Below are 72,089 nucleotides of genomic sequence, written 5' to 3'. Positions count from 1 at the left end.
TTGTTGAAAATAAAAGTAGGAATAATGTGAAAGAGGAAACTGAGTATTTTACACCCATCTGAAGTGCCATTGACATGGTGGCACGATATGTGTCTTTAAAAAGAATTGGTGAAACTTGATGTAAATGTGAAGAAATTCTATATGAAATGTTCCCTTAGTCTGATACAGCTAAAGTGATTGCAGAAATAAAGAAGAAGAAAAAATGAGGATGGAGAAAAGGAAAAAGGGAGAAAAGTGGAGAATATTAAAAGTACTAGCTATGAATATGTAAAGAAGAACCAATCATGGCATGAAGTAATAGGTGAGGTTCACATGTATGGTTGCTCGTGTTATCGTGACTGTGACTACATATTGACAAATTGCAAACAAAAAACCTTTCATGCTTTAACATTCGAACCTAACTAAACGTAAAAGTTGAGTTTTCAATCCAAACACATTAATAAATCTTAGTGATGTGATTGAGATCTTTTATGAATCTAAAACATGCCACAATGTAACATCGTACGTAGGTCAATAATCTAAACGCATGAACTGAGAATTTTGGTCTACTTCTGCCTAACCATCTTCATCCAGAGTAGTACATCATCACCAAAAACACTTCTCAAAAACTGCTTCAACATCACGCTTAGATTAAACCTTACATGTTCTTACAACGTAAGTGCTTCTTGGGCTCCATAGTTCTTCGATCATTTCACCTTTCAACTCTTGAGTTCTTGTGCTACAAAGATTGTGGTAGCTACAAAAATACTCTTGATGTTCAAGTTAGTCGAAGTATAATTAGAGTTTATTTATCATTATTTTTTGTACCTGTGTGGATGTTAGGGTCAGAGTAATGTTGATCCACGTCGATACACAATTGTTGTCGTGCTTGTAGCTACCTAATTCTTCGAGTCTTTCTTCCTTCGTGCGTGCGATCGTCCGGTCGGAGGGGTACCTGTAATTGCACTCCGACGCTCAAGTCATTGCCAGTGTTTAGTTTAGTTTCTATGATATTATGAAAAACGTACATTTCCCCCTTTCAAAAGTTCCTTTTATAGGTTGACTTGGGCTTTGGTTTGTGTGGGCCAGGTAACCGGTTACTAAAGACATATGTAGTGGTCATTGAGTTGGGTGTAGTGGCTTCCTAGTATTAAGGGAGTGTTCCTCATAGTGTCTTTGACTTATTCAACACTGATTATAATCGTTTCCTTACAAACATATTTATTATATTTTATTATTTAATGTGTAACTTTCGATCGTCCGGGACCGATCGGTACACTTCTATCAAGTATCTTTCTGTTTATATATTTTATTTAAACTTGATATGATATATTAAGTTTAGGATTTAGGGTTTAATATCTTTCCTAATTTTATAAAAGGTGAGAAGATATCAATTGAGTGTCGAAAGGTGTCAAAGATTTTGTGAGAATTTGAGGTGTGATGATTTTTTTCTCAAGAGAAAGAGCAACACTGAGATGATATTTTTTTGTATCTCAGTGTGTTTTTTTGAATAAAGTATGCATCTTAATAATGCCACAAGCCACTCATGAGGACTCAGTTTGGTGGAGTTGATGAGGTTGGGTGGGGATAAGACATGCGAAAGTTTCAAAGCAAAATAACCAGAAAATTCATTTTTAAGCATTTGAAAAAAACCATCATTCATAAAATTTATTATTTAGATTATAAATTAAATATTATTTATATGTGTAAAGAAAATCTATCAATTTGTATTGTATATATAAGATAAGGAGATTCTTAGATGGTGAAGTGTGACTACATTTCACTATGCTCCAATCGAGTTTGGCAAGAACCCCACTTCCTCATTCAAGTTAATGGGATTATATTCTCTTAGTGATCCCGTTGGGAACAAAGTAGTAGTATAAAGATATTGTTTTGATAATTTTGAAATTTATATTTAAATGATGGATCCTCATGTCACAACCATATTACAGAGAGATCTTCTTCTTGCATTTAAATTTTCTTATAAAAAAAATTATAAATAGTTGTTTGATATTGAATGAGTTTATTACTTTATTAATTAGCAAAGTTGGTTGAGGATTATAAGTGGGCGAGAGATAACAACATTTTTATATATTTTATTGAATGTAAATTTTACTTTATGATCATGTTTTATAAATGTGAATTATATTTAAAGTTTATTTTTTAATATTTTTTTATTGACAAAAATATTAAATAAATTGAAACAAGTAAGAGAGGTTCCAACTCGTATACAAAATATTTTAAAAGTAAAATTATCAGACATAAATATATACACAAATAGCTAAAATATTAGACCATATCTTCTAAGGAAAACATCTAGCCAACTTTAATCATTATAATTACCCTCTTGTTTAATCTTCCATAATTACATAAACTATACTAGCCAACATTGAACATAATAATTTCAACAATAAACACAGTTTCTATAGTATGCATCAACACACATAATTCTTTAATATCACTTCTTAAGATCACCAATTAATTAACACAGTTCACTTCACTTCTTAACATGTTATCAAAATAATTTATCAAGTCACCTGATATCAAATCTATAACTCATGTACGAGTTGACAAGTCTGGGGTGAGGAGTGTGGTGGAGATCTCACATCAATTAGAGATAATGACGTCTCATAAATATAAGTGAATGCAAATTTTACTTTATGATTTGAATTTATAAGACTGAAACTCTTTAATAAAATTATTCCATAATCTTTCATAATGAAATGAACTTGTCTAAGTACGGTAAATAATTTCAGTTGTTGTTGATAAATAAATTAATTGATGAACGAATGTTTGATTTATTGTGTATGTTCATATAATATTACTTAGTAATGATATTTTTCATTAACGATTGAGATCAATTATTTACTTTATTGCTAAGTAACATTTTAGAGGAGTTAGATACTCACGTCTCACAATACATGGAAACGATAATTATTTTATTGTTGATGAAAACAATGGTTTATATTTTTTCATACACGTAACATTGATGGACATATATTTATTCGCACTCAATAGCTTTATTAATGGATTATTGAACTAAAATAATAAATAATTCCATTGTTTTAATTTAGATTCATATAATTGGATTTATTTGGACTTTAAATATTATTATTGTTAACTTTGTGTTTTTAAAGTAAATTATCCGGAGGAAACATCTACCTTTAAGAATGTGCCAAATATGCAAAAGTCCAAGTTGCTTCTTGAACCAAAATAGAAAACAATTTCTGAGGAGAAGAAAAAGAAAATAAAATCTACGATATCTCATAAACAGAATTGGAAGCAAATTTTCTGCAAAATACAAGAATTTTGTAAAGTTGGAAACTTGGAAACTGTTAACAAAATATAAACTACAATATTTTCCCAGGATCCTTGGAGCATAAAAGTCTATAAAAGGACACAAGCATCAAGGAGAAAAGAGAGAGCTTCATAGGGTTTTCTTAGTTTCTTTTCTTCTTTGTAATTCTTTTTGTTTTGCCTTCGCATAGAAGGCTAAACCTTTTTGGTTGATTCTTTTGTAATTCTCCATTGAGTTATGAGGTTTTGATCAATAAAAGTTTCGATTTTTAATTCTTTATAACAATTGTTTTTATTGTCTAATCTCTTGGAAAACTAGTTTTTTTCTGAGAGGTTGTACTTGAACGCATGATTGAGAGTCTTGCTTATCTTAAACTTTGGTTTCTTAGTTAGTGAGATAAGCATTTCCATGAAGTATACGCATGAAACAAAGTGGGTATTGATTAAACCAGTTGATGCATGTTTTACTAGTGAGTTTCAGTTGAATTAGATTGGCGCATGTTCAATCTGGTGTAACTCTGTTGGAGGATTGAGAAAAGATTAATCTTTACAAAATCTAAGAACTTGGGAGTCAACTTGCATTGTTTACTGTTTTAAATCATCATTTATATTTTTCTGCTTAACAATCACAATTCCTTTTTATTATTATTGTTATTTTTAACTTTTCATTGTTTGCATATAGGTTTTGAATTTAGTTAACTAATTTTACTATTGGATTCGTTGAAAGACAACTTGATATCATCTGACCACAATTATACTATCATTTATCTAGTGTTAGACAAGTTTACGCTAAATTCATATTAAATTGACAACAAAACGACAACTATTAAATATATACATATTAATAATTTAAAATAATGTTTCAGATATAGCATTTAATCATAAATATAATCAACATCATGTGTTTTGATTAGATGGGACCCGTTGCGTAGTCGCATTTATAGAAATTTATACCTTTTTGTGAAAAAAAAATTATACCCTCATAAAAACAAAGTGTGTCGATGAACTAAAGTCAAGTAATTAATTAAAAATTCACAAACAAAGAGAGTGTTCAAACGGGCCCATGATGTATGCAAGTTAGTCATTTTTGCAATGATTTTAGAACATTACCTTAGAAATTTAACATGATCCCAAACATCAATAGGGAAAAGAAACATAATTATTTGAACAAGTATATATATTAAGTTGTAACTCATGTTTGCTTTTTGTGCGCATTAAGAATCCTTGTTTTGCATTATGCTTTTTCAAAACACAAATTATGTATGCAATTATGATTTGTTTGATAATGACAGAAGTAACGCAAAACACTCTAATAAATTACTTTTACCTGTCATTGTTTTTTTTTTTTTACCGAGGATGAAATGATTAATCTTATTATTTTCAACTATTTTACCTGTGCGTAAAAGGAGATAAAGTAACAAAACTTTCAAGAACAATTAGAGTCCAAAAAAGCCGACAGAAAAAGTTTTGGGCTTTTCCTTCTTGCAACCCCTATATTTTGAACTCCACTCCCTCAATTGGTGAAATGACAAAAATGTTCTCATGGGTTTTACATTTACTCCTTTTGCTACTGTCTTTGTTCTCCGTTCGTTTCTCCCTCACTATTGTGACTGTTTCCACCACTACTGCACCATCACCTCATTTCAAACTGAAAAGTATTATATAACTTCCAAAAAGTTTATTTCATAATATATTTGATGAGTTTCAGAAATTTCATTTCAAAAAAATTTTGTTTTAAAAAATTTCCAAAATAAGTAATCCGAAAATCACTTTTAAAAAAGTAAATGGTCATTTAAAATTATGAGGATGCAGGAAGAAAGATAAGGGATGCAGGAAGAAAAGCCGAAGTTTTGTTGGGCATCAACTTTACTAATGGGCCATGGCCCGGTATATTTATAACTTCACTAATTTATAGTTTAAACCTTTTCAACCTTGAGTTTATAATGAAAAAAATTCTTATAATACGATATTTAAATTAAGATAATTTAAAGTTATTATTTTAAATATGCTTTAAAAACGTTAATATATTTTCATGTACTGAATATGTATTTTCATACAAAGTTATATTTTTATTATTGTAACTGAAATAAATAAATAGAAAATTATCGAAATGATAAAAAGTAAAACTCACATACATAAATTATACATCTCATTCTTTAGAGAACAAAAAAATAATATAATTATTGAAAAGTATGTAACTGTCAATATTACTCGTTAACTTTTTTCTTAAGCTTTTTCCTAAGATTTTGGCAGTCTCTTTTTATTCACCAAAGTATATGAACCTTTTCTAAAACCTTAAGTTGGTTGTATTTTTAATTACTGAACGAATTAACTAAAAAGTAAAGTTGAGAATAACTTCTAAATCTCATATTAATTAATTATTAGTAAAATTGAGTTAGATTTAAATTTTATTATTTAAAAGTGAATTGTTTAAATTTTTGTAAGATTATCACATTGTTTTGCTTATAAAAATGGGTGAGGCCTGGGAATTGAAAAGGTCCCAAAAATATGTATACGAAAAAACCTACTTATCCCCCAATGACCCAACCCACATGGCCAAACCAAAGGAAAAATTCAATAATATCATGCAAGGAAAAGAAACTAGGGAACAGAAAGAGGAGATAACCATACTTCAAAACAAAACCAACTCCTCAATGAAGGAACAAGTAAATAACCCACATGCCAGATCATTTGTTTTGATTAGCAACTAATACAAACGATGGTCTTACGGTAGTTCAAGTTGCTGATGGCTTCCATAATTTCTAATTCTTTTTTCAGCAGCAATCTAAACAAGCATTTTAAGACATAAAAGTTTACAAACTCAAGGTCTCATCCTATGGTTCTTATATCCGAACAAAACACGTACAAAAAGTTTAAAGAGATACACGCTCCTCAGTAATCTACCCTCATCATCTTTTCTTAAAACCATACTTTTTGCGTTCATAAAATAAGTCAGTTTTGGCACTCCCTAAATTAACAATTTTGGGGCAGCCATCTCTATCTTTCTCCTGTTGCGTGCATTCCTTGCAGTAGTAGGCATCGGATATTCCTACTCCTCCGCATATGACACATCGACCCTGAAACGACCCATAGTTGCATTCGTCACAAACTCGGACAAGTGTACAAGGACGCACATAGGAGTCACAGATCACACATTTGCCATCACATTTCTCACACAGTCTTCCAATGGCAATCCCTGGCTGCTTTCGACACATAATCAAATCAGGATGATGTTTGGCCATGTTTTCAACAACCTGCTAGACACTGAACATATGTATATAACCAGTAAGTAGTGTCTACAATCTACATTTGAAAGTTGAACAAAATATGAAGTAAATCAATATGTTAGGCACCCATGTGTATGCGACAGGAGAGGGAATTTGGTTATAACAATCATCTGGTAGTTTTGGGGTGGCAGAGAAGGATACCTTATCTGATAATTTATTTCCTTTTCAACACTATTTTTGGTTTTCATACCGTACTCAGAATTATGCTATCTGAATTCTCTCAATAACTCATATGGCAAACTCCAGTTCTCATATCAGTAATATGTCAATTCTAGCAAAACAAGTTATACCACAAAAAATTCACAACAAAATATTCTGATTGTAGACTTAATAACACTATTATTCCGTAGGAAATAAGCAAAATGTATTTTCACTTCAAACTAGGACAGCCACAGCCACCATCACTACCAATGCTGTATCAAGCTTTCACAATGTAGCCTCAAAACAGAATCCATCAAACAGATTCTCTATTTCTGAATCACCAAATACCATACAAGGTAGGTACTCAACAACATCCATAAGTATGAACTTTCAGAATCATATTAGACAACATGCCTTTACCTGAACGAGTGCGGCGGTTGTGGCAATCGAGCGGAGGAGGTCGCGCGATGGTGGCGGTTCGTGCGTCTTCTCCGAACGAGTGCGACGGTGGTGTCGGTTGGCCAGACAACGTTGCGCGGTTGTGGCGGATTCAGGCCGACGGTGGTGCCGTTGGGTGGTGTGGGGGTTGCTTTGTGATTTAGGTTATTAGGGTTGCGTTTTTGTTTATTTGGGGCAGAATACATTGTGGTGAAGGTGTTGCAGAATATAATATTCCATTTCATTTTAAAAATCGAAAAAAAAGAGTCAAGGAAAGATCGAAAAACAGATTAAAAAGAGGTGACAAGTATTACTTTTTATTTTAAAAATATCAATATTTATAATATATAATAATTAAATTTATAATAAAATAAAATAAATTTAGAATTTTGTTAATATATGTTTTATGTTAAATAAATAAAATACAAATATTAAATTAATAAATAAAATAAAACTAATTAAATTTTGATTATTTATTTTAACATACTTTTGTTTTAATATATTACTTTTTATTTATTAAGGTTTTATAATAATTTTCTTTTAATTTACGATTTATTTTAACTTTAATTCATATTTTTAAAAATTTATTAAATTTATTAAATGTGTTTATTATATATATATATATATATATATATTTATAATTATTATATTAAATATGAAACAATTAATATTCGTTAAATAATATCAACATTAACTATAATGTGCATATATGTTAAATAATATGAACATTAACTACATCCTTATCTTTTTTTGGGAATGCTCTCTGTTTTTTTTAAATTGGAAAACTTAGTGCAATTTTATTTTTTATTTTTTGCTAGAAAATTGAATTTGCGGAGTGTATTTTTTAAGGAGTGTCTAGGAGTGAATTAAATTCAACTAAAGTGCATCTTCTATATCTAATAGAAGTAAATACAATATTGAGTTTTAACCTAACAAACTTGAGGTCCAATTATAAACACAATAATCAATGACTTTTTGCACCCTGTCTTCTTCTTCTTCTTTTATTAAAAAACTTTTTTTTTGCACCAGTACATTCGTATTCTTTATATTATATTATGTTTGACAAAACATTGTGAATTCTTACAAATATTTTATTGACACACTCTAAATACATTTAGTATTGTATTATACACATACAAAATATATATATATATTTTGACATCTTTCGTGTCACATTCACATGGTTGACTTTGATTAACACTTCTGTGTTGTTTACAAGTAAATGAGAATACAACTTTATTTGGATTTTTGAAAGACTTAGATGGTTGTTTTTAAGAGCAAAAATCTTCTCCCGAGTAATTATTTGTGATAAAGATCTTGGACTTATTACAAATGCAAATTTAAGACTATTTTTTATGAAGTTTCAAATCTTTTATGTTAATTTCATATTAATAAGAATGTTAAAACAAAATGTAAAATGTTAGTGGATTTTGTAGAGACATGGAAAATAGTTATGGATGCATGGAGATGTGATAGATTGTCCATATAATGATGTATTTGTGGGGTGTGTTCAATGTTTTGAAGTTGTTTCTTTGTCATGACCATTATTTATTGAATATGTAAATGATGTTTGAATTCTTAGAATTTTTTTTTTATTTAGTTTGATGTGAACGTTGTTATATAATACAGTTTTGGATGAGCATTTGTATAATTTGAAATTTGTTTTGCATGTGATTAGAAAAGAAATTTTGTATTCCAATTTGGAAAAGTGAATTTTTTTGTGAAGATCATTATATTTTCTTCAGATTTAGGGTTAGTGCATGTAGATAGAAAGAAAGTAAAAGTAATACAAGAATTGTCAACTCCTAAAAATATAAGTGAAATAAGAAGTTTTCACACTGTTAGTTTTATGAGGATTGTAAAAGGGTTTAATACATTGTTTTGAAAGAAGAATTGATACGCACCGGTTTTCATTTTGGCCAACTTTACTATATATTTTTGTCATTTTACATGTCTCTCATTTATTCACTAAAAAATGTTAGTTATGCTCCCAACAATTTGAGTGAGGATAAAATTCTCTACTAAGATTCTTTTTCGAAGACAAAACATACAAAATAATTCAAATTAAATAAGAATTTTTAAAATATAGCTATAAAATAAATAATGCTATTTTGAAGCCCTTTTGTTTTTGGAAAAAGTATAAATATGTTATGATATTGTTTGCACTGCCTTATAGCTACTTGTTAAAGAGTATATCAAGAAGTCGTTGTAGTATAGTGGTAAGTATTCCCGCCTGTCACGCGGGTGACCCGGGTTCGATCCCCGGCAACGGCGAATTTTTTTAATTTAACTTTTCTACATTTTTTTTTCATAAATTAATAAAGGTTTACAAAACTAGCAGTGGAGGATAAGAACGTTATAAAAAAAAACGGCCATGGGGTGGGGTCACCTCGGAAGGCATGGCTCAGATTCAGGCGTCGACACGGAGGCTGGTCCGAGCACCGCCGCCACTGAGCCACGGCGATTTCCACTGGCGGCTCAGCCAGAAATGATGCGCGCCGCCGAGAAGGATGATCAATACGCCTCTTTCGTCTACGAAGCCTGTCGTGACGCCTTTCGCCACCTCTTTGGTTTCTCTCTCTTTCTTTCTTCCGTTAATATAATGCTTTTTCTTTCTTCCGTTAAGACAATGCTTCCGATTCCGAATGAAGTTTCAATTAATCGTTGTTGTTGTTGTAACTCTTGCTACAGGTACCAGAGTTGCGGTGGCTTACCAAAACGAGGTAACCTCTCTTTCCTTTAGGGCGAGATTTGCGTTTTAACACTTTGAATGTGAAGTGAGTAACCGCAGTTTCGTATTGATTCCGTCGTAGACGAAGCTCTTAGGGCAGATGCTTTACTACGTTCTGACAACTGGCTCTGGTCAACAAACCCTTGGAGAGGAATACTGCGACATCACTCAGGTTTCGTACTCGAAAATTTGAAATTCGATTGAGGATTGGATTGCGTTTTGAATTTGCATTTTATTTTTTATCCTGTTCAAGGTTTTCAATTGCCTTAACTGGTTGATTTCACTGCGAACTTTAATATTGAGAAAAAGTGTGGACAAATACGACCGATAGGATGCAAATATCTCAAAAACCTTGAGGGTGCGGTCTTATTTGCTATTACACAGTTCATTTTTTAAGGCTTTGATACTGTTGTATTCATGAATTGATTTGATGAATTCGCCTATTGTTCTTATATGAATCTTGTTGATTGGTTTATTAGGTTGCAGGAACTTATGGACTTCCTCCTACGCCTGCGAGGCGTGCCCTTTTCATTGTATATCAGTCGGCTATTCCATATATGGCAGAACGGATTAGGTTTGTTTATTGCTGATTCACTGGATGTTTACTCTTCATTCCAGTTTATGTGATTGAGCTGTGTGCCTGTCAAATTTCGTGACGACTTGATTGTTTGTTAATTCCACAGCTCTAGAATTGCTTCACGAGGCATTGTCCTTGCTGACTCAGAGTCTGCCGAGGGTTTTGGAGAAAATGCCCACAGGAGCCCTGGTTCTCAGATTTCTGACTCTGGTCCTTTATCCTCGTCGGGACAATCTGTTACAACTCTGTCAAGGTTGAAGGGGAAACTGAGTGCATTTTGGTTGCATTTGGTTCAGAGATGGCCCACGGTATATTAGTTCCTGCAGATAGTTTTCACATTAAACATGGATTTGGAAGTGAATATATTCTTCTTTGGGAAGACTTGATAATTTTTATCAGGGAATTTACTAGTTAGGTTATAATTGGCCACTCCTATGACAAAGCTTTTGTCATCCCCTTAGAATCTGTTTTCTAACAATTTGACTTAATTTAATTGGTGTAGATAAATGCAATTCTTTATATGTTTCCTTCCCCTGAATCTAGTTTTTATTCCCTGCCACCAGATGCTCCCTTTTGTTCGTGAGTTGTTGCAGTTGGCTCTTCGTGCTAACCTTATGTTATTCTACTTTGAAGGTGATTCTTTACTTGATAGGCTCATGACAGTTGTGTAATGTGGAAAATCTAAAAACAACTTTTCTAAATCTTGCCACTCCTTCATTTTGCAGGCCTTTATTATCATATATCCAAACGTGCTGCTGGCATCCGTTATGTATTTATCGGAAAAGCATCAAACCAAAGACCTAGGTAATGTCTTTGAAATTTTAAGATTTAATAAATATGTGTATAATTTGGGAAACCCCCTGAAATTGCTTTGTAAAAGGTCTGTCATATGAATGACAAATTGTGTTCTTATTCACTTGGTTTGTTTCATATCAAAGCATAAATTTGACATTTTTTTAGATGGAAATTACCTTTCTTTAGTTCCAGCTACGCAATTTAATCTATCATTTTTCATTTTAGTTGTTATTTTCTCTTCAGATTTTAGACTTACAGATCCTGTTCTCTATAATTTTGGTCTGTTTGGTCCTTGGCAGATACCAAATACTAGGAGTATTTCTGTTGATTCAACTTTGTATAATAGCTGCTGAAAGTCTCCGCCGAAGAAATTTTACTTCAATTGCTGCTTCAGTTAATCAAGCATCCTTTGCATCCCACGATAGATCAGCAGGTTATTGGTGATTTTTTATTCAATTATTTTTATTATTTTTCATTTTTGTAATTTATATATCTACCAATATGCGAGTTGGATTTTTCTGCCTTTCCAGTTAGTTATTTTCATAACCTGATTCTCTTATCATGTACTACAGGACATGGTTTACCTGTTTTAAATGAAGAGGGTACTCTGGCAACTCCTGATACTGACAGAGGAAATTGGGTCTCTGATTCTTCATCTTCTGAGGTTCAGTTCTCTCATTACATTATTATGTCCTCCCCACCCCTTTTTAATTGACAATTTTTTACTCCATGCTTGTTGCTCTGATTGAGGTAAATCAAATGAGGCTTGGTATGCAATATATTATTTGAAAATGCAATGGGATAGAATAGACACGTTTGACTTACGTAAGCTCTGGTTGGAGAAACTTCTCCATAAGTATTTCCACAGGAGAAAAATGAGAAGACAAAATGAAATTAGTTCTTTATAAGCTAAAATTAGATTATGTATAAAGTAAATTATAGAAGCTATTTAAATTAGCTTTAAGTTGATTTCATTTTTCTTTCTTGGAAGCTATGTAGCACGAATACTGAATACTGCGACATGTATAATCTCCACAATGTAGGACATGACATAGATTATATATATATATATATTGAACATTATTACAAATTATTTAAATTGACAATCAAGGTTTTTATATTCAAAATCATCTATAATCAAGATTAGTCAAATATAACAATCTAAACATATTGTCATCTAATACAAAAATGAATCTAATCTATCTATCTATCTAAAATCCAAAAAGTGAAAAGAGGATCTAATTCATTTAAGATATGTCATCCCCTTCTTGATCATCATCATTGAAAAAAACACTTTAACCAAATTTATCTAAAGACAAATTAACAACTTTAAAAAATCTCACATTATACAAAGATATGTCAGAAGAATAAATAAAAAATTCCTAATAATACATATATAATCTAGATATTCCTAACTATATTGGATCTGCTCCTTAATCTATAAACACAATAGAAACTTACACAATAAGTTTCTGAGTTTTTAAAATGTCACAGTGTTTGCCTTTATTAACATTGTGTCGGAGCCATGTCAGAACTATGTTAGAGACCCAAAAAAATGTTTTTTTAGATTGGATAATTCACTAATGCGTGTTGGACACAATGACCATTTAAGAAGTGTGTCCAAGCTTCATAGCTTAGAAATGTTAAGGAGAATTTTCATCCAACAGGCTCATAGTTGTGTTTGAAATGCTGATGTTTAATCATAGAATCAGAAGTATAAATTTTGAAATCCAAGGATAATTTTTTAGACAGATATATAAGAAATGGATTCTTTAGCAGGTGAGTATAATGCTTTTTTTTTAATTTCTTTTCGCCTGAGATTTGAGAACGCAAAAAATTCAGTTAACACTTTATTTCTTTATGTAACTAGAATCATTCAATGGAACTACTAAACTTCTTTATCAGTGCCCTTGGGAAACTAGTTAGCTAAAGCATATATAGGTGGATGGAAGTAACAAAAATAAAGGGTATACTTTGATTATATAGATATGTTTCAACTAGTTTTGTTTCTTGATGAATTAGAATTTTTATAATCGTTTTTGTGGTTACTATGTTGTGGGTTGCCCTCAACTTGTATGGGCCATAATATCAGTGCTCTTCTTATGATTCGAATTGTTCACACTTTTGGCTCTAGGTTGAATGCTGTTGATAAAGAAAACACTTAATTATTTTCATCGACAAATGCTAAGATCTATGGAATTTCACATGGCATATTTAAATAAAGAGCCTCCAGAGAATAGGTTGTTCCATCATGTCATCTCGACTATCAAGTGTTTCACAAATCCTTTTTCTATTTGCAGCATCATGCAGCTAGTGGGGTTAGCAAGTGCACACTTTGCCTTAGTAATCGTCAATACCCAACAGCTACTTCCTGTGGCCATGTATTCTGCTGGTATGTCTTGGTGCTTTCTTACTGCTTTCCTTTCCATTTGCATGATTCTCTCCCTGTCTCATCTTCTGTTTTTTATGTAATCCATTTAGGAACTGTATCACAGAATGGTGCAACGAAAAGCCAGAGTGCCCTCTTTGCCGCACCCCCATAACACACTCGAGTCTAGTTTGTGTATATCATTCAGACTTCTAGAATCAGCTCCCCTTTATGTACATATATAGAAGATAGCATCAAAGGCAACATTTTCTTCATCCTGGATCTGACAAGGACTGTATGAGAACATTTTTGTATTAGGATGTCAATAATCAATTTGATTACACTCCTGCGGTTCAAGTTTCATATTTTTTAGTATAATATTTATTGCATTGAATATTCTTGTTGTTGGAAAAAAAGTAACCATTATAATAGAACTATCACTGCATGGTGATTCTGAATCAATTGTGTCTTCCACGGCAAGTGGGGCAACTGAGATAAGCCAACAATCATGCTGCTAAATTAGTTTTAGAAACATAATAACTACTACAGTATTCGTCCGACCTTGACGGCTTGTTTTGGTTTTCCTTGTACAAGGGATGCATTTTTATTCCCAAATTGTATTTTCATTTATTTAATTTCTCGCTATTCATTGCAAATTTAGTAAGGAAGTGGAAAAAGTGAAATTGTACCAATGGAGAGCCACTTATAATAGGCCCAGTTTGGCGTATATGCGAACTGTAGGTTCCTGTATCCAACAAATTTAATACGAAATGACCAAAATGTTTTATGTAGTTTTTAAATTCTTTATCCATAATGGTTCTGGATTTTGTTTTCTGAATTATGTTTTTTAGAATGTATTTTTGGTATTTTGGAATGGTTTATGCAAAATGAGATTTTGGTTTTCCAATTTTATTTGAGAAATTTATTTTTGAAATACAAAAATCTAGATTTTATTTTTTTGAATAAATTTTTAATTCCTAAATGAACGACGGCTTTAGAATCTTAAATGTTGATTTGGTGTTGGAAGCAATTTCTGCGAGCTCTCTCTTTCTTTTAACCTTCTACTGGTCTTTGTTAAAAGAATTTTTGTTTGTATTGCTGAGGTTATGTTTGGTTAGCTAAAAATATTTCTGAGTTATTTCTAGGAAAGACTTGTTATATGGACAAATAATGACGAAGCTTGTTATATGAATTAATAAAGATATTAAAATGTTATGTTATTCAGACGTTGATTGGACAAGATCTCATTCCAATAGGAGATTGATATTGACTTCCGGATATTGTGGCTCCATCGGTGATAATTTGTGTTTTTGGAAGAGCAAGCAACAAAATGTTGTGAAAGATCTAGTGTGATCTCATTTAATTGTGTTCATTTGACTTAAATATTTACTTAAGAAATTACAATTCAGAGAGGTCACTCAAATAACACTTAAATATGATAATTATACTCTCTTTATATTAGCTCAAATGTATTAAGAGTGATTATCATTTTATCTTAAAAAATATTGGATTTGAAGATGTTAATATTGAGTTTATTAATTTAAATATCAACTAATAAATACTTTTACTAAATCTTTATAATAACTAAGATTGATTATGTCAATAAAAAGTTTAATAAATATGATTTATATGCACCTACTTTAAAAAAATATTAAATATATAAGGTTTGACTTGTATCTTTGTATTATTTATTTATAAATGAATACTCTTATGTGTTCATTGAAGTTGGTGATTTGACGTAGATAATCATATAAAAGATATTAAAATTATGTAAATTAATGATTTTTTAAAAAAAGAAAATTTTGTAAATGTGATTATTTAAATTTATATTAATGTTACTGTTTTATCTTTATATTTAAATTCTATTTATTTATTTAATTTTTTGGAAGCTTTAAATAGTATTAATAACTTTTTTGTTAACTCTATTCTAATTTTTCCTTATTTTTTACAGACTTTAAACATTTATCACAAGTACAAAGAAACAACAGTGAAGGATACATTGTAGGCCAAATGCTAATACTAACTATTTTTTCTCTCTCTTAATTTTCTTAGTGCCTTAAGACCCTAATTTGCAAGACATGTTATAAAGTTATAAATAATGCTGATATATATGTAAATAAGAATATTAATTACATTTTCCTCGCTAATTTACTTTGTGTTATTTTTTTCAGTAAATGAAAGACGCAGTAGAGAAACATACCGTACTATAAAAAAAAGTATTAAAAATTAATTAATTTATATTTACTATTTGAAAGCTAGGTAACGGCATTATCCTAGGGTTTACCGTCGCGCTCCACTATATATATTGGGATAAAGGTTAAAGCAGAAACCTCAATCGCAGGGAAATGTTCTCGATCTTTCGAATCGAAATCCAAATGACGACGGTGATGGATTCTTCCTCTCTCTTCTCTCTAATTTGTTTGTTGGTTCTATTTTCTGTAAATTTTATTTGTCCATAACCTGTTTGATGATATTCTCTCATTCTTAGGCTACAGAATTACGCTCTCGTTTAGGGTTCATTTTGGATCTCACCGGTAAAATGTTTTCTACGTCTTTTAATTTATTCAACTATTTTAATCTGTCAAATCGTTTTTTCATTTTGCTGCAATTCAAGTTCCAAAACCTAAGTCATCTTTAGAGCGAGTTTGTTCTTTATAAACACTTTCTCGTGTCTGAGGATGACGATGGTGTTTTCACATTCATTGACGCGATGTTTACTCGAGGAACGAAATGGATTGCACATTCCTTGTGCTTTTAGTGCCAATGCTACATTTCATGTTTGATTCTACAATGGTGCGTCGATGTATCTGGACATGTAAAATGCATTTTCATTTTCTGTGTTCGAAAATCGTTTTTTGTATTCTCGCATTCTCAATTAAAGATTTGATGGTTCTGATTTTGAGTACATAATGTAAGTTAGAATTATCGATTTGAAATAAGAGTTTAATTCGTGATTGCCGAGAATCTAAACCAATGAGTGTTTTTAGAGCAGTTTATTTATTAAAATGATTGTTTATTTTTGCAAACATTTTCAATAATTTTTGAAAAAAATTACGGGTTGTTTTTCCAAACTTAGTGTTAAGGATCTTGGTCCCAATACTCGATTCTAGGATCTTTTGATTGTAATGGTTTGGTTGAGAGAAAATTCATTCTAGCGCATAGATTATTGAAATATAAGCATTTTGTCCTCTTTGGCTGCATTCAATTATGAAAGTAATGTTTTTTTTTTTTGTGTTAGTCAGGCTTCTTCTACTGTACTGTTATAAATCTGGAATATATTCTCACGTTTCACGTATAATTTTTTCTTGTACAGCATGTGCTAAGATTAGCAGATACTTCTTTACATATATGAGCATTGCTATCCTCCTTGGTTGTTTCATTAGCCTTGAGGGGTTAAATAATGAAAATAATGCTTAAAATAAAGATTTGTTGGAGTTAGTCAGGCTTCTTGTGTTGTTCTAGATGTGCTTGGAGTTTGGAATATACTCCCATATTTCATAATAATCATCTTACAAACCTGCATCCGTGGTTGTTTCCTCCGTGGTTGTTTTCATTAGTCTGGAGAGAAGTTAAATAATGAAAATGATGCTTAAAATAAAGATTTGTTTGAGTTAGTCATGCTTTTTACTTTTTAAATGAAAGAAAGTCAAAGTGTTTGGATTCAGAATTTGTAGAGTGAATTTGCTAGAAAAGTTTGTATTTTTTTATAAAAGTGTAAAATGTATGTTACCAATGAGTGTTTTAAGATCGGTTTATTTTTTAAAATAATTGTTCATTTTTGCAAACATTTTCTTTTAATTTTTGTAGTTGATCAGGCTTCTTCTACTCTACTGTTATAAATCTGGAATATATTCTCACATTTCATGTATAATTTTTCTTGTACAGCATGTGCTAAGATTAGCATATACTTCTTGACATATATGAGCATTGCTATCCTCCTTGGTTGTTTCATTAGCCTTGAGGGGTTAAATAATGAAAATAATGCTTAAAATAAAGATTTGTTGGAATTAGTCAGGCTTCTTGTGCTGTTCTAGATGTGCTTGGAGTTTGGAATATACTCCCATATTCCATAATAATCATCTTATGAGTTTTTCTTTCCTCTGGTTGTTTTCATTAGTCTTGAGAGAAGTTAAATAATGAAAATGATGCTTAAAATAAAGATTTGTTGGAGTTAGTCATGCTTTTTACTTTCTAAATGAAAGTGAAAATGTTTGGATTTAGTCTATTACAGTGAATTTGCTAGATAAGTTTGGTTGTGAGAAATTTGTATTTTTTTTTATAAAAGTGTAAAATGTATGTTTACAAAATATTTGTTTTAATAAATATATGAATAATTAAATTAAAAACATAAAATTTATTCAAGTTTATTTTTTTTTAATATTTGCAAAGTTAATGTTTGTATATAAATATGAAAGTGTAAGAAACAAGAAGGATAGATTAGTGAAAACATTAGAAGCACTCTGATCTGAATGTGCATTTGAATCTGCAAACATTGTGCACATGAAAGGAGAAGGTAATGGTTTTCACTGTTTATTTATGTTGATCCTCTCCCTTTCATTCACATTCAAATGAGAGATGTGAGGGTCCATTCGTGTTCATAAATAGTTTAGGGTTAAGTCTTGTAGAGAAATGGTAATTTTGTTAATGAAACTAACTTATTTAAGTTTAAAAATAAATCATTTTTAAAATTACACATTTAAGATATTTGCTAAAAATGTATTAATTATTATAAATTGAAAGATAATTAGTTGAACTAATATATAAAAGGTGAGAAAATGTTTCTAAATTTAATAAGCATGGATAGTACGAAGTACAAAGAAGTAAAAATAGAATGCATATAAATATATAAATGGAAAAGATAGTGTAAATAAAAAAAGGTAAATAAAATATAAATAAGAAATACATAAATTGTTAAAATCTTAATGAAGTGAGACAAAAAGTACGTAATTAAAAACAGTTTGTAAGTAAATCATTTCTGAACAATTTGAATTTGTTATTTAGTTAGTGTTTCAAAATATTTTTGTCATCTTCATTGATGTAGTTTAATATATAATTTTTTATTTATTTCAATTTAAGTTTTGTTAATTTATTTGATCATTTTCTTTTTACTATTTTATATTATTTAAATTTGAGATGATCACGAAGGTTAATAAATTTCAAATTATATGTGCAAGTTATAAAATGAAGGATACAAATCCAGTATATGTCAACGTAATTTAGACATCTTATAAATTTGTATATATGTCAGATTATGAAGTTATTTTTTATTTGAGATTAACTTCTCTGAATTATGTTTGTATATAAATTTGTGGATTTTATTTTATAAATTTTGAGAAAAATTTTGGATTCGATTTTTTTTTTTTGAATTATATAATCTGGAATGTTTTTTTAAAAAAAGATGAAAGACACTCAAATTGGTGATAAAACTAATGCAAGAAAAGAGTGGAGGTCCTTGGGTGCTCGGGTGAGATAAAATTGAAGAATAAAAAGGGTGTTTGGGATTGCAAAGGTTAATTTTTTTTTATTGAAGGAAAAAAAAGGAGTATTTTCACATGTAGTATGGGGGTGTGGCAAGAATTTATGGAGGTGCATGAAGAAGCAGCCCTACATCTGACCCATTTGATAAACAAATTAATGCCTTTTCTTCCTGCACCCTATCAAATTCAAACTTGTACGATATCACTAATGTGAAATATAAAAGAAAAATGTTCTCTTTAGATAGAATGTAGATCATAATGTTTTCTAGATTTGGTTCTTAAATAAAATTTTAGATTTGGGTTCCAGAACACCTTTACAAATTATTTCTAAAATAGTTTTTTGGAATGGGTAATGATATATTTATAACCCACATTTTTTATTAAACCATATTACAACTTTTAATATTATTATTTTAATATTTTTTATATTATTTAATTATAAATTTACTCTTTATTATATATATTTATATCTAAACACATTTTACATACAACTCTTACATTGTCAAACCATCATTTCCCTTTTCGAAATCCAAAATTGTTTTTCCAAAATATGTTTTTGGATTTGGTTTCCTAGAATTTCTATTTTTAAGAATGAAATTTTGATTTTTCAGTTTTATTCCATAATTTCATTTTTAGAACACAAAACGATTTATTGTGGATTTTCTTACGTATTTCCTAATTCTGAATTTCCAATTCTTAAATATACCAAAAGCAATTCTGAAATTTCAGAAATCGGTAAGTTTCATGTTCAAATTGATTGGGTGCAGGACTAATTTAAGTCAGGTAAATTCTTTAATGAACTAAATCTGATCCAACTAATTTATTTTAGTGAGATTCATCTTTCCAATAAAATATTTAATATTTTTTTATCTTATCACCAATCTATCCAGCACTAAAAACTATTCCTTTCACACAATTGTACATGTGATTGATCCAAAGAATTTTTAACTATGATGTTCGGACATTCTTCTTAAATTACGTGTCCGTGTACCGACATTTGAAAGGTACTTATAGGACATGTATCGCTGAAGTGTCCAATTCAAAATAATATTTGTTGAATTTTTGACAATTCTAGCATGATTTTAACACAATTTTAAAAAAAAGAAACACATTAATTTTTTAGTATGATTATAAATAAAAATAAGAAACAAATTTTTTTGAATTAGTCATCAAAATATCTTTCTGCTACAGAAAAACTGAAATATATTTGTGCACATAAATTTTCATTGTCAATTTATATAATTCATAATTATATAATATATAGATTGTGTTTCCGAGTCTTATATTTTACAAATTATACGTATTTTGGTGGCGGTATCCGTATCATATCAGTGTCTATGTTACATATTTCACAAACAAAATTCTTATATGAATATTTTCTACCATATTTGAAGAGAGTCAAATATTTCATATAGCTTTCCATATTCAATATTCGAACTCTATTTGACACTTTTACTCAATCTTAATAAGCTACCATGGTTTCATCCATGCACCTAGTGCTAATTTTGGGAGTTCTAGTTAGGAAACTTCCTACCTACAATAGGAAGTTACAGCACTAAAGTTGGTTAGGGTGACAGGGTTGTGAGTCACTTGCTCAACATATACCCATGCTTTCTTTCCCTTATTGATTGTATGTAGAAAAATGTTGTCTTTTACAGCTTCACATTTTCAAACTCAGCCATCAACATTCACAAGAACAAACCAACAATGCCATCCTTTGGTAAAGAGTCCATATACCCATCATAAGAACTGCTTATATATTTCATTTAATATTTACCCCACTCACAGTAATCATTTCATGCACTTAGATTTCAAAATAACAAAACTTGTTATTAACATCCTTTGTAATTCCTTTTGATAATGCTTTAATCAGAATTTTTTTAACTGTTATCTAAATTTTATTAAACTTTGTAACATTTTTTTTAGAATCATTTCACTACAAGAAAATCATGAAATATAAATTAATTTTAGAGACAAAAAATAAATAGGTGTTATAATGACTAAATTAGAGATTATTTTAGAGACTAAAAATATTTTTGGTTTCTAAATTAGTTTATATTATTGGTAAATAGTTTTTAAATTGGTATCTAATTAGCAACCAATGTTTTTTGTTACCAAATTTAGAATCTAAATAATTTGTAGTTAAAACTTGGTAGCTAATTAGATATCAATTTATAAACTATTTAAAAATAATATAAATTAATTTAAAAATCATTTTTTTTAGTTTTTAAAATGGTCTTTAATTTAGTCAATATAACAACTAATTATTTTTTTTATCTAAAATTGATTTTTATTTCATAATTTTCTTACTGTGTTTGTATAATTAGTCTCACTTACTTACCATTTATAATTTTCACGATGTTACGTAAGAATGAAAAAATTAAAGAGTATATTGTAATACTTTTATAACAAATTTTAAATATAACTCATCTTCCACGAGGTTACAGTAATTTTTGACAACCTATTTTACACCATTTTTATTTTTAATGTATATATATATTATAGATTTATGGATAATAAGAATTTAAAAAATAAAAATATTGGTTATTAATTATATTTAATAATAAAATGTGTCATTTTAACTTAATATTTAATTATTATTTTAATTTAAACTATTTATTTATTGCAATAATAGTTTCGTAAAATTATAAAAGTAACCGAGTGATAGAAGTTTTGCTATCATTAGCAATTGACTAAAGGATGGGTAATTACATCCCTAAGGAATATTTTTTTTTTCATTTCAGTTAAACTACCATTCTTACGAGGTTATTACAAGTAACGTTTTTAAAAAAATTTGTTTTGTTATTATTTAATTATGCTATAATATATATATATATTATTTATTTTTATTTGAGAGATTAAAGTATTATATTAACAAGTATTTTACATGTGTATTTCTCATAAAAAATGTTTTTTTTATAAGTATTAGACAAGGGTATACTCTCTCACACATCTTTCCTCACACAAAATACTCTTTCATTCACCATAGCGTGGTGGTTCTTGATTCTAATATCAAAGAATCCTCTTCCATGTTTGTGTGGTTGAGCTCCTAAATAGTTTTGTTGAGACACTAGTTATTGCACAAACCATTAGACAATATGATGGTCAAAATATTGTATATTATGTTTTAATAATAATAAAAATTAACTGGATAATTTGTATAAAAGGATCTTAATAATTTTTTTTTATAATTGTAGTGTTTATATTAAACGGTCTAATTGACGGTATGAATGTCAATAACTTATATTTATTAGACGAACTGATAAACATTCTTGAATGCATAACATAATTTAGATGGAATGTGTTACATGGTTCTAACCATGATTTGTACAACTCGAATATAATAATCCCTTCAAGCATCTACAATTTTGTTCATGCTAGACGGTCTAACGAACATGTTGAAAGAGTAATATGTTTTGATTACATATGTTAAACGAAATCTTCTGAAATCATATATCTACTGAAAATGCATTCAATCAAAGAGTTTTTATGCCAAAAAACACAAAGATTTGAATTAGTGCAAATAATATGTTCATCCCTATTTTTCTTATATCTTTTAAAATTCATTTTTTTCTAAATATTTGTCTTCGAATAAGTGTTGCAAGTATCTTCTTGATATATTGTGAATAACTCCAAATCTTTTTTAAAAACAAAGACAATTTGAAAAAAATGAAAATCTCAAAATACTTTGTTTAAGTATCACACATTATTTGGAATGATATGATTTTTTTTATTATGTTTTTGATTTGTTCATACTTACCCATACTGTAAATACTTTTGGATAAGTTTCTTAAATAAATTTGAAGCGAAAATAAATGAGCGTCTAACACGAAAAAGATAAAGATATGAAGATTTTGTACTATTCAAAATAGAAACAAGTTATGTGTACAATGATAGATTGAGGAGCGCAAAACGTCAATTAACGCTTGGAAGTTATACATAAATGGTAAAGGGTTTGAATAAAAGTCCTGGTTCAAATAAACAATCTTGAACCATTCAACGGTCTAAAGCCCCTAGACAGTCTACTACCTATGAAACTATCTAAGAACCTTTGAACATCTATGTTTCTGAACCAATCTTCACAATACCAAAAACAAAGAAAATTAAAATTATGCTCACATATTGCTCTTGCAAATGCTATCAATGAAAAATTTGGTAACAAAAGTTGTTGATAAAAACCCTAAAAGAAGGGGGCTAAATAATTTAATCGGAGAAGCTGGAATTTGAATGATTTTGGAATGTAGTCTTTACACCACAAGAAAAATATTAAATAGCAATTAAATTTAGAGACAAAAAATAATTACTTATTATATTGACTAAATTAGATACTATTTTAGAGACTGAAAAATTATTGGTATCTAAAGTGGTTTCTGTCATTGATAAAAATTTATAGAATGGTTTCTAAATTGGTATCTAAATTAACTACCAAGGTTTTACCTACTAAAATTTTTATAGTATAAATTAGTCTCTAAAAAGACTAATAAAGACTAATTTAGAATATAAATTAATTAATAGCTAATGATTATATATCAATTTTAGAAACTACTTTAGATACCAATAATTCTTTTAGTTTATAAAATGGTATCTAATTTAATCAATATAGTAATTTATTATGTTGGTCTGTAAAATTAGTTTCTATTTAATGATTTTCTTGTAGTGTTAAACCCATAAAAATGATTTGTTAGAGTTCTTTATCAAAATATCTTTATCTTAGTTTGATTTAGTTCTTTCTAATTTTTTCATTTGGAATAAATTAACACATCATAGAGAATAGAAACACTACAAGAAAATCATTAAATAAAAACCAATTTTTAGAGACCAAAATAATTAGTTGCAATAGTAACTAAATTAGAGACCATTTTATAAACTAACAAAAAATTCGTTTCTAAATTAGTTTCTATTATTTTTAAATAGTTTTTAAATTAGTATCTAATTAACAACCAAGGTTTTAGAAACCAAATTTAGAAACTAAATAATTGGGAGTTAAAACCTTAGTTGCTAATTAGATACCAATTTAGAAACTATTTAACAATAATAGAAACTAATTTAGAAACCAATCTTTTTATTAGTTTCTAAAATGGTTTCTAATCTAGTTACTATTGCAACTAATTATTTTGGTTTCTAAAAATTGGTTTTTATTTCATGATTTTGTTGTAGTGAAAGATGTACTCATTATCTTAATGATGTTTTCAATAATTTAATGAGAGAGAATAAATTGAGTAATTAAAAAAATAGAATCGAAACTTTTTACAAATAATGAGAAGAAGTTAAAAAAAATAGAATAAAAAAAAAAACTATCAAACCTAAAGAAGTTTAAAATTTATTTGTATAAAGGCTGGTAGATTGAAATAAGTAGCCAATTAGAAATATTAATACACTGTTTCAAAAACTTAAAATTTTCTATTATTTTGTAATGCTTGTTTATAACTTTTTTAACAATAAAATATAAGTATTCTCCTTCTAACATAATTTATTTCATACCTAAATGTTATTATCAATATTTGAATTTGAATAACTTCATTAATAAAATAGGTCGTTATTACTTATGCTAATCAATGTTTGTTATACTACAAGGATTTTACAAATTTGGACTTTTGGATAAATTTATTTAATTATTTTCTTGTTATTTTTCTTTCCTAGAAATCTTTGTGAAAAAAACTTGTTCAACACATCCCAAAATTAGAATGAAAGTTTAGAAAAAAAAGAATATTTGTAATAATTAACTAACAAAGATAAACTAATTTATTTTTTTAATTTTATATTTTAGAAATAATTTAAAGGGAATAACTTCTCTATAAACTCTTTTTAAAAAATAAAAATTAACTTCTCTAATTATTTTTAACTTGTATGCAAATTTATTTTATATTAAAAAAATTATTTTAATTTGTTTTTTCTTAAATTCGACAAAAATTACCTTATTCTTTTAACAGTATCGATAGAGAAAGTGCAGAGGAGCATGAAAGGCGTTGTTATTTGCATATTAAATTTCTGAATCGTTCCCGTAAACAAAAATTCTAAATTATTTTATTATGGTTGGAAAAATAATCAAAATATATTGTGTTGAAATTTGTTTTTATTTTATTATGTATGCAACAAGGATAATATAAGAATTATATAAAAAACTATACATAAATAACCTAGGAATACGAGTATAAGACAAATGTATTTTTGTTTTTTTAATGCATCAGTATACGACAAATGGCAAGAGAAATAAACAAATAAGGTTATTTAAGAAGACGAGTTTTCAACAAATTTATAATAACTAATATCTGTCAAATTTCATTCAGGTGTTTCTTCATTCAGGTGTAGTTTTATTCAAATTAATAAGTTTTTTTCCCCTAAGGTGCTTTTACTTATTTTTTATTTCTTTTATAATGAGATTAGTTGAAAAAGAATATTCAAGTACAATAAATGATCTGCATAATATTTTAATTTTCTTTTTCTTGTGCACCCGAAGGAATCTTCTTGCAACTAGTACATGTCACATGATAAGGTTTAATATCTCTCTTTCGATATATTTTTATGTTTGACAAGTAATATACTTGTAAAAACAAATATTAATTATATTTTTTATTTTTTATATTTTAAAAACATGTATCATGTTTATTATTCTCTTGACTGAGTAATAATTAGACATTTTTTTTTAATTATGAGAAATAACATTGCTTATACATTCGCTAATACATTGCTTGTCATATATATATATATGAATTACAAATCAACTCGTCATCATCATGAGTATTGTCTCAACCCGTTCCAATTTTAACAGAAAATATCGATACTGATTAAGTACGAATATAAATATGAGTGATATTCAAATTTTTAAATTGGGTATGGAGCGGTATGGAGATGAGGATGTGTACATACATATTTGCTTTGTTCCTGTCCCCGTACTCGTCTTAATACGCATTCTCATCCTTTACTAAAACACTTTTAATTTATTAGGTAATTTAACAACATTTTTTTTATCAGCAAGAAAAAATAAATAAATAAAAATCACTTTTTGGGTGGTCCAACCCTTTTATATAACAAAACAGAAACAATTAACAACTCCTTTCAAAAGAGAAACCCTCAATGCTTACCAAAAGCTGTCAACTCAAAACTAACCTACTTAAACTATCAAAAACTCTTGATCATAAACAAACAAATCAATGAATGAAGACACCAATAAAAAAAAATCTAACAACACTTATATTAACTTCTCTTTTATTTGAACTTATTTTTATGTCATAAATTTAATAGTTTTTACTCTAAAACATGATTATTTGACATCTATTCTATTTGATACTCTTATTTTTTTTGACATTTTACATTGAAAAAAAAATTAACATTAAATATTTGATAATATCATATTTATTTATGGTTTTTAATTTTTATAAAAATTATTTAATTAATATTAAAAATATGTATATACGTGTATATCCATTTTCTGATAGAGATGAGAATGAGATTAAAAAATCATAAAAAAAAGATATGAAAGTGTTAGGTCATGGACCTAACCCGATAGTTAGTCATTTATGATTGTTTCTCGATCTATGTTTCTAACATTATGAGAGAGCACAAATCAAGAGATCTCAATCAGTTAGTCTTAATGACTAAATTAAAACATAATCATGACTAAAGATGAAGAAGTTATAATTCAGTTTATATATACCAGATTACACTCTTAAAAATGAATCATCTAATAAACAACATCTAATACACAACAAATGGAGTACTCTCAACTCATATTCTTATACTTATTACATATTGTGCTCTTATTGACTTAAAGCGTCAGAATGTCATCGTAGAAAAAAAAAAAATTCTCCAAAATTTGAATGACTAAAGATTAAAGGGAGATCATTAGAATCGATTACGACCGACTAGCAAAAATCGAAAGTAATGATGAAAATCTTTTAAAAATAAATTCAAAATAGGATAACGAAACCGTACCAGCCCACTTACCAGTATAACTAAAATTGAACAAAAGAATGGTGACCTTAAACAAATATAGTTGACTTGAAGTGACTATGCCGTTTATGGCTACAAAATAAGTGCTTTTACATCTTTAGCCTTAACTGTCCAATTAATCACTTCTTCAAGTGCCCTTCTACCAAACGGAACTAATTTTGGCACTTCTTTACTATAATGTTTTTTTAATTAAAATTATAATTCCATTTAAATAAGATTTGAATTCTTTTTTAATCATGATTTTGTGCGGATGATATTAATTAATATTATTGGAGATCTTGAACACGGATAAGAGGAATATTCTTCTTCTAACCTTGTTTACTTCATCCTCAAAATATCATTACCAAGATTTGAATGCGGGATTATAAATTTGTCATCTTTATAAAAATAATAATTTCTTATTTAATTTCAAAATTAAGCAATTTTTATAAGTTGTTAATATGTCATCCAATTGTTAACAAAAAACAATTACATCTCTATCAATAATAATAATAATAATAATATTATTATTATTACTTATTTACACAGGATATTAATAATAATGTTTAATTTTTTTTAACATTTATTATTTTGATATATAGGTCAAATACATATTGTTAATCACTGGCTTGCCGATAAAAAAAAATAATGTTGTTAACTACTGGATAATATATTGGGTTAATTTTAATAAACATAAATAATTTTTCTAAAATAAGTTTTTCAAATAATATTTTTTAATAATCAAATTAAAAAATATATTATAATAAAATAAATTTTAAAGATAGAAAATAATCAGTTAATAATATAAGTCATTCATGTAAGAGTTATCTCTGATTTTAAAGTATTAAAGGTGTATTATTATGGAATGAGTAACATGTGTATATATGAAATTATTGAATTAATATATATATATATATATATATATATATGATATATGATGAATTGGTTATATATAAGAAGATGATTGAATTTGAGAAATGTTTGTTACTTGTGATGTCGTGGCACTTATGTTCATAATTTTATTTAATTATAAAAAGATTATTACGGAAATGAGATATTATAGTTTTATTACTAATTTAAATTATATAGATTAAAATATTATAAGGGGAGAAATTAAATGAAATTTTTAGATAATAATTTTTCATAGTAGGTGTAAGGAATCACCCTACACTACCAGAAAAATATCTAAATTGATATATAATTAGCTACCAAGTTCTAACTACTATTTAGTTTCTAAATTTGGTAGCAAAAATCTTGGTTGCTAATTAGATACCAATTTAAAAATTATTTAACAATAATATAAACTAATTTAAAAACAAAATATTTTTTAGTCTCTAAAATGGTCTCTAATCTAATCACTATAGCAACTAATTATTTTTTGTCTCTAAAAATTGGTTTTTATTTCATAATTTTGTTGTAGTGCTAACACATACAAACATATACAGATAGACATATTTATATTTGCATGCTCAATTTAGTTATATTTATACTTTATATGAAATAGGGATGACAATGAAAAGGGATGGATAAGAGGTATTGCTTAAGTTGTGTTCATAACTTGAGCGATGATTTTTTTTTCCTTGTTTTAGGTAAGATAAGTTATTTAAGCGAGGAATATCTCTCATTTTAGGTACATGTTTTAAAGTACTAAAGAGGTGTTGTTATGTAATGAATAACATATGTATATGAAATTATTGAATTAAAAAAAATATATATATATATATATAAATATATATATATATAAATATATATATATATATATAATATTTTTAAAACTAATTTTAAAAATTTAATTAATTACTAACTTATGATATATTTAGTTATAACTAATTGAGTGTGATATATAATCAATTTCTATAATTGATTATAGTTTGACTACAATAACTTATCACTGTAGAAATTGTTTTTAACAATGATTTAAAATGGTTATTAGAAGTAATTCTAAAATGATTTAAAGTAGTTTGAAGCATGTTCAACGCTATCATTTCTAAATTTGGGTTGATGAGCTTTCATCCTTTAACTTGATTTGTTTGTTTTTAGTCTTATTTTGTTTTAGTTTTTTTTTTCTAGGTTCGAACTCTTATTAACTCATTTTGTTGTTCGACTATTGTTGTATATATCTTTGGGACTATTGATTTCAAGGCATGCAAAATACAACATAACAAATTTTACTATTCATTTTCTTCTACTTACGTCTTTGTGTGGCTTGTTCTCGGCCTTTTGTTTTTCTCACTGCATCATGAAAACTACTCATTAAACTTCGAGTCTCATTAGAAAAAGATAGAATAAAGAATATATATATATATATATATATATATAACTTGGAGTCTCTATAATTAATTATTATTTAATGATTTTTAGTGTATTAATTATGAGGTTCAGACACTCTTTTAAATGACATGTTCATGTCGGACACACGTATCAGATACATACACTTATACGATACTCGTAAGACACGTATCAATAAGGTGTTCAATTTAAAAAAATTTTGTTAAATTTTTGTCAATTTTAGTATGGTTCTATATAAATATATGTCTCCTGTGTCTTATATTTTAGAGATTATACGTATCTCCGTATCCATGTTGTATCAATGTCCGTGTCATTGTCTATAGTAGATAGGTATTAATGTTTATAATTGACTTCTATGCGTTATATAATTAAAATTAATAAAATTTATCTCTATTATATACAACAAATCAATCAAAATTGCATTATTTTATTCCGAACCATAAAATAATAGCTGCTTATGTTTATAGGTGAAGCAAACAAAAAAAGTGTTTATTTGAGTTGCTGCTTGGACAGAGTTTAATGTTTCATAATTGGTTCAAAATGAATGTCAAATACTCTCTATAGATATTTTGCATCATATGAATAAAAGATCGTCTGATTGAGACATTAAAATTAATAGTTCTTGAGCAGGGACGGCATAGCAAGAAAATTGTGCCCAAAATGAATATTGCATATAAGAAAATTAAAATATGTGATGGATTCCCATTATTATTTTTCTTCCAAATTATTCATATGAAGAAAGTGGAGAGTTGTTTAAGATGCAACGTTGGTTAGGACGGCAATTGGAAGGACATGCTTCATTCCCTAATATTTTTATTTTTAGGCTCAATTATGCTCTTGAAGCTATGAGTCTAACTCTCTAAATGACGAGTCAGACACACATATTGGATATCGATACTTATCAATTTATATAATTTCATAATTATATAATATATAGATTGTGTTTTCGTGTCCTACATTTCAGTGATTATACGTATTTTCATATCCGTATTCGTGTTGTATCCATGTTCGTGTCGTATCCATATTCTTGTCGTATTAGTGTTTGTGCTACATGACCTTAAACACATTATGTTTTTTTTTTAAAATTTATTTATTATCTCTTTTTGATGGTCTTAAACACATCATGTTTTTTTTTCAATTTATGTATTATCTGTTTTTGATGATGTAAAATTATTAGGAATATGAAAATTGTTTGAATATGTTTGTAGATGGTAGCACGCGTTAACAGTTAAGAATGAAGATAAATTTGGTGTTTTGATTAATTAATTACAAATTGCATTAATTATTGGGGTGGGCGGCACTAGAAAAGCGAAGGGAATGAAAAAATGTATGTGATGGTGAATGTCATGGAAGGCCATATTCTTTGTTTTTGGTCACTTTATTCATAAATTAGAAACAGTGACCAATTAGAGACCAAACATAGTGATTATTTGGTGTCCGAGGAGACCTCTGCAATGCATACACCTTATCGACTTCACATCAACCACTTCATCCAAAAGCCAATTTCTATTTTTCTTCCATAAATTTCACAACACCACACTAAAAAAATCAAAATAAACAAACACAAAAGTAGTAAGAGGGTGATGCTCATGTCACTCACACTGAGTATATCTTGCATTAAGCAATTTTTTTGTGACGCTTGGTGGCTCAGGAAAGCTAGCTAGGTTTAGCAAAATCAAGATCAAAATCTTATCATATTTTATTTTGGGATCATGTTGTTTCTGGACCAACTTTACAAACATCTCAATCCAGATTTTTCAGCCTCTAGTTTGGGTGATTCAAACCCTAATGTGATTTTACGTTTATTCAACCATACACTTAGCCTAACACTAAATCTTATCAAGTTTGACATTGTATCAAAAGTCATGTTGATTAAGAAAAGGGTTTGCTTTCTTTAGTTTATGTAGTTTTAAACATTTTCCCTCACACAACACAACATGCCCTTTTTTAATTTTTCAATAAATAATATATTTGACTAATAATTTTAAAAATTTCCTTTTTCAATCAATACTATTTATGGATTAGTGCATATGATTTATGTATGATTTAAATATATTTCCTAATTCTTTTTTCAAAGAATTATATAATATATAAAAATTGTTTGTTGGAGATCCCACATCGACTAGAGATAAAGACATTTCATAATATATAAGTGGGTGCAAACCTCAACCTCATGAGCCGGTTTTATGGGGTTGAGTTAGGCTTAAAGTCCATTTCGTAATATTGTTAGAAAATAAATTTGAAGTCTAACATACCCGTGCAAAAAGAAGAAAAAGGTACTCTTTATTTAGTGTGGTTCGCTATCCGCTTTCGTAAAAAATGCGGTGACATTTTTGAAATTATTTTGATTTACGAATGCGGTTTTACCTTTAACCGCATTCGTAAATCATTTTTTACCCTAAATTTTGAAGCGTGCCACACACAATTTCATACTTTCTTTCTCGTCTTTGCTTTCGTTTCGAGTTTGCGCTCTGAGTTCATCTCCTTCTGCTGCATCTGCATTCCATTTGTGTCAATGTAAGTTTCTTAAGCTCTCTTTCTTCCTCTTCATCTTCACAAATATATGCATAGATGTTTTCGTTTTTCTTATATATGTTTTTTTCTTGCATTGGTGGTCTCGAAGCACTATTTCATTGGCTGACATTCGTTGCTCTGTCGTTGCTTCCCTATCCGCCGCCGCCGTTGCTGGTGCTCCCGTGCCACTCTTCATGTATACATTTTTTTTTGTTTTTCTTACATTGTTTGGTTTCTTGCATTGCTCAGTACTCTTTCACTCCCTTCGTGGGTTCTTGTGGGTTTTTTTGGTTTGCTCCGTCGTTACTTCCCTGTCCGCTGTCGTTGCTGGCACTCTCGTGCCACTCTTCATCAACGTTGCCTTCACACAAGATTGACGATGTTTTAAATTTTTGAATTTTTTTTTAATGTTTTGGCATATACAAGTGCGACTATAAGAAATAGCCGCACTTATAAATGATATTTTCAAGTGCGGTTATATAGCTGCACTCTTATCTCTTTGATTTACAAGTGTGCGCTAATCAAATGCGACTATACAACCACCCTTATAAATTTAAAATAATTGCATTCTTTTCATCTTTGTACACTAGTGACCTCAATACAAATAATCTGATATTTTTTCACACTTTTCTAACAAACCACTCTAAATTCATTATCTCAAATTCTTACGTATCTCCTTCCTAATCCAAATATACCTTAGCTAAATTTTACTATTATGTTATATGTGTTTAATGAATTGATCTCAAATCGAATCGAATCCAAAACTTGAGAGTATATAAATGCCCTTGGTTAGTAAAAAAGGCTCTTGATGTTGGATCTTATAAACTAATTATCAAAATAAATTGATGATATTGGATTAGTGGAATATTACTTTATTCTTAATTTTTAACATTTTTTCTAAATTTAAGGAATAAAACACATTCTTTGGCAAAATTCAAATGCACTTAACCTGTTTATTCAACACACAAACGAATTTAAAAACAGAACGTCATTGGTCAAAAAAATTGGTGTAAGAATGTTTTGTAGTAGTAATAAGCATGGATTATTGAAAAGGCTAAATGGAAGATGAAGATGTAGCAGCACGTGTGTGTGGAGACAAATTGACGGCGCGTCACTGAAAATCAACAACTCAATGAGATAACAATTTAATAAATAAATAAAGAAAGAAAGAAAAAGGAAACATGAAACATGTAAATTTGCATTTGGAGCACCCAAAAGAAGCACTAAGCAGCCACCACAGTGAAAGCAAGAATTTAGACAACAACTTTGTCTGGTTTCGTGTTTGCTGTTTCTATAGCCACTTTGTATATATATAAAAAAAAAAGTACATATAAAAAAATATCTTTCTATATCTTTAATAGAATCATTTAGGAGTCGAAATTAATAATAGTTAATATATGTTTTTTCCTCCAACCTATTGAGATATCTTTTAATGGCAAAAGTGTAATGAAATACGATCTCTAAAGCAGACAATATTTCATATGTGATTATTATGTTCTTTCTCAAATTTAAGATCGGAACAATGACGCAAAGTCTTTTAATTAAGAAGAATTCACTTCCCTTAAATATCAATTTAGATACTTATTTTGATACTACAATACTATCACTTGGATTTGAGATCACTCGGATTTGAGATCAGAACAAAACTTGTTATCAAAACTTAAAAGATAATAGAGTAATTTTACTTATTTGTAGGATTATGTTTTGATTTTAAATATTTGTAGAATAAAAAAATAATTTAAAAAAATAGTCTTTTATATTATTTTATTTGAGTGATACAAATTCATAATAAATTTTTTATTTAATTTATTAGTACTTAGAAACTAAATTATAATTATTAATTATAATAAAATAGTTTAATATGTAAAGATATTAAAAAATAAAAATGATGGAATGATTCACCAACCCATAGAAGTGTTAAAAGAGATTAGAGTTTGATAAAATGTGATTGAAAGAGTGAATGGGATATTTGTAGAGAATGAAGAAAAGAAAGAGATATTTATGAAAGGGATGTTGGGAGTGGAGAGAGGTAAGGAAGATAGTGGGCAGACAGCAGAAAAGCAGTAACCAGTAAGCACCAAGCACGCTTGCTGTTCATACCTCAATGCTCCATATTTCATCACACAAATCTCCATAACCAAATTCATTCTCAAATCCATCTTTTCTTTATTTTAATATTAATATCATCAAAAATATTCTTTCTTAATCCTTTCAACACAAAATTCATATTTTATTAATCTAACGTCAAATTTTAAATACTCATTTCAGTTAAATTTTATTTAAATAAAATAATAATGATAATAAAATTCATACTTTACATACAATATTTTTATATGAAATTAATTCTAGAGTATATGAATGAAATATTAAGTTAATATAAAAGTTGTGTGTCTATATATATATATATATAAATTAAAAAATAGAATTTTCCCATGTACGGAAGCTTTCTTAAAAATTATCAAATTTTAATTTAGCAAATTTCGTTGATATATATATATATATATATATATATAATTTGATTATGAATATTTTAGAACATTATAACTCTAAATTTCTTAACACGTGTAATCTTTCGTAAAGCTACTCAATAGTTTATTTTATTTTATTTTATTTATCAGCGACTCAATAGGTTCTTATAGTTACTAAATTTTAATATCTGAACCAACGAATTAAAAGGAAAAATCATTTTGAATAGATGGAATTTAATTTTTTTTGAAACTATTTAATTAGATAAATTCAATTTAATGTAATGATATAGTTTTAAAAATAGTATAAGATTACATGACTATTTTTATATTTGCGTAATCACTAAGTTAATATCAAAATATTAACAATTTAATATATATATATATATATATATATATATATATATATATATATATATATATATATATATATATATATATATATAAGGGCACCTTGCGGAGGAAAGTGTATTTAAACTGTCATTAATCTCGACTCTTAAACGATGTGAAATTATATTGACGATACCAAAACAAGCTCTTCAGTCGAAGTTTAAGGGAACTGGTTTTTCCCTAGTGGAAGGACTAAGAAACCTTTTCAATCTCACAGATGACGCCAATTTTTCGACCTCAAGTTCGGGATATTTTGGTCAATCATCACATTTGAAGTATTGTCCAACTCGAAAGTGTTCCATCATACTTTTGTCCTTAAAAAACACATGGATGAATTAAGGGAAGAATATATATTTAATCTTTCTTTAACCTTGATTTCTAAACCATATTAAATTATATTGGCGGTACCGGAAGAAAGATGTATAAGATTGGCGGTACCAGAAGGAAGATGTATATGTGTATAATATTATTCTGCACCATTAATAGAGTAATTTGCTTGAGTATGGCGGCACAATAAATAATTAATGACTAAACCTAAGCATCTTTCTTTAACAGGACATTTACATTAGGGTTTTTGTTTTGTTTTTAGCGAAGAAAATATCTTAATCCAATCTTTACTTCAACAAATTAGCATTTGTAAATTTAATGAATTTGGGATGATTCGGTTGTAAGATTGATATTCCTTGGTGCTGAGAAAAAAAAATTGATATTCCTTGACAGAGAGAGTTGGAAGAAAGAAGATTTGAAAAATAGTTTTGGATAGAAGATAAACTTGGATGTGATATATATTTGTTATTGACATCATGCAAGATACGAAAATCAATGGGAAATTCAATTTTCAAGTGCTATCAAGATTATACTCAAATAATTAAAGTTGCTGTGGTTGGATTTCAAACCATCAATTTGCAGATACTCATGAATATTCTCTACTCTATATTAAAATTTGATTTAGTCCTACGTAAGTGTAGAAATGTTCAATCGTACTTTAAGAATTTTTTTTCTCTTGTTTTCAACAAATGAAATAAATTAATGTGGAATCTGTCTTTGTTGTCACGGCAAGATTTAGTTCAACAAAGAATCTTACAAGCTATATATGGAACTCTAATCAATGAATGAAAATTACATGTTATTGTTTAATTCACATTTCTCAGTTCTAATATTCTATCGAGCATGAATGCTTATTTTCACCTAAAAATATTTAAAAAATTAAAAAAAAAACACAAGGTGACAAGAAATCTATAAAATGTTAAGTTATCAAGTGGATTAGCCTTTTTTAAAAACTAAATTTTATGATTTGGTTTAGTTTGGTGGTTGGTCAAATCCGACCACAACTCAAATATTTTTCAATCAATGTTTTCTAATTTTAAAATAAAAACAAGCTTAATATAGATCTAATGATTTATATATTTTTTCATGTTTTGTTTTCCTTATTGAGCCAAATCGAATTAACCTAATTTATTTTCAATGTTAGACGATTCTAAGAAGTAGGCACCACCCACATAATTTCATTGAAGTATTTTTTTTTTTTGCTTGTTGTGTCTTGGTTATAATAACAAAAGAATAATGTTTCCTTAGTGATTTGATTTGTACTACGAAATTAATCTTTGTCCTTGGTACATGCATAAACATAAAATCTCTCATAATATCTAAAAAAAAATCTATATAATGTACTATTTGATCTTATCTTCCTGAACTTATAAAATAGGACGGCACAGTATGTTTTATTATTAAATGAAGAATAAAAATAGTAAAAGCACTTGTTTTAAAATACACTATAGTTTATTAAAACTTATGGGAAATTAGAAAAATGCAATGAATCTAAGAGCATATATTTAAAGATTAATATGATTATGTGTAATTAAGTAAAGCAAGTTGTATTGTGTAGCGCACACAAAATGAACAGAAGCACCAATTAATGGCTAATGTAGAGAAAGTTATTGATGATATTTGAAAAGAAAGTGAAATCAGAAAAGGTTTGACAAAATTGAAAGTCATATTAAAATGTGTAAAAGAAAATGATGAAAGGCATTGACTCTAGGGAGACAGTGTGTAAAAGTATGTTGTAGCATTTGAATTGAATTTTGGTCATAAAGTTGGTGAAAATGATTCTGGCTGTTTTGCAAGGTTCAAATAAACTACACAACCTTTTGTGTTTTGTGGATTTGTCTTCAAAAGTCCTTCCACTCTTTGTCTCCCCACATTATCAAGGAAAAGAACCCGTGTGAAACTCCAACTTCTAATTAATCACTTTTACAATCTTTCTTATCATCAACTACACTTCTTTCATTATTTCATCTACCACATCATTAATTAAATTAAAATCCATCAAACTAGTCAATATGTTTTCACATTACACAAAATTTTCTATTATTGTATTTTTTTTTTCAGCAATTTTTATATACACATTTTTTAAAGGGTTAAATATATTTTTCGTCCTTGTACTATATAACATGAAATTAGTTTTTTTCTTAATCTAAACTTTAGACTTCCTAAATACTTATGGTGAAAAAATTATTGGAATGAATCGTGTTCTTTTTACGTAACAAATGAATTTTTAGTGTAAACTGTATTATAATATTATAACATTCACTTCAGTGATGAGTCAGCATAAAATATTTTAACATTCAAATCCATGGTGAAAATCTATTTGTCACGTACACAAAATGAAACTGGACAAAGACCAATTTCAATAGTTTTCAAATTACAAGTATCCAAGAAATTTAAAGTTTTGAATTAGAAACAAAAATCAATTTCGTGAAAAATTTTTAGGACGAAAAATATATTTAACTCATTTTTAAACCATCCTTATTAGTGTAAGATAAAAAAAAAAATATCAATTATGTGTGTAAAAGACGTCACTCTTTTATATTTTTTTTTTTTACTTTCATCTACACATAATAATAATAATATATACCCACATTTAGTGGTTAGAAAATCCAATATACATAATGTAGCTTAGTGTCACTTATTAAGTTTAACTATATTTCTACTTTGGTTTTTTCCTTAAAAAACGTCTCAGTGGATTAGAGAAGGAAAGAGTATATAAAATGTCATTGGAACAATGAACGATGTGTGACTATATTAGTGATATCGGAACAAGCCCCCTAGTCGAGATCTAAGGGGAATGTATTCACCCTAGCTAAGGGCTTATGACATATTTTCGTTCCTACAAACGGCGTCACTGTTTTGTTGATTGGTGCTCTGTCACAGTTTTGTTTTAAAAAGTGTCTGAGTGGGTTGGAGGAGGAAGGAGTATATAAAATACCCTTAACCTCAACTCCTTAGTGACGTGAAAGTATATTTATGATACCGGAACAAAGTACAATAAAAAAATTATTATTAACACTAGATAAAAAAATTATGATCTATTTTGTTAGAAACAGGATGAAAGTAAAATATTGGAAATAAATATGTAAATGAATATTGCATAATATAAGTAAATTTGTGTGTACATTTAAATTAAAATATTAAAAGATTTACTTAGTTTTTTAATAAGAAATTTTAGAGATAGTTTATTTTGTTAGAAAAAAATGAAATACTAATATATTGATTGGATAGGATATTTGAAAAGAAAAGTTTTAAAAGTTTATAAGAATAATTTCATTACTCGAGTTCAAAGAATTTGAAATTTAACTTAAATAGAAAGAATTTGAAAATTTTTATATTCCCTTCTTTTATATATATATATATATATATATATATATATATATATATATAAAGTAAATATAAGTCAGAACATCATCAACTTAATTTACTTGATTTTGATTAGAATATTATTTGCTTAACAGAGGTTAACTTATCATTAATTTGACATATTCTTTTAATTGATGTTAAAAGACAATTTTTTTTTTCATGTTAGAGTCAATAATGTTTATTTTATTATCGTCATAATTAATTTTTTTCCAATATAAACTAGTATTATTTCTCAACGAACATTAGTTAAAAAAAAGTTGTTAACAATAATTGTGATTTTGGACAATATCAAACATTATTTTTTTAGTTAACATCAATATATATATATATATATTATGTTATTTTCAATTAAAGTTAGTCAAGATGGTTTTCGACCAATGTTGATAAAAATATAAGTTATGGTTATTTTTTATGAATTTTAATAAGAGTTTTCTTGACCAACATTGTAGAGCTATTTTTTACAAATGTCAGCTATGATTTTTTTATTGAGACAAATGAAACTATTTTTTGGTTAATGTAAGTTAGAGTTTTTTAATTGAGGTGGATATGAATTATTTTCTAGTTGACATTATTGAAATTATTTATCTATTGATGTAGACTAAGATTTTTAATTAGTTGATGTTTAATATTGGTTAAAAATAAGACATCCCCAATTCGATTAAAGTTGAAATAACACTGACTTGACATATATTTTTCGATTAATGTTAACGATATTCGTTTTAAAATTAAAGAAGATCGTATTTATTTTTCGATCAGCATTATCAAAATTAGTTATTAATTTTTTTTGTCAATTTCAACAACTTTTTTCAATTACATTCAAATACAATTTTTTCAATTGATGCCAATTGAAATTATTTTCAATTGATACCAATAAGAGTTATTTTTTTAGCCAATGTCATCTAAAGTTATTTTTCGCTAGCTTGATCTAGATTATTTCGTGACTGATATTCATTTGGATTTTCTACTAATATTGACATAAATGTTTTTAACTAATATTAGCCAATTATTTTTATTGATTTGACAATGAAATTATTTTTCGCCTTAGGTAGGTTATGATTTTTGGTCAACATTGATAATTTTCATGTTATTGGAATTGTTTTTTATTAAAGAAAACCAATATTATTTCTGGGTAAACATTAATCAGAATTTTTTTCAATCAATTTTGATAGAACTACTTTTTAACAAATATTAACAAGTTTTTTTCTAGTTGACATATTTTGTGATTATTTTTTAGTTTATGTTGTAGAGATTATATTTTTAATTATCAACGTCAACCACGTCACCACTTTTTTTTTATCTAATTTGGTTAGAATTTTTTAACCTAACATTAAGAAACTTTCGGTCATTCTTAACTAGGATTATTTTGGTAAATTTTAGTTCGGAGTATTCTTTAATCAAAATAAATCAAAATATGGTCAAAAAAGCTTGAAGAAAAATAAGTTGATCAGTGTTAGATCAAATAAAAATAACACCAAAACCTTTCTTAATAATAGATAAAAAGATCTTGTAGACTTTTATAAAAAAATAAGTTCAAAATTGAAAGACATCATTAACTGACATTTTTAAGTTATTATATATATATATTGTTCAATGTTAAAATAATTTATTATATTTTGTGGTAATTAAAATAAAAATTTAAAATTTAATAAATTTGAATTGTTTTATTAAGACTTTTGTGCTTATCCTACTTAAAACAATATTCATGTACTATAAATGAATTTGTATTTGATTTCATATCGCGTAGCTGTTGAACTAGCCGTTGTACGTTATTTACGAATAATAACTTATAAAAATGTTCTACTTACGTTTTAAGAATTAATATATTTTTATATTATGGTCAAGAAAAACAATTTCAAAAGCTAAAACATAAGTCTTTTTTACCATTTTTTTAATCATACAATAATTAAATCATCTATCTATTAATAGATATCTATATCTGAAAACAGTTCTCACGAAATTTGAGAACAATTATATAATCGTCATGCAAATATTTTATCATAAATAATAAAAGGTATTAGAATGAATTAATTGATACAATAATAGTAATAATAATAATAATTCACACAACTATAAAATACAATACAAGAATGTGATAATTATATAATAATATAACAATTCCAATTAAAACATGCTGACCTACTGGTCAATAATATACGTGCCACTCCTCTTAAAACTTATTTACAAGTTAATTGCTTATTTTAGACAATAATTTCTGTTATAGTGTTTAAACAAAACAATGAGAAAATAAGTATACAAAAAAAAAAATTCAAAATAAGCATAATTAAGTTTCTATTTAAAAATTAATCTTATTTTTATTTCAAGAAATTAAAAAGTTTTAAAATATGTCACATAGTGTGCTAATTTTTTTAATTATGGCAGTTATAAAATAGTAAAAGAAAATTCCATATGTTTCTAAATTCAACCTTTAACAATGTTGTAGTATTTATGAGACTGAGAAATACATAAGAGATGACACAAAATCTAATAAATTTTATTTTGTACTTAAAATATAAAGATAGAATACAAAGGATAACAAAAGAAAATTGACTAAATTGGTGTCAACTCCTCTTCTCCACTACTTTGTACATGAATTAAAATAGCTAATATAATTTTTATATACATTAATTATTTTTTACCGATAAAAAATGTTATAATTTAGTTTAGTCTTATCGCTAAAAAGATGTGAATCTGCAAACTCTATCATTTAAATCAAACTAACTCAATTAAACAAGTTTTACATTCATTTCACTGTTATCACTTTACTAATAGTACTCCCCACTACAATTTTTTTTCTTTATATGATTATTGTTATTGTGATCTTGATAAAGTGTTCACCACCAACATAGCAACTAATATCTGGTTCTGGTTCTTGTCCTTGTTACTACAATCTTCTATGTTGTTGATCGCACAAATACCTCTTCTCGAACCACCATTTCCAAAAACTTGTACTTCAAAGATTCTTGAAGCATGAAACTGAGGTAGTTAATTGAAATTTCAAAATCACTAATAAGAAAAAGAAGTGTCTCACTTATCCTAATATTTTCTTCCCTCCTCCATTTCTTTCTTTTTCTTTGTTGCTAGAAAATCATCAGATTCTTAACTATTTTTTTTATAAAAAAAATTTATGTTAGGTATTACTATGTAATTTGACATCTCAGTTAGGTTGACACCTCAAGTAACAACAATCATCTGCCATCACATAAAAAAATATTATTAAAAAAAAATACAAAAATATGGAGGACTAGACCAAAACTCATATGTTAACAAAAACGATATATAGGTAAACTATACCTATTCATAAAGAATTATAAAAATAGACTAGATGGAAACATGTTATACCAATGAAATGATTATTTATAAATAAATAATAAATTAGTCAACTTATCAGCACACGCATTCCCTTCACGAAAAATATAAGAAACCCTAAACCTGATTTTCCCACTTAACGTACACTTAAAACTAACTTTTTATGATATTGAAATTGATTTAAGATAATATCTCTTAGAAAACCCCTTCCAAATGTGACTAGTGTCAAACATATTTTATGATCACAATATATTTGGATAAAATATTTTTGTAAAATTTCTATAATTTATTCATCGAAAATGTTATTTAACAACTGAACAGTACAATGTCTCACTATATTACATATTATTATAGATTATTGACTTATAAAAAATAATTTTTTTATTCAACGAACATAATTTAATTTTAAAAGATTAAAAATAGCGAAGTAAGATTCTCATTTCAGTAAAAAATTAATTTTTCTGTTTACGTCAGTAGTTATATAATGACATATTATATTTTTTTTATCAGCAAATAATAAATAAAATAAAAAGAGATACTTCAAGCGTGTCTCAACCCTTATACAAAACCCCAAATTACATGATCCTAAAACCCTACCAACTAAGGATCCGACAAACATTGTACTACATATCAAGGTAAAAAACCAAACCAAACCAAGATATAGAAACCCACCAGATACAGTTGTCTCACCCCACCAAAGCGGTCACACCCTCAAATAAAGACATACATCCAACAACAAAACAAGATCATTGTCATCAAGCTGAAGGACCTTACCAAGATACAAACTCAAATGACGTATTATATAACAACCTATTTTACTATGAACTTATCGAGAGTCTTTTATTTATATATATATATATATATATATATAAATAAATAGTTATTAGGGGTATATAATTTTGAAAGAGAAAGAGGTAAAGAAATGGAATTTGTTTTGACAGGAAAAGAGAGTTTGTTGGTGATGATGAGGAATAAGGACAGTAGAAGTGAGTAAGTAGTCACTAGCTAGGACATGCAAATTTAAGAGTGGATTCTCCACAAAATCCATAGTGGACTTTACCCACGCTCAACTCAACTCCTCAATCTATTGCCTTCATGGCCCTACACATTCATTTTCCCAAATCTTATTCTAACTACTTTTACATTGTTTTCATACCCACGTTTCGATTTTATCATTCCCACACACATCTAATAAAGTCACGCCTTTCTTCCTGGTGCATTCCAAGTACTTCTCCTTTTCATCCATGCTAATTGCCACTCCCTTGCTTTTTTTCATTATAATACCAATCTCAATAACACATTTTTTCACTTCTTTTTGTCCTCAATGTTAACCTTTTTGCATTCTTTATCTTTCCAACTAATACTTTCACATTTTTCATAAAATTCTTCATTGCATAACTTACTTATTATATCACAACATATTTTTTAACTATGACAATAAAAAAAAATGTAAGATATCAACAAAAGTGTCATTTGAGAAATCATTAACGTATTTCATTTCTTTTGCTGGGATAAATATTTTTAAAAAAGAAACTAAGACTCTAGGTAGGTATCAGCAAATCAAACAACACGAGTAAATTAAAATTTGTACATGATTAAAATCCTTATGATTTATCTTTTTTATATTGTTATTTAATTAGAAATAATCTAATATTCTTTGATTTTTAACATGTCTAAGAATCTCATCATTTAGGAGTCAAGGTTAAGAACAATTCAAATACACATTTTTCACTTAACTCTTTGAAACATTTTGTAAGAACAAAACTGCAATGAAGCTCCGAACTTCAAAACAGATAATACCTCGAATGTGGTATTAACCCTAGTAATATCATCTTAAGGGACTAGAGGTCGGAACAATATATAAATTATTTATTAATAGTTTTATCTGATATGTCCAATAGTCTCACGTCGTTTATGAATTAAGGTCAATTGTAATTCAAATACACATTCCTCACTAAATCCTTCAAGACGTCTTTTAAAAATAAAATTATGATAAAGCTCCGAACTTCAAAACAAACAATATATTGAATGTGATATTAATCTTAACAATACTATCTTAACGAACTTGAGGTCGAGACCATTTGTAAATTATTTATTAATAACCTTATCCTATTTTATTAAACCCTAAATGATAACTTATACACTAATTATTTTATGTAGATGAATAAGAAGTCCAATATATAGGATAGTATATATATAGTTCACCCCACTATCTAGACTCACTATGGACAAGAGGAAGGCATGGTGGGTGGTATTATCAAAGGTTGGCTTGACCACCCTCAACCTCAACACAAGCAACAATGGATAAGTGAATGAATGGGTAGTTTGTTAATTATATTAAAAGGTGGAATATGATTAATGGAGATGCATACATGTATATATATATATATAGGTCCCCACCACATTAAAATTTCCTTTGGATTGAAACAAGTTCTAACAACTGTGTTCCAAGTGTCACTTTTGGTGCCCACGTGTACATGTCGCCCCAATATCACCACAACACCCCAACTTTACGCGCGTGCTATGCTTATTTCCCTAAATTCCTACTTCCATTTCTTCTTCTCCAAAATGCCAAAACCTCATTCACCAACAATGGACCCCACCACAAACCATGCACCAACATGGTACGCCAATGGTACCACCATCCCACAGAACCTCACTCTCTTCTTCCTTCATACTCCACAAATATTATAAATATCCTTAATTCTTACTATTCTTATAAATTCAATTCTAAGCCACAACTTTCATATTTACTAAAAGTAGTGGATAAGATAAGTGATTCTTGAGTTTTCAAATACAAACTCTTATATTTAATGTATTATTGGAATAGAAAACTTCATCTTTTATGCATATTTTTTCATCATATACATTTAAGAGATAATCATGGTTAAGATACATCGTAAACATAAACATCTATCTCAATATTGTGGAGGATTATGCTTAATAGGTTACCTATCAAAGATCAATTAGCCACGAGAGATACTAATGTAGACAATAGTTTGTATCCTTTCTGTGTACAAGGTGGCAAAAAGGTCAAACACTTATTTTTTACATGCACCTTTGCTAGGGAAGTGTGGGACATATGTAGTAAATGAGTTGGTATTAGTAATATTATGCATTCACAAGCAAAACAACATCTCAACTAATCTAGTTTAGTGGATATGAGTTCTAAACATAATAAGATCTGGAAAAGTATGTGGATGACCATCATCTGAGTCATATGGAACCATAGGTATGGTATAATTATTTTTAACGATGAAGTGACAAGATTGTATCGAGGTATCCATAGTTGCAGAACTTAGGTGTTATGGTCGGATAATTAATAAATATCCTAAAGCCAAATTTTCCTACTTAGATTTGTGTCCTTTGATATGTCTCAAATCCTTGTAGATCCACAAATGGCTAGGAAGGGGAATTTATTAGTTAGGAAAATCAAGCAACCTTACTTTGCACAATGAAGTCATGTTTGTTGTTGAATACCACCATATTTGGTTTTCTATTGCATTACTGTTTTAGACTAATTACGCATGACATTACAAGAAAATCATTAAATAAAAACCAATTTTAGAGATAAAAAATAATTAGTTGCTATATTGACAAAATTATATACTATTTTAGAAACTAAAAAAAGTATTGATATCTAAAGTAGTTTCTACTATTAATAAAATTTATAAACTACTTTTTAAATTGGTATCTAATTAGCTACCAAGGTTTTAACTACCAATTAATTACCAATGATATAATAGGGCAAAGGAAAATGTATGAAGACAAAAAATTAAGAACGACATCAACTTTTGCCAAATAAATCACACAAGAAAATCACAAGTACATAATCCATAAGTGCATCTACTTAGGACAACTAATTCTTAATGGTTCCTATATGGGTGAAATGAATTTGTTATCATATTAGAAGACAACTTTTTGTATGAGGAATTGCAAGTGGTTCCGGTTGGGAATGCATTTGTATCCTAGGAGGTCTAGTATGTTACAATCTTTTGTAAATCAGGGTCCAACTTCAAGAATGGATTTTTTTTTACATGAATATATGTGTGAAAATTATATTGGAACCCCACTCGTGTAGGGGTCTACTGTGCTGTTCATCTTTTTTTTTGGGGTTTGGAAGCCTTAAACTATAAGGGTTGGGACATCCCTGAAATGTCCCTCTTAATTTATTTTATTCTTTACTGATAATATATATGTGTGTGTGTGTGTGGAAATGATGAAATATGTAGGGAGAGAAGATGACTAAAATTGAGAAATGGAGGTGGAGATTAGGTATGGAAAAAGAAGGACTGTGGAAGAAAATTTTAGAATCTAAGTATGGGAGTTCGAGAACATTAAACAATAGCGAGAATGGGAAGAAGGAATCGAGATGGTGGAGGGATTTGAGAAGAATAAGAAGTGAAGCAAAACAAGGAAAATGGTTTCAAAATAATATTGAGTGGATAATAGGTAATGTAAACAAAATCTATTTTTGGCATGATAGGTGGGTGGGGGAGGTGATGTTGGCTGAAAGTTAACCTAGACTCTATATTAATCGAGTAAATAGAGAAACAACAATGAGAGAGGTAAACGAGTGGAATAATGTCACATGAGTTTGGAATTTGGAATGGAAAAGGGAATGATTTGATTGAGAAGTGGATAAATTAAATAATATGATAAATAATATTACTTCTAAATAGTTAAATAGAAATAAAAGTGATGAGTGGAAGCGAAAGAATTCAAAATATAATTTTTACACACTGCGTGCAACAAATAGAATTTTGCAAGAATCTACTACAGGGAGAAATGGGAGGTTTTCATAAAGCTTTGGAGAATTAAAGTGTTACCATGATACAACCCAACTCGAAAAATAGATGACCAAGGACACAACATAAATTTCACAACTAGGTCAGTTATTTCAGCATACAAGACCAGACCCCACCAAGCCTCAACAGAAAACGAACCAAACATGGACCAAAATATCAACTTTTCTTCCTTCTAGTACCATCTGCTCATCGTTTTACATGGTCAGTTATGATAGAATGAATACTTAGTAGGGATAAGTTAGAGAGAAAAGGGATCTTAGTGGAAAATAGATATGTCCACTGTGTAAAGTAGAAGAATAAAGTGTTAATAATTTGTTCTTCATGTGTAATGTTGCATGAGAGGTATGAAATATGTGTAATAGGTGGATAGGAATCAGTAACACGTAACATTGTAAAGCTAAACAACATTTCATTCAATTCTGTATAGACGACCTAAACAATAGACAAAATTTGACATGGAGAGGTATATGGATGAGAGTGATTTAGGTGATGTAGAATCATAAAAATAATATAAATTTTAGAAATGGTGTGGTGGATCCGAGTGAGATCTTTATAGTGACACAACTAAAATGTTGGATTGGATAACCAATATGTACCCTAAAGCAATTTTTTCTCTTTCTGATTAGTGCCTATGCCCAATTATTTGTTTAAAAACACTTTGAAGATTTGGAGATAAGCACTAAGCTACATCAAAATTTTAAGGACAATTGTAAATAGTGCACCACTTACTTCAATAACAACCTAGGAGGTAACCAAAGGTAGAGAATGAGCTAGTATGTATAGGACCATTTTGTACAGGAAATTGGCAGATGGTTACAAGACACATGATGGAAGGAAGAGTTCGAATAGTTATTCACAAATCATAAACAAAGCCAGTCTAGACCAATATAGTCCATTGCAAAAGTGGATGAAAGGAATTACTTGTAGACCAAAACATATACAATAGTTGGAGACAATGAGGCATACAACAATGAGGGATAATGATAGATATGGGCATAACAACTGCAAAATAGCAAGAGAGGAACTTGTGGTGTAATATTGACACTTATGCACACCTATGAAGTTGAAGCCTACGTACTTTTACTCAAAAATCTCCAACATAACATTAGATGAACATTATCTACTAAGTTATTATCATTTCATTTGTTGCAATGAGGTATTTGTAACTAGTTTGTCAAGGGAGGGATTTGATGCCCCGAGTGAAGAGGAGTTGGATAAAGGTATAGAAATAACTCTTATTTGAAGTAGGAATCTTTATGTACACGGATGTAGACATCCCTTATAAAGGTCACAATTTATTTAGTTCATTCTTTGTTGATAAAAAAAATATTTTTTTTTTCGGTCAAACTAAATGCAGATGCAAGTTAATCCCTTTTAAATGTAATATCGATTTTTATCCTTAAAAAAATATCTCTTACACTCTTCATTCTCTTTATAAATAATATTAGTTTGCAAGTAAAAAATATTTTGAATTTTAAACAAATGTGATTAAATTAAAGATCACCAACTGAGAAATACAATATTGAGTAAGAGTTAAATAAAATGAGTCGTTAAATAAAATTGTTTTTAACATCATGCATTTTTATTTTAAACTTTTGTTCTTATGTTTGAGACTCCAATTTTTAATATTTCAAACTTCTCACATCTTTATCCTCATTTAAATTACAATATGTCGAGTGGTCATAAAAATATTTAAAAAAAACTTCTTAAAATTACTACCTAATTTTGTTGGAATCACACTCAAAATATTGTGATCCAAAGCCTTTTAGGGTACTAAATTGTTGGTTAAATAAAAAAGAAATAAAAATAATTATAGAAAACGAACACTCGGTCGGAGAAACCTGAAATAACTAGAAAGAATCACATCTCTTAAAATAAAAGTTGAAAAGTGATCTAAAAATAAGTCTAAAAGTATGGAATTAGAATAAATTTTGTAAAATACCAAAAACCATAAAAGTAGTGAAGGATATGAATGAATTAAAGAAAAAAAAAGGAAGGTACAGTAAATTTGGAAAAATAACCATATATAATTAATCTTTATTAAAAAAAAGCTAATATTTACATGACTGAAAGAGGGGAATTGCATTTATAATTTTTTTTTCATGTGGTGCATAATCAGAAAAGGTAGAAAAATATAATGCAAGAAATTAAAGTACAATAAAGTGAGTTGAAACTAAGTAGCTCATAAAACTTTTTTAAGGACACATTTATGGAAGATGGAATGAAATTTGTCACAAATAAGAAGGAAAATAAAAAAAAAAAGTTTCTTACCTCAAAATTTGAGAAAAGAAGAAGTTAGAGAACATATTTAAGAATGTGATAATAACAAAAGTCTTGTACCGTATTTTAATTTTATTAACATCTTTTAGGATCTTCACAAAGATAATTTTTTGGAGTTATAAGAGAAATTTTATGAGCATGGAACATCTCGAAAAGGGGTATCCCTCATTTATTTTAACTCTAATAAAAAAGGTCCACGATCCCATAGTTATAAGAAAATTCATACAACTTACAAAGAGGTTAATTCTTTTAACCACATATTATTAGTGTTTTGAAATTGAAAATATAATATGGGGGATTTGATGGATTGAAAATTATATATATATATATATATATGTATATATAATTAATTAATTAATTACTATGTTAAATAAATTATCTATTATTTTAGAAACTAAAATAATTATTAAAATCTAAAATAATATTTATAATTAATAAATAGTTTCTAATTTGTTATGCAGTTGGTTACCAAGTTAACTAATTAGTTTATAAAATTGATATCTAATTAGATATCAATCTAAAAATTATTTATTAATAATAAAATTTATTTTAGATACTAATAACTATTTTAATTTCAAAAATAGTATTTAATTTAATTAATATAATAATTAATTATTTTTTATTTATTAAAATTAATTTTTATTTGATGATTTCTTGTAATGAATATATATTAGAAATAAAAGCATATTATTATATTACCTTTATATGTGCATATACTTTAACATATTAAAATTAAAATGAAAATAATATAATATAATATTTATAATTTTTGACTTACAATATTAGTCTTATAAATTTATGGTACCTATTTCTTTAGGGACATTAGGTTCAATAAACAAATAAGTTACATAGGCACACAAACAAGTACTATCGTATCTTGCTCAAACTAATCATACTATGGTCAATTCACAAATGAAAGATATAAATTCACCTTATCCAATGCTAAGGATACATGCTACGAAAGTCTAATCGTATTTCATGAATGAACTTGGAGTTAGTTTTAATAATAAAGAAAAAAAATATTAACTAATCTTTTTATACATCAATTATAAATTCATTCATTAAATTTAATCAGGGTGAAGAATAAATCTTCAAATATTTTTCTTACCCTTTTTAAAATAAATATATATATTTTTAAAAAAGTTGCAATATAATTTAATTATGAAATCCTATTTAAATGCTCAATATAGTGCTAATAAAAATATCAACACGATACATAGTACAAATAAATTTTATATCAGTTTATCTAATTTAAACTCTACTTCAAATCTATTGAAATTTTTATTTTTCATTGTTTTATTTCTCTCAAATAACTTAATTCTAATCAAGTTAAATTTGGGAGATAACAATTTAAGTTCATCTAACCCAAACCAACTCAAAATTGTTCCAACAAATTTGAGTATTAATTTCTTCTAAACCAAATTAGGTCTAATCCATTTATCCAACCCTAAAAGAGACTTTGTTATTTTCAAGATAACACGTATTTGAAACAAATTTTTCTATATCCATAGGTTACCCAATCAATAAATACGATCAAGATAAAGGGGAAGTTTTAGAAAGTGTAAAACATAGCTTAGTATGACTTGAGGTCAACCTCATTTTGAAAGATGTTAAGAACCCCTTATTGGATTAAGGCCATTAAGTCCTTTTTAGGGTCCATCCCTAAAAACATAACACATGTAATGAAATAATAAAAGGACAAAATAACGATATTATTATCTGAATTAATATTTTATATATATATATATATATATAGTTGTGGAGCAAAAGGGTGAGGTTCATATGCTGAATTTGAAGACTACATTAGTGTCACATAATATGACATGTTGTCGGTAAAGTATATTAAACTATTTGTATTATTAGAGACGTGTATGTAAGCATATCCAATAGTACAAGCATTAGCAATAATAATATTATTACTAACACTCATTTTTTTTAAATATTATGTTAAAATCATGAAAATTAGGCCTCTTTGTTTCTAATATTTAAAAATAAATAATAATCTTAATTAGAAAAAAAAAAGTAGCCGTAATGTTCTTGAAAAATAATAATATTAAATATAGAAAGAAAGAAAAAGTCAAACCATATATTTGGAAAGAAAAATAAAATTATAGAGTACTTTTATTATATAAACCCATAAAGTTGTTATTGCAACTATCACTTAAGAAACCAAATTAAATATTTTTCGATTAATGTATGGAAAGTATAGAAATATTTAATTTTTAAATGGTAGAGAATTATTTAATAGTTTTTGTGATGACCCTTATACACACACAAAATCGAATTTTCATTCACGATGAGGTAGCTATAAAAGCAAGTGCTGCCCACTATTGCCACACCCTGCAACTCCAAAACCACATTGCACTTTTCATCCATTTCTGAAATCACTTTTGTGTTGATTTTTCTTCTTCTTCCAAACATGGGTGAAGCTCCAGAAGTGTTCTACATTAATGGGTTCTCAAAGTTTGGGCACGAAACCCAACAACAAAACCATGTCAACGATCAGAACCATGACTCCTCTTGGTACGAGGAAATCATCGATGATGATCTCAAATGGTCTTTTAAACTCAACAGGTTCGTCATTGCTTCAATGGTCTAAGAGTTCAAACAAAATCTTTCTATCATTATGTTTCTTATCTTGCTTGATAAATATAGTTTTTGCTTTGTTTCATAATCTTAACTCTTTTCTTTTCTTTTCTTGTTTCAACAGTGTGCTCCATAAAGCGATTAGTGAGTACCAGGACATAGCTCTCTTGGATACAAAACGTTTTGGAAAGGTTTGCAAGCTCTTCTTCATCTTCTTCTTCTACTTCTCATAAACCAGAACAAAATGAAACAAAATTGAGATTAATTATGAATTCTTTTTTCTATTAATGGTTGTAGCAGTATCAAGAAGAAGAAAAAAGGAGGGAAAAGTTTTAAACAATATCGAGAAATCTAATTTGGGTTTAAGAGCTAGTTTGACGTCATATTAATGTGTCTTACTTATCTATAATTTCATAGTTTATAATGTTTTAACTAAAAAAAAATGTGCTGGTTTAAACTTGTGATGATGAATATTGATGTTGCATACAGGCTTTGGTGCTTGATGGAAAGATGCAGAGTGCTGAAACGGACGAGTTTATTTATCATGAATGCTTGATTCACCCTCCTCTTTTGTGCCACCCTAAGTAAGAACACATGTTCCATTGTTGAATCATGTTAGAGTTCATGAATTCATTATGGTGCATGGATTTTTTTTATTTTATTTTTATTTTTTTTTAACTTTAAATGGATTTTTCAATTGTTTAAGTTCTCAAAAACTGTTAAGAATGATGGCTTCTGTATACTATATTATGACATCAATTACAAAAGTAACTTTTTATTGAAAATGTTCTAAGTTTGAAATATTAAATATGACATGATGATCTTGCGAACCCTTTTTTTTGGTGAAATCAGAATACTATATTAATCGTGTTTTATAAACTAATTATAAATTTAGTATTTATTTCTAATGTATCCAATATTAAATTAAATATTACATAAAGTTCACGCATAGTTTTATCTTTTTTTCCATACAAATTAGGTACGTGTCATATATAATGATGAGATTTTGTGAAAAGAAATATATTAAAAAGCAAGATATAGATTTCGTCTTAAAATATATATTTTCGTTTTCCTCTTGATAATTTTTAAATTTATATATATATATATATTATTTATCACTCTCTTCAATAATGATTAATAATGAAACATTTTTTTCTGATACAACAAATTATATTATACATAAATTAATTTGTAGAAATTATTTCATTTTACCTTCCCCAAAAACTTATTTTAAACCATACATAATCTAATTTTAATTTATATAAAAATATTATATATTTTAATTTCCTTTTCCAAAAAGAAAAGTGTATCTAAGGCTAAATAGAACACCCATCATCCTTGTTAAACTCTCTTTCTCTAATATCCATATATACAGTTTTTATAATAGAAAATGTACTGAAGCCGACTCAGGAATCTTATTGATTTGACTATACATATTTTTATAATAAAACATGAATTAATTATTATTTGGCAACTAACCTTGAACAATAATTCTGGTGTTTCTTATGCTTACTTCATGAAATCTAGTTTAGAGAATAATTAAGATAGATAGGAGTAGATGATTATGGTTCTTGGTACACATGATTGGGCCTATGAACCCTTCACTAATATGAAGAGACAAATGTTAATGATTGTGGCAGTCCCAAGACTGTGTTTATAATGGGGGGAGGTGAAGGTTCTGCAGCAAGGGAAGCCCTTAAACACAGGTCAATGGACAGAGTGGTCATGTGTGATATAGACAAGGTTTGTTTCTTCTCTACCATACATTATTCGTTTCTTCCTTAGCCGTTCATCAAATTCAAAAGTTAATTATATCCATAATCATATCAAAATAGATTAAGGATGTTTTTCATTTATAAATATAGGCACCCAACTATAAATATTATTGACCCTTGTTGCTTTTCTTGTCAGAAAGTTTATATGAACTATTATAATAGCAAGTGAATGATTGATAAGATAATGGGCATATTTGGATATTTTTTTATAAGAGAAAATAAAAAAAAAGGTTTTTTAGAAGTTAAAATTAGTTTAAGTTAATTTATAGAAATTTTCTAAACTTTTTATTTTTAGATGGGTGTAAACTAATTTTCAAATTATAAAGAAATTTATTTATTTTTTATTCTAATTTTTTTTATGGAGAAGTTTGTGTTAATTAGACACTAAAATATTATTTAATGGAACAACTTTATAGGCAGATAGTGTGGTTTATTGTAAAGGATATATGTACTTTTATAAAAAAAAAATAATGTAAAATGTTACAACAAGAATTTAAAATATATTCTACTAATTTCATGTTTCAACTGTTAATTCTTGCAGGAAGTGGTAGATTTCTGCAAAAAATACTTGATTGCAAATAGGGAAGCATTTTCTAATAAGAAGCTCGACCTTGTCATCAATGATGCCAAGTAAGTAACTTGTTGTTGTTAATTCTTTTATTCACAACTGTGAGTTTAATGACTATATATTAATAACAAATTGTTATTAGTATAAGTTTTAAGGTAACTATTCTAAAAATCAATAACCTTAACATATATATGATTGTTTATGATATGACATCAGAATTCAACTACTTTTGCATTCAATATTTTATTGGACAAAATCAATTTTTGTGGGTGTGAAAGATTTTTAACCATAAAAGTAGTTTATTAAGGTTATTTTTTTAAGCATTGAAGATTGTCTAATATGTATCTGAATAGTACAAATTTACAAATAAGAACATGTAACTTTTTTGAAGGGCTGAATTGGTGAAGAGAAAGGAGAGATTTGATATTATTGTTGGAGATTTGGCAGACCCACTTGAAGATGGGCCTTGTTATCAACTCTACACCAAATCCTTCTATGAGAAGATACTGAAACCCAAGCTAAATGATAATGGCATTTTTGTGACCCAGGTAGTTATCAGTGACAACCCTTTTAAGTCATGATGAGAAACTCTTAGTTTTCACATACTCAACAAAGTTTGACAAAAAAAAGTTTGCATCTTGTGTAGGCTGGACCAGCAGGTATCTTCACACACAAAGAGGTCTTCACTTCTATATATAACACAATCAAACAGGTCTTCAAATGTAAGACTGTGTACTTCAAGCCCTTTATTATGTGATTCATCAATTACAGATATCATTAACAGAGTCAAAATAGCACATGATGTTCTGTTGGAACTGAAACTGAAACTACAGAGATTTTTTGGTGCAGATGTCATTGCATACACAACTCATGTACCATCATTTGCTGACACATGGGGATGGGTCATGGTATGTAAAAAGAAGGCTTTGTTTCTTTTATTACTAATGGTTAATTATTCCACAAGTAAAGTTTCAATAATGTAAGATACGTTGAAGTAACTATATATAGTGTGAGAGACTAAAATGAAGTACTGTTTAGATATTTTTCACAAGAATTTTTATGCTTTCAATTTAGGCTTCGGATCAACCACTATCAATTTGTGCTGAAGAAATGGACAGAAGAATCGCAGCAAGAATAGATGGGGAACTTCTCTATCTAAATGGTGCTTGGTTCCATTCATCTACAACCATGAATAAAACTGTTTACCAATCGTGAGCACTTGCAACTCAAATCCATAATACCAACAACATAGTCCTTTATTGGATTTTGACATGATGTTTTTATGATTGTTGCAGTCTGCAGAATGAAACTCATGTGTACACGGAAGAAAATGCTAGATTTATTCCAGGACATGGAATGGCTTTTCGCCTCTAACGTTTCAAACCATAGATAGAGGGGTATTGTTTCTACCTAAAGGATGCATTATTAGTTTCATTGCCATTGAAGTATGATCTGCTTGGACTCTAGGTTTTTATTGTTTTTTCTTTAAAAAATAGGTTAAAAAGAAGTAAGTGTTTATAAATTCTCTTTAGTCTTAATTCAAATAAATAAAGTCAAACCTTTTTTATGTTCTGAAATAGTAGTTTTCAGTTGAAGCTAAGGGATTAGAGGTATAACAACTCACTAAGGGATTAGAAAGCTATATATTCTCAGTACACTAAAACAAGTCTCACATTATTTAAGAATTGAGATAAAAGTAATTAATAACACATTGTTACCATTTAAGAATAAATCTGTGAAATTTGCAGAGTCCAAACAGATAACAGTTTAAATTCAATGAAACTATCAATGGAGCAACCTTTGAGGTCGAATACAGAAACTCTTGCATACTCTGACTCTCACCTCAAATCAATGTGTGGTACAGTCTAGGTTTAACTTCGAAGTTAATAATCAGAGGGCACATTCAATTTTTGTAATCCATGCTTATTATTATGCATGTTTTCATTTGTAAATTGGTGTTAGAGTATGTTGGAATTTGCTGTACAGAACACATATTGGAAGGACTGGACATTCAAAACAATAAGAACAACAGCAATCACATGATTCTATCAATGTATTACTACTGTCTGCAATTTCCTTAAGTTAATTTCGATTAATGCTCCTCGTTCAAAGTAATGAACCATGACAAAGAAAACGTCTCATTTTGACTTAATTAAGGAGTATAAGTTCAGCAAAAAACAGCAATTGATAAAGAACTTAACTTCAACACTCATTTTATACGAAGTTTTCATAAATTTTAGAAGCTAGTTAAAACAAGTTGAAAAATCCTTTTATAAGATTCATTCAAATAAACTAAGAAATTCATAAAAAAGGTATATATGACATTTATTATTAGTATTAATAGTTTCTATTCCAAACCAAAATTTTAGAAAATGATGCTTGCCATGATTACTCAAAAAGCAACATGTAGGAATGCATATTACCAAAAGTAACATGATTACTCAAAAAGCAACAAACAAGAAGTAAACCAAACAAATAAAATTTGTGCTAAATGCATATTGCCAAAGCAATTACTGGTATATAAACTAATTAACCTGCAATTTCTTACATCAATAAACAGTGCAACCACAAAACTTTGGTATAAACTCAAAATATAGACATATAATAAACGTAGTGTAGCATATATAAATAGTTGCATAAACTACAAGGAACACAGAATGTTAAAACAGAGGAATGAATAAGCAAAAGAAAATGTAAAGTTCCCATACAACACCAGTCTCAAGTTCTCTTAACTGGATCAAAGTTGGAGACTCCAATAACAGCAGCAAATATCGCCACGAGCACAAACCCACCAGCCGCAATACTTAGCAGAAAGTTTTGGAGCGAAGGAGAGAAATCATACGGCGCTGCATGAGCCACTTCAGGAATCACCATGCACGATGCTACTGCAGCAGCAGTGAGACCCTTCACTGCTTTTTCCTTCAAAGACGCTTCCATGTTGAGTTTTTGTAGTTTTGGCTCTGACGATTTCTTCACCGCACTCCTCTTCAAGAAGGCTTCGGAGGGAGCAGGGTTTGACTTTGACATGTTCTTGGTGGCGGAGCTGTGTGAAAGAACCATTGAAACTGAGAGAGAAGCCATTTTTTGGTGCGTTTTGATTATTGGTGAAACATTTTGTAAAGGTTAGAAGTTTAGATAGTGGGTGGAATCAGATATGTGGTGGGAAATTAATATTTTGTGATGACGTGGCATGTGTTGTGCCTGGAATTGGGGATAGGGTTATTTGGGATTGATCACTTAGATAGTTTAAGGTGTCAAACGATTTAGCTTTATGATCCATCAAAGAGGATAAAACATTGTTTGGTAGCGGTGGCCTTCGCTGGTTTTTTTTTTGTCCTGTTTTGTTTAGCTGGTTTTCTTATGTTTGTTGAGTTTTGTTCCTCTTGTTAGTGGTTTTTCCTTTTTTTTATTGTGAGTGTTTTCATGATATGAAGAGCACACAATTTTCTAATAATAAAAATTGTTTTAAATATCAATAATTTTTTTAATTTTTAAAATAATATTTAATTTAATTAATATAATGATTCATTATTTTTAATTTTCTATCTAGTTATAATAAATATGTAGCCAAACAAAACTTTGGAGAATTATAAAATAGTCCTCTCCTCGTGATTTTTTTTTATGACGATCAATCAACTGATTTAATATGGAGAAAAAAAAAACTTTCAACCAGACATACATCCTTGTTCAATATTTTTTTAATAGAATTTTTTTAATTTTTATTCAAAAAGATTCAAAATCATTTGTATTTCTAATACATATGCAAGAGAAAATTTGTAAATAGAAACTACAATTTATTAGACAAAAAGTTATTATTCTGTAATTTGATTTAAAAACAGGCAACAGTTAGATTGCCAAAATACAGAACTTCATATAAATCAATAACACAATTAAATTAATGTAAAAATTGTTTAGTCCTTGTTATGTATAGTGTCCTCCTTCCTTGAATATAAGGTCTTATACAGTATTCTGAAAGCTGTAGTTAATTTATTTAGTGGAGTAATAAAGTGTGTAGATTAAGGTAACAAGAGAATGATGGTTAATGATAAGACTAAACGAGATTGTTGTTGGCATAAGTTTTGAGAGAAAGAGTGATTGTGGCAAAGGATGGTCGAGTTGTTGGATTTTGGTCCCAACAAAGAGAAATAAGGTGAAGAAGCTCTCTCAGTTTTCCAACATCATCGTCATCACATGGAAGCTTAGGTCGAAGCTTATTCTCCACAACTTCCATGGCAATCTAATAATATAACATCAAATAACGTTTCATCAACTTCCTTATTAACATTAACATTAACATTAACATTCAAGTAATTTATATACCTTGGTGGGACCATATTGTGTCTCAACATAAGGGTAATTTCCAGTTAGTAGCTCGTTCAGTATGATACCAAAACTGTATACATCACAATTTTCATTGTAAGGTTCACTTCGGATCACCTCTGGTGCCATGTAAACGTATGTTCCTGAAAATAATACAAACATAATTAATATCATTATACGCCACGTTTTAAGAAAAGAAAAAAAAAACCCTACTTTTCATCATTTGGAAACGTTTATAGATATGATTACACAGTTTTGGTATTGAAATTGACAAATTTTAAAAAAGTTATAAAAATAGATAACTCATGTGAGGAGCACAATTTTAATTTGAAGAAATTGTGTTTATCGTTTTGATTTGAATTTTTTTTCCCAAATCAAAATTATTGATCAAAAAGTGATTTTTTTCAAGTGAATTAGTACTTGGAAGCGTGTTCTGATTGTGAAGAAGATGATTTTTTTTTCTTTTGCTGAGTTTTTTTTTTTTTTGTTGGGTCAATCACATAGGTTTAATTTGAGGGATTTTATTTTTACTATGTTTGTTTTTACACAGTAAAAGGTGAGAAAAAAATTTGTAAGTGTATGATAAATTTTGGAATGATATTTTTATGGTCCTATTGTATAGTTCACTATTTTTTATAAATGAGTTGGATATCTTAAATCACCACAAGAAATAATGATGGTAGAGTCCCCAAAAGAGCGATATAGAGTAAAAAAGAGTCTCTACATGGGACTAGTGTGGGCTTAGCGTCCCAATAGAAATGAAGGCTAATGTTTTGGTGGCTATGCATTAGTGACGACCTCCAATGAGACACAAATCCAAAAAACAATAGGCCCGAATGATTCTGATATCATTATAAGGTGAGGTTTACACCCACTTATATACTATGAAATGTCCTAATATCTAGTCGATGTGGAATCTCCAACAATAATTAAACTTAGAGTCGACATTGGGGACACTACGTGAGAAAGCAAGTGTAAATAAATTGTTGTCATTGGGGACACTACCTGGGAAACAAATATTAGCGTCGCTTAGACATACGCTAAATTTAATAAAATATTAACTTACATTCATTTTGTGTTCCCATTCTCGACGCAGTATCATTTTGCAACTTATTTTTTTTTATTGCATCTACTTTGTGTCCACATTCTAGACGCTAACTTATTATTATTTTAATAATTTTTAACTTGCATCCACTTTGTATCCACATTCTACACTCAATATTATTCTGTCACTTATTTTTTTTTTCTTCATTGTATTTACTTTGTGTCCCCATTCTAAATGCTAACTTATTATTATTTTAATAATTTTTAGTGAGTTAAAGGCTTTCATTGTGGACACAATGTTTAACATTTATTTTTGTGTCCAACTTGAGTAGACTTCATCCTTGCTAGTGACTTCTTTTTATAGCCCTCACTTCTTATTGGAAGCTAAAGGAGATTTTTCTTGTAGTGAATACTCTTTTATTTATTTATATTTTTTTTTCTGATAAAAAAATTACTTAAAAACATCATAACTTCTTATAATTTAAACAAATATCTAATAATAACATAATAAAATTGAAAAATTATAAAAAATAGAAAAAATAGAAAAATTGTAAAAATTACGAACTGAAAAAAATTAAAAACTAAAGAAAAAGTCAGAAGTCACACTACTTCAGTTTTAAAAAAATAAAAAATCAAATACGATTTCAGTTAAAAAAAAATTAAAATCATCTTTTGGATACGACTTCTAACTAAAAAAAATGGAAACGAAAGTGGTATATCTAAATACTTCTTCAAATTAAAATTCTCTTTTCTTACATAATTTTTCAATTTTTATAATTTTTTAGATTTGTAAAAACTAGATTTGTAAATTCCCTTCATGATTCATGTCGTGTTGATTTAATACTTATCTTTAAAGTTTCCTGTGATTTTCTTTAGTTTACTCTAACTTTTCTCACCTTATCTGTACCACTAACATTACTAATGATATATAATTTGTAACATTTCATAAAACTATCACTTATGTTTAAAATATCAGGATGAGTATGAGACCCATATTTTTTTTTTTTTGAAGGAATTTGAAGATCCAATTTGTATGAAAGAGTATTCACCATTTCTTTGAGGACTCTTTCTTCCTACACCTCCATACCTTCTTCTGCCATCCCATACTAAATGTAAAAAATACCGTTTTCTTCTTTTTTGTGTCACCTCCATACATAATCCAAAAGATGTTTTTGGATCTGAAAGTGTTCTTGAGATTTATAAAATCCGAAACTCTATTTTGCATTTGAAATAAGTCTATGGATTATGTAATCCGAATATATTCTGGATTATGTAATCCGAATATATTCTGGATTACATAATCCGGATATAGTTTGGATTGCATAATTCGGATATATTCTGGATTACATAATCCGGAAGTCAATCTCATATTTAGAAAAGACTTCTGGATTATGTAATCCAGAAGTTAATCACACATATAAATACATAATCTAGAAACTAATTTATATATAAAAAAAACTTATGAATTATGTAATCTAGAAACTAATTACTTTCAGATTACATAATCCGAAAGCTAATTCTAAATCTAGAAAAAGACTTTCAGATTATATAATTCAGAATTTTTTTAAGGAGACTTCCTTTGAGAAATGGTGTTTACCTGTTTCTCCGGTTAGGGCCATTTCTTCGTCACCCAAGAACCGCGCGTGGCCAAAATCCGCGACTCTAACGTGCATGGCGTCATCAAGGAATATGTTGCTGGGCTTCAAGTCGCGGTGAAGGAGTTTGGGCTTCTGCTCGTGCAAGTACTGCATGGCTTGGGCTATTTCCAAGGCCCGGCCCAGTCTCTCTTGCAAGGGTGGAAGTGGCACCATCCGCTCCCTGCGCCGGTTCCCAGGCCCATGGAGCCACTCCTTCAGCGTGGTGCTCAGGTACTCCGTGACCACCCACGCGTGGTGGGGAGGTTCGATACACGCGCCCATGAGCTGAAGCACGAACCTGTGGCGCTGCCGCGACAGCGTTTCGAGCTCCTGGGAAAAGTAAACGACGCCGTGTTGGTTTAGACGGAAAAAGTCTTGCGATATGCATTTCACTGCGACCTCAAATCCACGCCATGTTCCTCTGTGAATCTCTGCGGTGCTTCCTTCCCCAATTTTCTCTTCCAATTTAATCTACGCATCACAAAATTTCACATATAATCATAATTAGTTTTTTATTAGTTAAACACTTAAATACCTTTTAAATTTTTTTAAATGTTATAATTGTATTATCTAATTTTTTGTATATTTTATTATTTATTTATTTGCTAAACATGTTTTTTATTTTCATCTTATTGCTACAAAGTATATCAACTACCTTTCATCAATAGTTCACTTTTATAGAAAAATTAATTTATTAATAGTTAAAAATAATTTATCAATAATAAAAATTATTTATTAACAATAAAAATTAATTTAGATATTAATAATTTATTAATTTCTAAAATAATATCTAATTTAATTAATATAATAATTAATTGTTTTTTATCTTTAAAATTAATTTTTATTTAATATTTTTTTAATAGTGATCGGTAATTACAACATAAATTAAATAAGAGACTAACATTGCAATCATACTAGAATGTTACTGTAATTATTAAATAATAATTTTAAAAAAGCGAACTAAATAAAAATTGTTATAGGCAAAGAAATGGAATATATTTGAAACTTAGGTTTGGTTTGAATTCATATTTTACAGTCCAAACTGAAATTATTTAAAATAATTTATTTTTTGTACATTCAAAACATAAATATGAGACTAAAACATCAAATTAAACTTGCTCTCCATTTAAATAAAATGTTGAAAGTCTTGAAGAATGTTTATAAATTATTCACAATCTCCATTCTCAAAAACTGTAAAGCTTTTGAACGTACTGAAAGAATAATAACCTAAGCCAAAAATTGATAGATCATGAAGTCTTGGAAGTTTTTTACATATTCTTTATTAGTGAAGAAAACCAAACTCACTGAACTTATATGTTTATAATTAGTAGAATGTTATATGTAGTGTAAAATAAGTTTGAATTTGGTATGTATGATTATTGAGTGGAAGATGGATGAATACCTCATTTGGATGAATGTACCAGCCATTGGTTTTAGCTTGATGAATAATGGTTGCAAGATTGGGGTGGTGGGCATGGTGTGGTGGAGAAGTGGGAATCTGAGGGCTGGAAATGGAGTGAAGAGAGAGTGGAGATTGTTGAGAATCACCATTGTAGTTCAGAGTCAGATCCAATATTCCATTTTCTTCTGCTATCTCAAGACAATGTCTCAAGTACTCTTCTGTTCTTTCCATTTTTCTCTTGTACATCACTCCTACTTCTCTTTGCTTTCTCACTTCCTTTTCCAAATCTTCCACCTAGTTACCATCAACAAATTTTTCATCCCACACTCCAAAATTTATTATCATGCATCATTCTAATGTTTTGTTAATTACTTATAACATTTTCATATAATGTGTTATGTGTTTTTTTTTATCAACAAGAAAAAATAAAATAAATATGGATAATTTTAAAGATCATCCAACCCTTATACAATATTAACATCTGCCACTCAACTCTACTATTAGAGACAAATCCTCCTCACAAATTGCAGAACAAATTACTAACCAAACTAAGAAAAACAAATATTTCTAATTGAGTACATATAAACCAATACAAATCAGAGGATCAAGACATCAATCTAAGAAGGAGATACAAGCTAAAGAGACATTTAAAGTTACTCAAAATCCTCCTCATACGTGGGTCATAAGTTTTTACTCTAGTTATTAATATTTTAGTTTTTTATTCTTAATATCACTCTTTACATGTCATTAACAATAGAAAAAAAAAATATCCACTATCACTATTTAATCATCAATGATAAGTTTATTATTCATTTTTATAATAATTATATTGAAAATCACACTAATAATATGTATCTTGTTACTAACTTTTATACTTAAGTAATAAAATATTTTTATATTATTTTAAAAAATATTATAAAAAAGTAATTTACTATATTGATGTAACCATTAAACTCTAAAGATATTATATAATGTAAGAAACACATGGTCACTAACATTTATAAGTAATAATGTAATGTCACAGTTAAAAAAAACAATAATGATGATTTATTCGGCACAATGGTAATATTTTATTTTTAATACAAGAAACACAACGTGAATAATTAAACTTCTCACGATATTTTTAAGAGTGCAAAAGAATTATCAATATTTAGCATTTAACTTATTTATAAAACACCTGTAAACTTAAACTGAGACTTCTCAATTAAGGTTTTAATTAACAATCATTATATAATTATAGTGGAAACACATGCTGTGTATCTGATTTTTTATTTTTATAATTTATAGTTAATTGTTATAAAAAAATAAAAATATAGTATAAATCAGTAATAATAAATATGAAATTATAAGTAACTATTCAGTAGAAAGTGAAAAAATAATAATATATTTTATTTAAATTGTTTCGTAAATAAATTAATCGTTCTGTTTATTCAAATTATTTCGTAAATAAAATGAAAAATCGTTTTGCTGATTAAAAAAGAAAAACAACAAATACAAAATTAAATTCAAAATTGTATACAAAATAACAAAAACGGTTATTTAGGAGAATTCTCTTTATATTTAACTGTTCTTTTAAAAAAAATATATAAAAAAACAGTTACAAAATAATAAAAATAAGAATAAAATAGAAATAAAATAAAATACTAGTATATAAAATATTAATAAAATGTAACTGATATCTCAACTGTTTCTCCACATTTCTTTTAATTCATAACTGTTTCTCCACCTCTCTTTCAATTTAGAACCGTTCCCACTACGTATACTTGTAGAAAAAATAAGAAATGACACAATGACTATAATACAATAATAAAATTAAATATTAATATAAGGATAAAATAGAAAAAAAAATGAATAGCAGTTAAGAGGGGAATCCCCTTTATATATAGGTATAGATGAAGCTTCGGTAAAATAGAAAGTAATGCATGCTATGCTATACTAAATTCAATGTTAGTAATGAACTTGTCCGAATAAAATAAAATTTGTAATTAATATTTTACATTAATAATAAAAAAATGAACAATCAGCGATAACTGCGGTATTTGTCACAATAGTCAATAAGTATAAAAACTTTCTAGATTATTATTTAAAATTTGAAAATAATGATATTTTTATAGATATGCAGAAATCACGTTTGTGAATAACAAAAACCAAACTAATTCAAGTTAAATTGGATGTATTTTTTTTCAGTAAATTTGTTAATCTAGGTAAAATGGATTATTTGTATAAAAAAAACTAAATTGTATGTATCTATTAAAAGAGGTAAATTTCTGTCAATTTACTTTTTATTTACAATATTTAAACCCAAGATATTAGGAGTGTACCAATTGTTCTGTCTTATAAGAACGAATCCATTAAGACGGTTTCTTTCTGCACCATATGAATTTCTTTTTCCACCTTATTATCTTTCAAATTTTCTAAAATTATCTTTTATTTCTTATTTGAAAATCTAAAAAAATATATAATTTAAAAGTCAAAATTTATTCTAGAAAAAGAAATCTAAAATATAAAAAATGTTAAAAAAAAATCCAAAATACATTATGAAAAAAAATTTCTAAAATTAAAAAATGTGTTCCAAAAATCCAAATCCAAAAATATATCTCGGAACACAAAATCTAAAAATGCATTTCAAAAAATATGTTCCAAAAATATATTTTAGAAATACTTTTTTATCCACACTTTTTTTATTATAGTATTTATTTTTTTAATAAATACTATAATAAAAAGAAAAAACTTAAGTGATATAGAAATTTATAAAATATAGGATCTTAGAGTAGTTTTCTAGGTAAAATAGAAGCAAATTAAAAAAAATCAAAAAATATCATTTTCATAAGGGGCATTTTCGTCCTTTTCAATGAGATTGGGGGCAGAAATTGATATGGTGCATGGAGGACTGTTTCTTCCTGCACCTCCATATCTTCTTCTGACACCTCCATACACAACATGAAAATACAATTTTATCCTTTTTGCGCCACCCCCATATAATAGCTTCCGGATTATGTAATCTGGAAACGCATTTGAAAAAAGACTTCCGGATTACATAATCCGGAAGTTAAAAAAGACTTCCGGATTATGTAATCCGGAAAGTAATCATTCATATGAAAAAAGACTTCCGGATTATATAATCCGGAAGCTAATTACAAAATTGAAAAATGACTTCCGGATTATGTAATCCAGAATATTACAGAGGGGCATTTTTGGAAATACGAAAATCTATGGAGGTGAGAAAGAAGGTATGGAGGTGCAGGAAGAAGCAGCCTGCATGGAGAATTTGTCATGTTTTAATTGGTTTCTTTTTGCCCAATATAATTTTTGGGCTTAATCCAACAACCTCTTCGGCTCTACTCTTGGCCCATGGATCAAAGTTTTATGGCTCTGATTTTTGGTGAGAGAATATTTAATAGATTTTTTCTGAAATTCTTATCTCATTTACTTCTTGTCACTTTTTTCAATCACATTTACTAACCCTGGACTTTAATTAGTGCTAAAACGAACTAGGACTTTAAGTGATATTTTCATGTGACTCTTTCATTTAGAACTTATATTACACTTTTTACATCCTTTTTACTACTTCATACTTATTGAGAGAATTGTTCAGTTTAGCAAAAAAATAATTATTTTGTTTGTAATTGAAATATTAATTTTCAAAATTCTTAATGTATTGAGAAAAATATTAATAAAACTAGACTTTTAGCATATGTATATATTAATTCTGGCTTTTCAAATTAATCTCTTGATTAAGTCAAAACATTGATATATTCATTTTAAGAAAAACTAAATTTCGGTTTGGATTGCATTAATACATGCATGTATGAATCCAGAAACAAAATTCAAGGGTATAAATAAATAAAAAAAGTTCATCTAACTATTGTGCAACACAATTAATATACTATTTTATAATTATATTTTAAAATATTAATTACATATTAATTCATCAAACCGTATGATAGATTAAACACTATTTTTTAAGTAAAATTACAGATATCATTGATATAAGAATATTTGTAATTATAATATTTATGTTAGTTATAGTTTTGTAGCAAATACTAAATTAATTACTCCAAAAAATCAATAAATCAAATTAAAGCATGTGGTAAACATAATTATTGCTTTGAAAGAATTTTTAACCTATTTTATTTAAATGGTTAACATGTTTCAGTAAATTTTAAATGAGAACCTGTAGAGTTAATATATATATATATATATATATATATATATATATATATATATAAGTACTAAAAAAACAATGTTTAACATTGTCGTAAATTTTAAGTAGTCAATCCGTAAATAATATTAATAAGCATGCCTATCTAGTAAAACTTAATAAACTATCTTTATTTTCAAGTAAATTATACTTAAACTAATCTAATGTGAATATTAATAAAATCATTTGATTGCAAATACATTACTTATAAAATTTAAAATAGTAACAGTTATAGGGGAAAAAAAAGAAAACATTAAAGAGAAAAAGATAATCTAAAAGATGAAATAATAAAAATATTTTCACAATCAAGACTATCAAAAGTAAAAATAAATTATTTAACCAAAGAAATAAAAAAAATATTATGTCTTTCAAAGAAAAACTATAAACAAGATTGAATGAAAAAAGAAAAGGGAAACAAAAACAATTAAATATCATTATATCTATAACTAAATAAAAATATTATCTTAATATTAAAATATTATATATATTTATATAAAGAGAAAGAAAACTATACTGAGAGTGTAAAACTTAATATTATTATACCATCATAAACCATGATATAGTCTAAATTTGTTAACTTTTACAGCAATTATCTTAATAGTAGTTTTTAATTAGTTCATAATGTAAATTTTTTTTTATAAGATGTGTGAGTACATGCATGATCATTGAAGTAATGTATAAAGCATGAAGCACACCTTTTGCAGTAGTCTTTGGTACTGTTGCTGTTTTGGATGTTGTGGAGATGTGGAAGCAGAGGAGCCTGTAGTCTTACTATTGGTGAAGCCTCTGCAGCACCCTACAAGTAGAGGGCTTGGTGGCTCCACATTCTTCTGTGCTTTGGCCCTACAACTAGGGTTCGATGACTGTCGAGACAGGTAAGGAGAGTCTCCCTTGTGCTGAATTTTAGGGCTGTTCTTGAAACTCATCTTTCTTAACTTGATTCAACTTTTTCTGTGCTCCCAAGGGCAAACCCAAATGGACTCATGAGGGTCCCTTAATATGGTCTTCCACCATTTTTGTTCTGTAGTGAATGCCACATAGCTGGCAACAATGACGGATTTTATGAAGAACACATTACTCAGACAAATGCCTTGTTGGGTTTCTTTCACATGCTTTTGTTTTGTTTTCATGAAACATTGGCTTCTACCTGTCTTTGGAACTCTAGATAATAGAACCATTATATATAATATTTCGTAATAAGCTAGGTCATGAGTTACTACAATGAATTTTAAGAGTTAAAAACGATGTCGAAATATGCTAAGGTAATGGGTGCCAACTTTGGCGGAGTTTACAACACAATTTACCAGAGCATACATAGGTTTAGGGTTTATATAATCAAACCATATGATTAATACCTACTAAGGTAAAAAAAAACCTCAAGTTTGTTCACGTCTTTTTGAGATTATTAAATTCGAAATATTATTTGCTTTTATCTCTAGCGAGTTGGTGAGAGTTTTTCTTCATATAAAGTATATATATAGAAAATAAAACTATAAACCATTATTGGTTATATATAATAGTTGAAACCAAACTATCTCAAATAAAGAATAATGATTCATATAACAAATTTCATGTGATTAATTTATTTTTTGAAATGTTATACAAATTGAACTTAGTAATACTTTTTTTTTCCTTATTAGGACAAAACACTAGGGAGAATACATCAAGCAATGTAAGAGTTAAACCAAATGAAATTAGAAATTAACGAGGGTGGGTTCAACTAAGAATTAATCCTTAAAAGAAAAATGTATTGTTATTTAGTATATTAATACATTTGTACATTAATGGATAGACACTATACATTGAAAACACGGGACTGTTCCAAAAGGTTGCAATACATTTTTTTATTGCTTTAGTACCTAAAACAAAAGATCCAACAAACCTGAACTAATACAAGCCTACATCTCTATAGTCGGTGCAATATATAAGACAATCTCTAAAGTTTTAGAAATGGAATGGAAAAAGCTCTTCCTAGAATCATAGATACATCACAACCAGCTTTCTTGAGACTTAGAGGATTGTTGGAAAGCATAATTGTGGCAAATGAAGTGGTGAAGGATCTAAGAAGGGACAATAAGTCAGGATTAATCATAAAAGTTGATTATGAAAAGGCATATGAATCAGTAAGGTGGGAGTTCTTGTACTATATACTAAAAAGATTAGGTTTTTGCGAGAAATCAACAAAATGGATAAAAGGATGTTTGAATTCTTCATCAGTGTCAGTTCTGATTAATAGAACCCCAACTCAGGAATTTATGCCCACAAGGGGCCTAAGACAAGAGGATCTGATTGCTCCTTTTCTTTTCTTGGTAGTAGTTGAAGGTTTGGCTGGTCTAGTAAGAAAAATTGTGATTAAAAATAGATTACATGGGGTGAAAATAGGTGCTAATCAGATAGAGGTTTCAATGTTACAATTTGCAAATGATACTCTGGTGGTATGTCAAGCTAAAAACCAAGATGTATAACTATTAAGACTATTCTTAGATGTTTTGAATTAGCGTATGGGTTAAGAGTGAACTTCCATAAGACAAAGATAGGAATTGTAGGAATAAAGTCAACAAATGATGTTTTTTGTTGATATGCTTAATTATGCACAAATATTTGTTCCTTTCAAATACCTAGGATTACAGGTTGGAGGAAACCTGAGAAAGAGGGAGTTTTGGAAAGGAGATATAGACAAATTAAGGAAGAAACTTTATAAATGGAAAGGAAAGAATCTATCTTTTGCTGAAAGAGTATGTTTGATTAAATCAGTTTTTACATCAATACCATTATATTACTTGTCTGTGTTTAAGGCTCCGGTATCAGCGTGTAAAGAGATTACAAACTTGCAAAGGAAGTTTGTGGGACTGGAGCAGTGATAAAAGAAAAATTGCATGAATAAAATGGGAATCCTTATGCAAACCTAAGAATGAGGGAGGGTTGGAAATAAAGGATATAAGAAGTTTTAATAGAGCGTTACTTGCTAAATAGATGTGGAAATTGAAAGTGGATGTGATCTTGTCTAAATACGTTGTAAGTGATAACAAAAGAAAAACCATAACAAGTAGAGCACAATCATGGTGGTGGAGAGATATGTGTAATCTATGCGAAGAAGGTCATTTGGAAAGTTGGTTTCATAAACAGAAAACATGGAAAGTGAGGACAATAAATAATATTCTTTTATGGGCAAATAAATGGTTAGGAAATCACATATTGAAAAAGAAATACCTGAGCTTAGGATATGGTAGTATGGTTAGCTGAAGAGTGTGGAAATTACTCTGTTAAATTTGCATACGAAGTCTTACAAAAATCTATTCCTTCCATTTATAGTCTAGCCATGGATACTTTATGGGATATCAAAGCTTTACCTAATGCTTTAAGATTAGCTTGGAGAATTCTAAAAGGAAAAGTTTTGACAGGAATGGATCTTATAAGAAGAGGTATTATCCTTCCTTCAACAATATGCCCTTTATGTAACAAGGTTGAGGAAATGACTCATCACCTTTTTGTGGAATGGAAGATAGTTTATCAGGTTTGTTTTATGGTTTTAAAGTGGATGGGGATACATATAACTTATCACAATGATCTCAAATACCATTTGCTATAGTTTTAGTTGTTATAATTTAATTCAAAAAGGAACTGAGTGTGGAAAGCGTTTGGGTAGTTTTTTTATGGAGTATTTGGAGCCAAAGGAATGGAGTTGTTTTTAAAGAGAGGAGGGTGGATGCTGAAGAAATCTTTAACCTAGCACAACTACAAGTATGGTCTTGGATGAAGAGGAAAATAACAAATTTTAGTTTTTCATATTCTGACTGGGTTTTATATCCTTTGAATTGCTTGCATTCTTTAAGTGAGTTATGATTATATAGCTTTAACTTACAAATTTTGAGAAGTTTAGCTATTGTTTAATGTGATTACTTTGGTAAGATATTGTAAAACCAAAGCACTAGTTTTGGTTTTTAGTTGGAAAATTTATCTAAATAGGTGTTGTTTAAGGGTATTTCCTTTATGTTTGTAGGAGGAAGAAAGGTGATGCAGCTAGGTGTGCTTTGAAGGAAAGATAGAAAGCTAAGAAGGAATTTGTAATGTGGGTTGTCATAACATGAGAGTATGTGTTAAGGAAGAACATGAAACATGGAAGGTTAGAGGATTCAATGGAGAAGGGCTTGCTACTGAAAGAAGGGAGGTTACGTGATTCAGTGACGGTAGGGGAATATATGAAAAACACATTATTGTTGGTGCAGAGTGGGTATACTGAAGCCAGTTGCGAACTATGCAGAAAAGGCAGTGTAGTATCCACACCTCTTGCACTTGGTGTTAATCTCAACCGGTGGAGCAACAACTATGGTGTAGTTATGGCAGAGGCTGAAAACTCTACTAAACATTCTCAAACTTGCCGCTAATTGTTGATTAGGTAACTATTTTGGTTGTGGAGGGTATTCAATTGGTATTGGAGAAAGCCATTTCTTGTTTGATGAGCCAGCAACCTAAGACTTATAGTATTTATGGGTCGCAAATTCAGAAATTGCAAAAGGAATAATTTTCTACTGAAATCAACTTCAAATGCTAAGGAAGGAAGGATTATGACATTAGATCACTAATATCGTCTTATAATGCAAATAGTTTGTGAACAAAAGGGTCTGCACCGCAAATCAGAACACCTTCTAACTCAAAGAAGTGTGTCCTTAACTGTCATGACATAAAACTTGAAAACTTTTGATGTAGAAAGGCATTGTGAGGATGCTTAATGGTTACATGGTGAAGGTGTGCAAAGTTATGGATGATAGGAAGTGAAATAGAGAAAATTAATTCTGCAAGATATGTGGCAAGAATAAGAATTATGTATGTTATTCATAATACGGTTAGTTGTCAGTTTTAGGTGGATTTAGACTCATATTGGTTGCAATACAGTTAGTTGTCAGTTCACAATCACTTCCAAGATAATATTTCATTCGTTTGATCACTACACAATTTTTCACTTTAGGTCACACTGAGATGTCAACAGATAAAAAAAGTGTTTCCTAAAGTAGGTATAAACACGAAGTTTTTATTGTTATCCATGTAGTAAGGTTTATTTCCCTCCGACTCAAAACATTTGAAAAAATATTGCCTAATTAAGCAACAAGTTATAAAACATAGACCAACATAAAAGTATTATGAGTATTTAGACAATGTTTTTTAAATTATAGGTACTTTAAATAATATTTTAGTAAATTGTAGGTAATTAAGACCACATTTATTTATTAGATATAGTCTTTAATATTTTATAGAACTTAGCTATTCTAAGTGGCCAATTTCACATGAATTGGGTTTAAAAATTTACTATGACCTATTTTAACTGTGTATTCAAATTGTTGTTCCTTCCTCCCATTTTCACTCATCCTCGTCACCTTGTGACTTGGTTGCTAGCAATTGCATTAGTTGGTTCACTTGTATTGAAATAAGTTTCTCCTCCACTGCACTTTTCAAACCCAATTATGATTTTGCCAAGTCCCTACTTCATCTAAGAGAGTCTATTTATCATTAGATACTAAATATTTGAAATACCTGTTAGTTTTTCCTCATATGACACTAATCTGGTATTTAAAAGGTTTCACATACTCCAAGTGTTCCTTATTATATATTTATTATTTATTCGGGTAACCAAGATTGTATTTGACCTTATTCCAATTGGATTTACAATATATTTTCATAATTGAAATGTTGAACATAAGACATTTATCTGAAGTCAGCTGAGGCTACATCAATGGATATTCAGAATAAATTTCTTTAAAATAAAACTAAATACAGAAATGAAAAACATAAAAATA

The 72,089-nt window shown here is 28.2% G+C and overlaps 5 protein-coding genes, 1 long non-coding RNA gene and 1 other non-coding gene across 10 annotated transcripts; 4 read left to right on the top strand and 3 right to left on the bottom strand.

The window, feature by feature from the left end:
- Positions 1-5,907: 5,907 nt before the first annotated feature.
- LOC137816734 (PHD finger-like domain-containing protein 5A) lies at positions 5,908-7,344 on the bottom strand. Of its 2 annotated transcripts, none has more exons than XM_068620008.1 (2): positions 7,125-7,344; positions 5,908-6,540 (listed from the first exon to the last, which is right to left on the bottom strand). In XM_068620008.1, exon 2 carries the CDS (start codon positions 6,516-6,518, stop codon positions 6,186-6,188), a length of 333 nt encoding a protein of 110 aa, XP_068476109.1. In that variant the 5' UTR covers positions 6,519-6,540; positions 7,125-7,344; the 3' UTR covers positions 5,908-6,185. The 2 variants fall into 2 exon arrangements, with proteins under 2 accessions (XP_068476109.1, XP_068476111.1); XM_068620010.1 differs by having other exon boundaries at positions 7,119-7,259.
- Positions 7,345-9,344: 2,000 nt separating this feature from the next.
- On the top strand, positions 9,345-9,416 carry TRNAD-GUC (transfer RNA aspartic acid (anticodon GUC)). The gene has a single exon. It is a non-coding gene; the product is annotated as a tRNA-Asp (tRNA).
- LOC137816733 (peroxisome biogenesis factor 10) lies at positions 9,394-13,976 on the top strand. Its single transcript, XM_068620007.1, has 11 exons — positions 9,394-9,712; positions 9,834-9,865; positions 9,956-10,045; positions 10,353-10,447; positions 10,557-10,758; positions 11,014-11,083; positions 11,176-11,254; positions 11,545-11,678; positions 11,818-11,909; positions 13,546-13,637; positions 13,727-13,976. The coding sequence occupies exons 1-11, from the start codon at positions 9,517-9,519 to the stop codon at positions 13,827-13,829; spliced, it is 1,185 nt and encodes a 394-aa protein (XP_068476108.1). The 5' UTR covers positions 9,394-9,516; the 3' UTR covers positions 13,830-13,976.
- Positions 13,977-15,894: 1,918 nt separating this feature from the next.
- On the top strand, positions 15,895-17,707 carry LOC137816732 (uncharacterized). Its single transcript, XR_011081860.1, has 2 exons — positions 15,895-15,997; positions 16,927-17,707. It is a non-coding gene; the product is annotated as an uncharacterized lncRNA (long non-coding RNA).
- Positions 17,708-51,091: 33,384 nt separating this feature from the next.
- LOC137816730 (thermospermine synthase ACAULIS5) lies at positions 51,092-55,745 on the top strand. Of its 3 annotated transcripts, none has more exons than XM_068620005.1 (11): positions 51,092-51,338; positions 51,475-51,541; positions 51,840-51,934; positions 52,991-53,093; positions 53,667-53,755; positions 54,085-54,241; positions 54,340-54,415; positions 54,543-54,601; positions 54,768-54,904; positions 54,989-55,090; positions 55,680-55,745. In XM_068620005.1, exons 1-10 carry the CDS (start codon positions 51,184-51,186, stop codon positions 55,065-55,067), a joined length of 1,017 nt encoding a protein of 338 aa, XP_068476106.1. In that variant the 5' UTR covers positions 51,092-51,183; the 3' UTR covers positions 55,068-55,090; positions 55,680-55,745. The 3 variants fall into 3 exon arrangements, with proteins under 3 accessions (XP_068476106.1, XP_068476105.1, XP_068476104.1); XM_068620004.1 differs by lacking the exon at positions 55,680-55,745 and adding an exon at positions 55,442-55,581; XM_068620003.1 differs by having other exon boundaries at positions 54,989-55,745.
- A 522-nt stretch (positions 55,746-56,267) lies between these two features.
- On the bottom strand, positions 56,268-57,113 carry LOC137816731 (uncharacterized). The gene has a single exon (XM_068620006.1). It carries the CDS (start codon positions 56,772-56,774, stop codon positions 56,412-56,414), a length of 363 nt encoding a protein of 120 aa, XP_068476107.1. The 5' UTR covers positions 56,775-57,113; the 3' UTR covers positions 56,268-56,411.
- A 524-nt stretch (positions 57,114-57,637) lies between these two features.
- Positions 57,638-67,223, bottom strand: LOC137815408 (serine/threonine/tyrosine-protein kinase HT1-like). The gene is made up of 5 exons (XM_068618549.1): positions 66,993-67,223; positions 62,097-62,390; positions 60,655-61,165; positions 58,014-58,156; positions 57,638-57,930 (listed from the first exon to the last, which is right to left on the bottom strand). Exons 1-5 carry the CDS (start codon positions 67,221-67,223, stop codon positions 57,745-57,747), a joined length of 1,365 nt encoding a protein of 454 aa, XP_068474650.1. The 3' UTR covers positions 57,638-57,744.
- Between the last annotated feature and the right edge of the window lie 4,866 nt (positions 67,224-72,089).

The sequence above is a fragment of the Phaseolus vulgaris genome, chromosome 1 (assembly GCF_000499845.2).
Source record: "Phaseolus vulgaris cultivar G19833 chromosome 1, P. vulgaris v2.0, whole genome shotgun sequence".
In the NCBI taxonomy this organism is placed as follows: domain Eukaryota; kingdom Viridiplantae; phylum Streptophyta; class Magnoliopsida; order Fabales; family Fabaceae; genus Phaseolus; species Phaseolus vulgaris.
This window is presented reverse-complemented; position numbering and strand designations above follow the sequence as displayed.

Coding starts and splice junctions, on each gene's coding strand:
- LOC137816734 (XM_068620008.1), bottom strand. CDS start 6,518: ATGGCCAAACATCATCCTGATTTGATTATGTGTCGAAAGCAGCCAGGG.
- LOC137816733 (XM_068620007.1), top strand. CDS start 9,517: ATGGGGTGGGGTCACCTCGGAAGGCATGGCTCAGATTCAGGCGTCGAC. Junction 10,448..10,556: donor TATATGGCAGAACGGATTAG/GTTTGTTTATTG, acceptor TTAATTCCACAG/CTCTAGAATTGCTTCACGAG. Junction 11,084..11,175: donor TATGTTATTCTACTTTGAAG/GTGATTCTTTAC, acceptor TTCATTTTGCAG/GCCTTTATTATCATATATCC.
- LOC137816730 (XM_068620005.1), top strand. CDS start 51,184: ATGGGTGAAGCTCCAGAAGTGTTCTACATTAATGGGTTCTCAAAGTTT. Junction 51,339..51,474: donor TGGTCTTTTAAACTCAACAG/GTTCGTCATTGC, acceptor TTGTTTCAACAG/TGTGCTCCATAAAGCGATTA. Junction 54,416..54,542: donor AATCAAACAGGTCTTCAAAT/GTAAGACTGTGT, acceptor TTTTTGGTGCAG/ATGTCATTGCATACACAACT.
- LOC137816731 (XM_068620006.1), bottom strand. CDS start 56,774: ATGGCTTCTCTCTCAGTTTCAATGGTTCTTTCACACAGCTCCGCCACC.
- LOC137815408 (XM_068618549.1), bottom strand. CDS start 67,223: ATGAGTTTCAAGAACAGCCCTAAAATTCAGCACAAGGGAGACTCTCCT. Junction 62,391..66,992: donor ACCAAAGACTACTGCAAAAG/GTGTGCTTCATG, acceptor GATGGTAACTAG/GTGGAAGATTTGGAAAAGGA. Junction 57,931..58,013: donor CACAATATGGTCCCACCAAG/GTATATAAATTA, acceptor TTATATTATTAG/ATTGCCATGGAAGTTGTGGA.